Source organism: Vigna angularis, chromosome 8, assembly GCF_016808095.1.
Source record: "Vigna angularis cultivar LongXiaoDou No.4 chromosome 8, ASM1680809v1, whole genome shotgun sequence".
In the NCBI taxonomy this organism is placed as follows: Eukaryota; Viridiplantae; Streptophyta; class Magnoliopsida; order Fabales; family Fabaceae; genus Vigna; species Vigna angularis.
In genome coordinates this window covers 25,599,390-25,671,478 of record NC_068977.1, presented here as the reverse complement: position 1 = coordinate 25,671,478, position 72,089 = coordinate 25,599,390, and the positions used below count along the sequence as shown (strand labels likewise).

At 36.9% G+C, this 72,089-nt stretch overlaps 4 protein-coding genes across 4 annotated transcripts; all 4 read left to right on the top strand.

Annotated features, from left to right (window-relative positions):
* Nucleotides 1-13,007: 13,007 nt before the first annotated feature.
* Nucleotides 13,008-16,022, top strand: LOC108321236 (receptor-like protein 46). Its single transcript, XM_017552929.1, has 4 exons — nt 13,008-13,608; nt 13,818-13,874; nt 15,293-15,405; nt 15,954-16,022. Exons 1-4 carry the CDS (start codon nt 13,008-13,010, stop codon nt 16,020-16,022), a joined length of 840 nt encoding a protein of 279 aa, XP_017408418.1.
* A 10,691-nt stretch (nt 16,023-26,713) lies between these two features.
* On the top strand, nt 26,714-27,676 carry LOC108321235 (uncharacterized). Its single transcript, XM_017552928.1, has one exon. The coding sequence runs from the start codon at nt 26,714-26,716 to the stop codon at nt 27,674-27,676; it is 963 nt and encodes a 320-aa protein (XP_017408417.1).
* Nucleotides 27,677-27,807: 131 nt separating this feature from the next.
* On the top strand, nt 27,808-30,146 carry LOC108321234 (uncharacterized). The gene is made up of 2 exons (XM_017552927.1): nt 27,808-29,118; nt 29,175-30,146. The coding sequence occupies exons 1-2, from the start codon at nt 27,808-27,810 to the stop codon at nt 30,144-30,146; spliced, it is 2,283 nt and encodes a 760-aa protein (XP_017408416.1).
* Nucleotides 30,147-54,616: 24,470 nt separating this feature from the next.
* Nucleotides 54,617-59,036, top strand: LOC108321240 (receptor-like protein EIX2). Its single transcript, XM_052866683.1, has 2 exons — nt 54,617-58,066; nt 58,797-59,036. Exon 1 carries the CDS (start codon nt 54,668-54,670, stop codon nt 57,101-57,103), a length of 2,436 nt encoding a protein of 811 aa, XP_052722643.1. The 5' UTR covers nt 54,617-54,667; the 3' UTR covers nt 57,104-58,066; nt 58,797-59,036.
* Nucleotides 59,037-72,089: the final 13,053 nt, after the last annotated feature.

The window sequence follows — 72,089 nt, the reverse complement described above, 5'->3', positions numbered from 1 at the left end:
CCAGAAATTATAATTTTAATTAATTTGAATTATCTGAGCTAATTATTTGCATTAGTAATTACAGGAAAAATTTTGGAAATACAATTTGGGACATTTTGGAGGTTAAACTACAATGAGTGAGGAGGTGTGGATTTCCTTGTTTCACCTGTTAGCTTATTCCGTGTATTTAAATTCATCAACCAATTTGGCATTATATGTGTTTCTGTTTCAATGTGCATTTACTTTAACTTTTAAGCTTAAGCATTGCAATTGAATAGCGTACTCATTCCCAAGATGCATTTTCTTAATTGTTTTTCAAGAGGTTCACGCAACGTGCATTTCATTTTTAGTCAAGTGTTTTTATTTTCTGTTCATTTTACCGTTCATTATTTTCTTCATCGTTGCATTTTGTCATTACGTTTTACTTTTCACCTTAATTTCAAATGTGGTTGCAATTTTGGTTTGTTTTACTGATGCTTTTAATGTTTTACGTTTTCCTGCACGATTACTATTCCCGCATTTTATTTTCAAATCCTAATGAATTTTCCGTTTTCTGATTTTACTGCCTTTTACTGTTTGACTTTATTGTCGTTAAAATTTATTTCAACGTTTAATTCAGTCGTGTTTAAATTTCATCTGCATTCACAAACTTTTCACAACCCCCCCACTACGTGTTTGACCTAAGACTCGAACCACATTTGGTCCTTGAGAGACGACCTAGGAGTCACTTCCTAGCTTATACTGCATTAATTTTGCAATCAACTTTTGTGTGAGGTGCGACCCTCTCAACAAAATGGCGCCGCTGCCGGGGACCAACGTTTCGGTCTTAGGTCTTTTGTTGTGTTAGTGTGTGTTGTGTTTTGTCTTTTATTGTGATGTGATGTTCTGTTTTGTGTGTGCGTGTCGCATGTTCAATTGTGTTATGTTTTGTTCGTTTCGTAAATTTTAGCATTTCCTTTCTACCTTTCCCCTTCTCTTTCCATGTCTACCTATTTTGATTTTGTGAATACTGCTTATTTTGCCAGTGCCTCTGATTATGATTCTCCTTCTGCATGTTACTCTGATTGTAATTCATATTCTGCTGATTTGTATGTTGAGAACAATATGGCTCATCCTCCGACTTCTGAGAGTTCTCTTTGGGAACCGGTTCCACCTACTAAGGATGATGTTCATTGCGTTCTCAAGACTAGATTGATACATTTGCTGCCTAAGTTTCATGGTTTTGCAGGTGAATGCCCACACAGACATTTGGAGGAATTCCATAGCATTTGCTCTTCGATGAAGCCTCCACATGTATCGGTTGATCACATGTTCTTAAGGGCATTCCCACATTCATTACAAGAAGCAGCAAGGGATTGGCTGTATTGTCTTCCTCCAGGATCCATCACTTCTTGGAAAGATCTTAAGCATATGTTCTTGGATGAATTCTTCCCCGCTCAGTATGGTTACAACAACGATCCTAGATGGAATGACCCTAGCTTGGGATGGTATGATGCTCCACAGCAATATCAGAAAGCACCATTTCATAACACTTATATGCCTCAACCAGTCCAGCAACAACAACAACTACAACTTTATGAGTCTGCTCAAATAGCTCCTCAGCCTTCTACTTCTTTTCCTACATTGCAGGAATTGTTGGAGCAGATGACCATGCAGAATATGCAGTTTCAGCAAGAGACCAGAGCATCCATTCAGAGCTTGAATGACCAGATAGGGCAGATGGCCACTCAACTCAATCAGGAACAGTCTCAAGTATCAGAGGAATCACCATTTTAGACTGTTCAGACTCCTGATGATGTTGGTGTCACCTATACAGGAGATGTGGACCAGAGTCATTTTCTCATTGTGCCACCTACTTTCCCATCGTCCTACGTCCCTACTCTTGTACCTGAGGAGACTAATGAAAATCTTGAGGACCAGGCAGAAATTAGCAGTAATTTCGAATCAGGTAGACCATTTTCATCTGCCACCACTTTTCCAATCTTTAGGGAAGTGGCGGAAAACATACCTGAATTTGATTATGCTGTTGATGATTATGCTTTTAATGATTATGCTGTTGAGAGGTATGTTGATGATCATATTGTTGCTGAGCATGTTTTTAATTCTCCCTCTGTGCATGATGAGAACCACTTTTTGATATCACATCCTAATGTTTATTCTCCATGCACTGAACATGAATCTGAGTCTGTTATTCATATTACTTGTGATTTAGAAATTTATTCATGTTCTGAGGATGTATCTGAGGTTCATCCTGTTACACTAGGATTGGGTGTTATACCCCTACATGAAATTTCTGTAGAGCCACATTGCACTAAACATGATGCAGGAGGTACACATGAATTTGACCAACATGCACCCACAATGGAAGAAAAAGGTGCTTACATACACAACAATTTCAACATCAATAGGCACCAGCTGAACCCGCTCATCAACAATCACTTCTTAGATCCAGCTGTGGAAGACATTTCCCTGCTCGATCAAATTTGGAGGATGAAGCAGTTCTTCCTCAAAACTTCCTTGCTGGACCCCAAGACGAAAGACATCTCCCTACAAGTCCAAAATTGGCAACTGCCACCATGATCAGGGGAGTTTTCCTTTTCTCTTCTCCTTCTTTTCCTACTTTTATTGCACTTGTCCATGATCTGTTGATTGTTCTGATTTATGATCTTATGCTTATGACACATTGAGGACATTGTGTAGTTTAAGTGTGGTCTATTGGGGGAGATTTTGATTTTTCTTTGTTAGTTTTTTTTTTCGTGTTAAATTTTTGCTTTTCTAGGTAGTGTTTGTTTTGTTTTGTGTACAGTTTTGCATGTTTCTCTTGATTTCTGGACTTTGTTTAGGTTGTAGACTTGACCTTCACTTATTGATACTTGGCTTGAAATCCTTGCTTTTCTTTGCTTTGGAAGATGATTATGATGTTTTAGAGGTTGAATTGCTTATGACACAAATGCCCTGTGAGAGAATTTGAGCCACTTTATGTTCTTTCTTGTGTGTGATATGTCTCTTGATTGCTTGCACATATGCCTTGGCTTGACTCTTTTTGATGATTCTTGATTGATATGCATGTTTGGAGATGATAAAGGCGTTTTTGTTCTTGAGCCTCTCTAGCCAAATAAGCTTACCTTGTTCTGATTTTTTGAAAACCCTTTTTGAGCCTATACTTTCCTCATTTCTTTGTTTTGAAGCTCATACACTAGCCCTAAGTGAAAAACCATGATTACCTTAACCTTAGGGAATTTTGGAGCTTTGGAAGTGTTTTGCGAACAAGTGTGGTCTCCTTAGGGATTCTTATGAGTTGGCTAGTTGGTTCCTCTTCTTGTTTTGTTTTTTTTTAAATATATGTGTATCTTGTCTTTTACAGTTTTGTTTTGAAAAAGAGAAGAAAAGAGACAGGATGAAAAAAATAGAAAAAAAATGAATGAAAAAAAATGTGAATAATGGAGTCAAGAAGAGGATTGAATTAGAGGTTTGGGTGTGATTTTACTGTGTTTACACTTGTTCCCCATTGCTCCTCTATTTCTTTTGGTTTACAAAGGCAATTAAACTAATCTATGAACAAAATAACACAATTTTTACGTCTTTTCACGTGACTTATTACACAAACACACGAAAAAGAGATTAAAATAAGTGTGAATATAAGGCAAATATCACACTTATCAGTAAGCAGGGTGATCTGCGCTACTTTGGTAAGTAGGCAGGATGAGATGATGAATGAAGAGATAAAGAGAATGATATAAATCGTGCTACTTTGGTAAGTAGGCGGATCAACTATACTTTGCTGCTTTGGTAAGTAGATAGTATTGTCTTGCTGCACTACTTTGGTAAGTAGGCAGAAGAACTTGGATTGTGCTACTTTGGTAACTAGGTCAGATGAGGTGATGTTGTAACACTTTGATAAGTGGTGTAGTAAATTTGTTGAACAATGATATTGTGATAATATGTTGACTAGGTGTGCTTAACTGTATTGAATACTATAGATGTATTATTAACGGATTATGAATGGATTGTATGTTTGTTTCAGTTAGCTCACCCTATTGTTTGTGTTTGTGCATGTGAATGCGATGATCGTATAATGTGTGATGTTATACGGGAGCAGATTGTATGACAGAGGAAGATGAAGCAATGAAATGCGAGGATTTGTGAGTGGGGAATTTGAATGGGAATTTCAAATGTATTCTAGAAAGTCCATTTGTTATCGGAATTGTAATTTGTTTAATTTCCCAATATGACTGGAGGTTGAAACTATTTTGTTAAAGTTTTGAATGTCGAGTTTCAATGAAAGGTATTAGACGATGTTTTGTTTTGAAATTTTTAATTAAACGCTTCTGCATTCTTTTGGAAAATCAGTGTTTTGAGAAACGGTGTCACCCTCTTAGGATAAAATATCGGAGTGTGACACGCACAATGCTTGGAGTTACCGAATTTGTATTAAGGAGAAGTATTAAAGTGTAATGCAAATTCTAGAAGAATGTAGAAGCTCCTTAGATAGAAGAATTGAAATGTAATACAAGTTCTAGAATATTGTAGAAAAGCCTAAGATAGCAAGAAAAATCAAGAATATTCTACATAGGTAAAAATATAGAACATTCCACATAAGTTGTGGCTAGTATGTTCTAGAATAATCTATGGGTCTATAAATACCCATGAACTCTACCATTTGATGTATGTTGACAACATCTACCATTTGAATGAAGCCAATATCTACTACAACTAAAGACAACTACAACACTTCTTCCAACTACTACTTTACTTTCAACTATCTCTACATTTTCTCTATCTCATCAACTATTCCTTTCACAACCTCAAAAATACTAACAAAGACTAAGAGAACTCAGTTTAATTCATTGTGGCCTTTCTGATCATTTCCTCCTTTCATTCAACCCTTCCAACTTCAATTTTTCTACTTCCCTTTCTGTCCTTGAACTTTCTAGTAACTCCTTCACACAACCAATGGTATTCCCGTGAGTGTTAAACACCACTTCCAACCTTAGTTGGAACCTCTTGAAGGGTTTGACATCAAATCATTTTGGCTTGGTGATGAATCATTATTTTCTTCACTACACTTAGTTTATTATGCTAAAATTAATCGAGGAATTGTGTTTAATTGTCCAGTATTTTCCCATTTTTCTTAATTGTGCTTAATTCGATCAGAAATTCTTATTTTAATTAATTTGAATTATCTGAGATATTTATTTGCATTAATAATCGCAGGGAAATTTTGGAAATGCAAATTAGGACATTTGGAAGAATATTCATCTGCATACTCTGTTGTTTCACTTGAAAGAGGCTACATTTGATTCAATTATTCAATATAGGCACATTGAAAATTTCATTTTGGCAAAGGATACGTTGGAAAGTGTTGTATGCTCGGCTGAAAAATAAAATGTGGACAATTCACTTTGCAAACTCACGGCCCTTCTTATTATACAATATGATATGCTAAATGAGGCAACACGGGCCATCAAGTGCAAGTAAGAGTTCACGGTTCTCTCAAGAAGACAGAAAGTTCCAAGGCTGGAACAACTCTTTTGCTCTCATCAAAAATAAAATCAAGTGAAGAATAATGGAAGGGGCCACCATTTTGAAAAGTTACGAGTGGGAGAGAGAGCAAGCAATTCAATTATTGAATTTTGTAGCACACCACACGGCCACACCAAGAAGTGAATTCAGTTTATTAAAGTAGAAGAAACAAAAGATAAAAGGGACCACCACTTGTTAGCATTGGAGAATTCATTTTAGCCGTAAAGTTTGATTGAATAAGGGGCCACCTCATGGTTTCTATATTATTCTTTGGTAAGTGCAGCCCATTGTATAGCCTCATTAAAAATTCGCAAAACACAATTGGAATGAAAGAGGGGCACACTTCTTGAAGTCTCACGGTCTCGAATGGAAAGCTCCAAAGCCAGCATGTTGAGAGGAGTGGTGCCACGGCCTGGATGGTGCTGTCACGGTGGGGGCTGGAAGAAGGTTGATCCATCTCTGCAGCAGCAGCAGCCACATTTACGTTCAACACCTTACTCCATTCCAGCATCCACGCATCTTCATTCCAGCAGCAGTCCAGCCACATAGAGAAGCTTCACTCACGGTCCAGCAAACCTTCATTAAGAAAGAAGCTCGTAGCCATGATAACAGCTTAGAATGGAGGCAGCTTCAAGCATTTTGGAGCAGCTGAGTTTGAAGAAGATGAAGCCCACGGCTGGAGGAAGAGAAAGCTTACGGTATTGTTAAACTACAAGAGGTGCCACGGCTGCTAATGAGGTTCCTGCGAGACCCACAAGTAAGCTCATCCATATCCATCAAACTATCTCCACCAGTTCAGAACATTCAAGCTGCTGCTGCCACAACTGCAACAACTTCCATGGTAGGAGTCCTTGGTCTTTCAATTATCCAACACAGCAGCTGTTTGGTTTAGAGTGAAACGGTCCAACAACAGGATAATTTTCCTTCTAAAGATGCATGAAGAGAGAGAGCTGGGACGTGTGTTGGATGCGCCACTGCAGCGTCCGACCAGCACAGCTGCAAGAAGCTAACGTTCACCAGTTTTGATGGCCATTGATGCACGTGACGCTCCACCATCCAGGAAGCTCACAGCTGGAAGGAGAGTTGTCATGACCAGCTTTCACACACAGCACACGGTAGCAAGCTTCGGAGTTGCAAATTGAAGGAGTTGACGCGAGATTCTGGTCCAGCAGGCTGAAGAGAGTCTTCACTTTATTTTGGTAGCACGTTGGGAAGAAGGTGTGTTGGTCCTCCAAGTCCAGTAGTGTCCAGCAAGAAGCGAAGCCCACATTGACACCTTGGAGGAACGTGATTGATGCTGGAGGCATGGAGGAGTATGTGCACGGGACCAGAAGACAAGAGTGGAGAATGGAAAATTGAAGGGAGCCATTCACGTGATTCATCTCGAAAGAAGGGGAGCCCACGATTGGAATGGTGTGCAAAAAGTGATTGAAGAGGAAGATAATTTGGCAAAAGGAGAGAATTCACGGGTTTAGAATTATGGCTATAAAATGGAGCAGCAGAGAAGAAAGAAAGGCATTAGATTTTAGGAGTAGGAATTAGGAAGCAATTTACATTCTGGCTTTGGTTTTCTCCTCCCCTTTGGGGAGGTTTTGTGTTTCTTTAATTTCCAGTTTCAAGTTGAATGTTAATTGAATTTTCAATTCTGCATTTCTCAGTTGATGTACGTTGAAATTTATTTTCATTTATCATTTTCTGAAATTATCGTTTTACGAATTTACCATTTTTTAAACTCTCTTTATTTTACCGTCTGCTGTTATGTTTTCTGCATGTTTATTGTTCTAGCATTTTAATTTCAATCACTGTTAAATTTTCCATTGTCTATTTTTACCATCTTTTACCGCTTATTTTTACCATTGTTTAAATTTATTTCAGTGTTTTTAAATTCAGTTGTCTTATTTAATTTCCAGTCTAATTTATTTTATTTTTCGCAAAACAAAAAAATCACAAACAATCCCCCCCTTTCGTGTTAAATCTGATACTGAACCATCAAAATTGGTCCTTGAGAGACGACCTAGGAGTCACTTCCTAGTTATACTGCATTAATTCGTGCACATCAAATTTGTATGACCGCGACAGTCGTATCAAAATTTTGGCAGTCTTTTGCACTCCTGGGCAAAATTAAGACGCAAATCAGGGAATGGTTCAAAAGACTTTTAGGGAGGGTGACACAACACTCAACAGACAGAAAAATAAAGACTCACAAGAAAACACATAGAATTTACACAGTTCTCAAGAAATCTAGAAAGATAAAAGAAGTAGACAATATCCAACACATAGTCAAGAAAAGCACATACTTATAGAAATCATCCGAGCAATTCAATACATAGCAAAATGATTAATTAGTTCAAGAGGTGATTCAAAAATAACGATACCTCACAGATGCACTACAGTCTTTCTCTCAAGTGTTTAAGGTAAATCAATGTCACTCAATGCACTCAAGAAAGCAAACACAAGTAGACTTGGCAAGCTTCTAATTATCAATACTTAAAAACATATGCATGTTCAGATCAAAAGGTCTTTTATGGGTTGTAATGAGGCCAAGGACAAGGAGGGATAAATTTGGAAAAGTAGCTAGATCTCAGAAGAATTAGAGGTGCACTAGGAAAAAAAATGTAAACACAGTGAAATTTCACCCAAACCTCTAATTCAATCCTTTTCTCGACTCCATTATTCACAAAATTATTTTTCAATTTTCTCTTTTTCTCATCAAATTTTTTTCATCCTGTTTTTTTTTTTTTTTTTTTTTTTTTATATCACACAACAGGATATATATTATCATTTCAAAACATGATGAGGAACCAACTAGCCAATTCATCAGAATTCCCAAGGAGACCACACTTATTCTCGAAATACTTCTATAGCTCCAGACTTTCCTAAGGTTAAGGTAATCATGGTTTTTCACTTAGGGTCAGTGTATGAGCTTCAAAACAAAGAAATGAATACAATATAGGCTCAAAGGGGTTAGCAAAGGATAATAACCGGTAGGCTTATTTGGCTAAAGAGGCTCAAGAAATAAAATGCCTTTATCATTTCTGAACATGCATACCAATCAAGTATATCAACAAGATTCAAGCCAAGGCATATGTGCAAGCAATCAAGATACATATCACACACAAGAAAGAAAATTAAGTGGCTCAAATCTCACACAGGGTATTCGTCACAATCAAATCAACCTCTTAAACACATAATCATCTTTCCAAGCAGAGAAAAGCAAGGATTGCAATCTATAAGTATTAAGTAAGTGAAGGAAAAATCTACAACTTAGACATCATCCAGAAATCAAGAGAAAAATGTAAAATTTATTGCACTCAAGACACACTAAAACAACTTAAAACAGAAAAAATTTAGCACACAAAAACAAAAAATTTAACACACAAAATACAAACTAACAGAAACTAACAGAAAAAACAGAATTTCTTCCCAGTAGACCACACTTAAATCACACAATGTCCTCAGTGTGTCACAATCATCAGATTATCAATATCAGAGCAGTGAAATAAGATAAACAAGTGTAATAAAAAGTAGGAAAAATGGGAAGAAATTTTGTTAATAACATCCATCAGTAGATGTTAATATTATTTTATTATTTTATTTTTTTATTTTTTTATTTTTTTTTTATTTTTTATTTTTGAAAAAGGATACCGGTACTGTGACAACAGTCTCGGTGGCAAAGACCGGAACTGTTGCTACAGTGGCAGAAATTTGGCTATTAATAGGCCAACTTCGGCGTCAGAGCGACATTTCCTGACCTAGCCTCTCTCTGCTCTCCTCTCTCTCTACACCTCTCTTCCCTTTCTCTGAGCGTCTGGATCTGCGAGGAAGCTCTGTCACCGTGCCACCTGAAAAGTCCGAGATCAGCGAGGAGCTCCTCTGCCAGCCTACTACTCCAGGTAAGTTATCGACACCTTCCTTCTTTCCTTCATGTAATTTCCTTCCTTTACGCTTTCTCTGCTTTTATTTCCCTCTTCTGCCGATTATTTTCTTTTATGCTTTCCTGCTCTCCCTTTTAATCTTTCCGTTATTCTTTTCCTTTATGCACTTCGTTCTTCTTTTCTTTCTGCCTTTTATTTTCCATTTCCTGCTTTCCTTCTTCTCCTTTTCAATTTTTTTCTTCTTTCTGAAACTTAAAACACTTAAACACATAAAACACAATTGTCATAAAATTTAAGGGGTATATCGGCTGGAAACCAGACGTTAATCTCCCTTCGATTGAAGGTATGGCAGAGACAATCGGGTAGAACAACGCCACGTACCCCACTTAAAACAAAATAAACACAGAAACATAATATACAAGAACAATATGGACAAGGACAATTGAACAACTGGACGTAGATCCGTTTAGGACCCTTTTGCAAGGACCGTGAAACAGATCTTGAGACCAAATACAGAAACAATCAAAGACAGACAGGACAAAATAAATCTAAAAGGAAACAAGAACAAATAAAGAAAACACAGACTAATCTAATATTTTTTTTTATGCTTTATATTTTTCTGTTTTTTTTATTGTTTTTTTTTTTGTTTTTTTTTATATGTTTTTGTTCTTTTTATTTTTATATATATTTTTTTATTTAGAAAATATGATGAGTGAGATGGAGATCGAGAGATACACGAGTCAGCGGTGGCGCCCAACAGATGATCAAGTGAAGATGATGACCAACATCTTCAACTATGGGGTCACTCATCCAAGCCGAGCGCAAGTCGTCGAGATCACGTCTCGACTAAGGACCTACGGAGATGCCAGCGAGTACAATGTGCACTGCTGGTTCAACAATCACGGCAACCGGGTCAGGCGCTGGCAAGCGGAGATAGACCCCACCGGCACTCAGTTTTCACAACTGCCGCTGTATATGTACGGTAAGAACTCTCATCAGATCTCAACTTTTATTGAATTTTTTTTTTTTTTCTTTTTTTTTTTTATTATTATTAACAAGATTTTTTTTTTTGTTGAAAGAAAATGGCTGGGTGGTAATGAGGGCACCAAGGCTGCTGGATTTGTTCCCAGTCCCGATCATCATCGACGACGACAGAGACGTACGACAAATCCAGCCACCCATGATTCTCACATTCCGAACCAGAGCTCCCTCAACGGAGCTCTCCCTTAGACCTCCACAACCAGCTCGAGAATTCTTTCGTTGAATTTTTAATCTTTTGTGTTTTTTTTTTTTTTTTTTTTTTTTTATGTTTTTGGTGGCCGAGTGTGGCCAGAATATTAATGGGACTGTAATATGAACACTAATATTTTTGTTGTTTTTATTTTTTATGTTTTTATTTATTATGGTGTGTAATATTAACGATCAGAAATGATCGACCCCCGGACAACTTTAATTTCATATATATCTACTGCAATTTCAATTTCAGATCTGATAAATTTCCTTTTCTCAATTACTGTAATTTTTGTTATTATGAATGAAATCTTTTCTTAGTCTAAACAAATTTTCAAACAATACTGAGTATGAAATAACTAAGAAATTTATTTACAGTGAAGGAAAATAAGGAAAATTAAGATCAGAAGTGAAAATTTTTATTGGTAAGAAATAATAAGAAAATGAGGGCCGAGAAATTATGGATTACGCAAAACAATATTTTAATTTTTGATTTTTTTTTTTTTTTTGATAAAAATTTGAAAACTAAGAAAGAAAAATAAATATACATATCAGAATACATATTTGGCACGCTTTTAAACAAAAACTTTTAACACAAATTTTTTTTTTTTTTTTTTTTTTTAAGATAACAATTCGAAATCAAAAAAGAAAAGGAAAAACAAACTTTAAAAGAAAAAATAAAATGCAGAATCTTCCCGAGACCACACTTAAACTACACTGTCCTAAACGTGTTCTAAGCACAAGATCATCAATTAAAACACTAAACAGATAAAGGACAAATGCAATAAAAGTAGGAAAACGGGGAAGAAAGAAAAAGAAAACTCCCCTGGTCAGGGTGGCAGTTGCCAAACTTGGATTATCAGGGAGATGTTCTTCTCTTCAGGATCCAACATGAAATTGTTGAGGACGAACTGCTTCATCCTCCAGATCTGGTCAAGCAGTGAAATGTCCTCCACCGCCGGATCTAAACAACTAATATTGTTGATGACTAGATTCAATAGGTGCCTGTTGATGTTGAAATCGTTCTGGGTGCTCGCACCTCTGTCTTCAATTGTGGGTGTCTGCTCATCAAGTTTATACGTACCTCCTGCAGTATGGTTAGTGCAAAATGGTTCCACAGAAATGTCATGCAGAGGTATAACACCCAATCCCAATTCATCATATTGAGCCTTAGATACAACCTCATAACATGAATCAGTTTGAAATGTAGAAACAATATCTATAACAGGTTCAGATTCATGTTCAGTGCATGGAGAACAAATATTCAGATCTGATAACACAAAATTATTCTCGTCATGCATAGAGGGAAAATTAAAATCATGCTCAGCAACAATATAATTATCAACATACTTCTCAACAGCATAATCATCAAATTGAGGTATGTTGGTGGAAAATGAAAGTGGTCTACCTGGTTCAAAATAGCTGCTTGTACCTGCCTGGTCCTCAAAATATTCATTAGTCTCCTCAGGTGCAAGAGTGGCCATCTGCCTCATCTGATCAGTCAGATTCTGAATGGCAGATTGAGTTTCCTGCTGGAACTCCATGCTCTCTTGCTTGAACTGCATGTTCCCTTTCTGAAACTGAATGTTCTGCATTGTTATCTGCTCTAGTAACTCCTTCAATGTAGGTTCAGAAGTTGAAGGCTGAGGAGTTGTTTGGGCAGAAGCATTATATTGCTGACTCTGATATTGCTGGACTGGTGGAGGCATGAAAGGACTCTCAAATGGTGGTTCTTGATAATGATCTTGTGGGGCATCGTACCATTCGTTGTTAAGATTGTTCCACTCAGGATCGTTGATGTATCCATACTGCTCAGGGGAGAATTTGCTCACAAACTGAAGCTCAAGATATCCCCAATCGGTAACGGATCCTAGAGGAAGAGAGTCTTGCCAATCCTTAGCTGCTCCTTGTAATGAGTGCGGAAATGCCCTCAAGAAAATGTGATCAAGAGGGACATGTGGAGGCTTCATTGAAGAGCACATGTTGTGGAACTCCTCCAAATGTTTATGTGGGCATTCTCCAGCAAAACCATGAAACTTAGGGAGCAGATATATCAATCCAGTGCTAAGAACACAATGAATATCATCCTTAGGTGGGACCGGCTCACGAGGAGCGCGCTCAGGAAATTGAGGATGATCATTATAATTTTCATCATAAAATTCAGCAGAATTAAAATCAGAGCAATATGCAGAATAAGAATCATAATCACAGACATTGGCAGAATAAGCAGTATTCACATAGCCAGAATAGATAGACATGAAAAAAATAAAAATAAAACAAATAAAAACTAAATACTAAAAATTACAAAACAGATAAATCACAACACATTTATACATGTTACACGCACACAAAAGATAGAACATAATTTTTTTTTTTAATTTTTTTTTTTAACACTTGGCTATGAATTCGCTTGAGCACCTTGACCTCTCCTATAATGAGTTCAAGGGTGAAGATTTGAAATCATTCATGAATATATGCACCCTACGTTCATTATACATGTTTGGAAACAATCTGAACGAACACCTTTCGTCAATTCTTTATAATTTCTCTAGTGGTTGTGTTAGATACTCACTACAAGTGTTGAGTTTGACATACAACAAAATCAGAGGCTCCATACCTGACCTTTCAGCATTTTCCAATTTGAAAATGTTGGATCTTTCTGACAATCAATTGAGTGGGAAGATACCTGAAGGCACTAGATTGCCTTCTCATTTGGAGAAGTTGTTAATTGGGGTTAACTCTTTAGAAGGTGGCGTTCCAAAATCATTTTGGAGCTCATGTACTTTGAAGTTATTGGATTTGTCTTTCAATAAGTTGAGTGAAGATCTCACAGTGATATTTAATCATTTGTCTGGATGTTCTAGATACTCATTGCGAGAATTATATCTCGGTCAAAATAAATTCAATGGCACAGTACCTGATTTTTTAATATTTTCAAAGTTAGAAACATTGGATATATCAGGAAATCGATTGGATGGAGTTCCAAAATTACTTCACAATGGTACTGTTTTCCATTCATTAACCTATTTAATAACAGTTTCAGTGAAAACCTTCCAACAATAATGAATCACTTATCTCCATCATTGCAACATTTAAATCTAGGCATGAATCAAATTAGTGGTACTTTGCCTAGCAACCTCGCAACAATGTTCCCATCATTAAAAGAATTGTAACTTCATAATAACAAACTAAATGGGAAAATTTCTGCAGATCTTCGATTTCCAAGTGAGCTTGAGGCTCTATCTTTGATGTCAAACTCTTTGAAAGGTGTGTTAACTGACTCTCATTTTTATAATATGACAAAGTTAACGACATTGATGTTGTCAGATAACTCACTGACGTTAGAATTTAGTCAAAATTGGACTCCGCCTTTTCAATTATATAGTATTGAATTGAGGTCTTGCAAGCTTGGTCCATTGTTTCCCAAATGGCTAGAGAATCATTATTATTCTCTTAGTCTTGCATCAAATCAATTTGAAGGTCATGTTCCGCTATTTTTACGAGACTCAATATCTCTTGATCTATCAAACAATAAATTCTTTTTCATTTTTATGTTCTAGTGGTGTAGCTGAATCTTTATACCAATTAGACCTTTCAAATAATAAGTTTTCTGGACAAATTCCAGACTGTTGGACCCATTTTAAGTCATTGGCTTACTTAAATATGAGTCAGAACAAGTTTGTAGGAGAGATTCCTTCTTCAATGGGATCACTCCTTGAACTTCAAGTTTTGTGATTGAGAAACAATAACTTAATAGGTGAAATCCCTTCCTCCCTAAGGAACTGTACAAATTTAGTGATTGTAGATATAACAAAAAATAGATTATCAGGATATATCCCAAATTGGATTGGGAAGGAATTATCAAAGTTGCAAATTTTAAGCTTAAGAAGAAATTATTTTAATGGAAGTTTACCATTGGAAATTTGTTATCTAAAAAGCATTCAACTCTATTTGGACAAATTCCTAAATGCATAAAATATTTTTCCTCAATGACTCGAATGACTTCCTTGACATATTATGAAGGTCATCAATATTTGGTCAACATTAGTGTTTCTCAACCGAGGTCTATAACCAAAAATACCCGAGGCCATTTCCTTCTGTTGTACTAGTGTGATAATTTCTAATCTCTATTTGTCTTTTGCAAATAATTTTTTATTTGTTTTGCTAATCATATAAGATAATTATTTTTTGACAAATGACTTTTTTTTTAAAAGTATTTGATAAATCGAAAGAATTTAAGTAGCATTCAATTCACTTCAATTATTTGAGCTTTCTATTCCTTTGCCTTTTAATATTTGAGTGTCTTTGGATTTCTTCTTCTTTTCCTTATCTTTTCTATTGCTTCTATTTTTCGGCAAATTAATATTATGTGTTTAATTTTTGGCAGAGAAAATCTGGGTTATTGGTGTGAAGTAGTGTGTATGTGGAAAGGACATCAAGAACAGGTAAAAGACACTAGTACAAAATGTGTCTTTAAACTCGCACAATAGACATCTGTCTAGACAAAACCGGTGCCTATCCAGACACGGTGGCAGATCCGCAATTATGGAAGCCTTATATGCCTCGGTTAATACAGAACCGCTGAATATAAATGATACAACTTCGGTTGCACAGGAAACCGATGCCTAAACATCACCTAACTTACATCCTTTTCGTCTAAAACAGTTTGAAATTTGTATGGAAAGGTCATATTGCCTCAGTTTATGGTAGAATCGAAGCAGAAAGGCCTGACTCACCTGCAAAACGCGCCTGCAACACGTCAAGTCAGTCAAGTTCTGGCGAAGAGAAACAACCTCGGGTAGGATTGCAACCGAGGTCCAAACGTGTTTAGGCCTCAGTTATTAGAAGAACCGAGGCATATAAGCTTTGTTTTTTGTGTTTCTGCATCCACCGTAACCTTTGGGTATTTGAGCGATAACAAGTGAGAGAAAAGAATTGGGGGTTGCAAACTGAGCGAAGTGGAGAGAGGAGGCTAGTTGGTTCGGTTGCGCCTTTATCACCTCCACGAGATCCGGGTGCCGCCACGGCCGGATTTGGATCCCGTGCCGCCCGACCACCACACGGATCACAGTGCTCACCGCCGTCGTCCTGTTCAACGGTGTAAAGGCTGGTGGAGAACAGGAAGAAGAGTATCAGGCGGGAGAAGCGGAAGCCAAGGACCCTAGCGACGAAAACCCTGGCGGCCCCTAGCGGCGAAAACCCTGGCGGCCCCATTCCTTTCTTTCCCTCTCTGTTCCGCCTTCTATTTTGACCTTCCACCTCACCACCATGTACCTACCTTTCTTTTCCTCTCTTCATCTTCTTCTTGATTTTTATTTTTCAATTTTATTTTCTTTTTTTTTTCAGGCTGGGTTGAGTGTGGGGAACGAGAGAATGGGTAAGGTGTCGCCGAAGGAGAAGACTCGGAGGGTTTAGCCAAGGCAGTCACGGAGCTCCGGGAACAAGTACCTGAGGCCGAGGACTCTTACCACTGGATGGTCCACACACTCCTATCACTTCCTGGATCGGTGTCGCTTACAGGGTTTTTCTTCATGAAGAAAGAAAGGCTTCCAAATTTATGTTGTTTTCACTTTGCGTGATGAAAGCCTTTGCGTGCTAAGATGAAAAAGAAGAGAAGATGAAAGCCTTTCCAAAATTTTTGATCTTGCTTGGTTCTTCTGTTTTAGTTAATCGGTTCATGTCTTTACTTTCCTGCTTCTTGGAGGAATTGAGTCTTCTTGGAGGAACGGAGGAATATGACCTTTCACTTTCAGTTTCAGAGTACACCGCTTAGGGGAAGATGAAACACTGTCCAGATTTGATGCCATGCCATACCTTTCTTTCTTTTTTTTTCCCTTCTTTTCAGCTTTCAGTTTCAGAGTACTTTCTTTAACTCTTGTCTTCCTTCGAGACAAGTGCATATAATTATGGTTCTCAATAAAAAAGTGGAACCTGCTTTGCCATAAACCTTCTAGGAGGGCCCACCTCTCTTTTTTACATTTTTCACTTAATCTTACATATACTTTTAGTTGGGAGGAAAGAACACAGTACTTTTGGATGCCTTATATTTGGTCTTCTTAGTGCTATTCAAGTGTAGCCTCACAGGACTGGCCGGAAGTAACAAAGTATCATTAAAAAAAAAGCAACCTATTGCCTCTGTTGACCAACAACCGAGGCCAAAAGTTTGGCAAAAAAAAAATGCTCTCTACAGCTTCGGTTGGACGTGAATCGAGGTAAAACCATACATTTTTTTGTCTCAGTTCACAACCGAGGTAAAAAGGCTTACCACTTTTTACCTCGCTTGTATATACCTCGGTTACAGAACCGCTGCAGAAAGGCAAAAATAACCGCTGTCGTTTCCCTTTCCTGTACTAGTGAGAGCTAGTTCTGAAGAAAAGCCAATTGAATTTGTTGAAAGATATATAATTGAGAAAGTTTCTATATGTTTATTTTCTTTAAAATTTTATTTCTTTTTTCTATTTTTATATTTTGTATTGGTTGTTGAACTCCTTTGTTGTGATGTTCATTTGTCTTTTTCCTAATACTTTGTTTTCAGCTTCCTGTATATAGGAAACTTTTCTGTATGTCGTGAGTTAGTGAAATATATGTTGAGAGAAGTTTGTTTTCTATCTCATTTTCGTTCCTGTTATACGTTGTTTTCTATCTCATGATCAGATGAACAAACCATCTTAAATGTTCTTTGATTATGTAAGAATAACAATCGTTATGTATTTTTTCCTTTCTATCTTATCTCTTGCATGCAATTAAGAGGGTTCATATGTTAATTACTTTAATGTTATTTACAATTTTACCTTAAAGTGTAAACTAGTTTAAATTTAATTCACGAGAGTGAAAGTTCACTGTTTTGAATTATTATTTGTTTGAATTTCATTAGACTGAAAGTTATATTATTTGTTGAAGAATTCATATAAAAGTACACTTTAATTTATTTTATCATTTTTTAAATAACCTCTTTCAATTATTAAACTTTTTAATAATTCATCTTGATATGAAAGTTAATTGCAAATCTTAATTTCATAAAATCATGTACAATTCATGTAGCATTTTAATATATATATATATATATATAGCATTTGTTAATTAAAACATAGTATCAATTTTATTCACTAAAAAAAACATGATATTAATGACCATCAAAATTGTAAATTTTACTGGTTAAAACCCATTAAAAATGAAATTTTAATGATTAAAATAAATGATAAAATTACACATGTTAAAAATAGTTTTAACAAAAATATTTTAATCACAGGTATTTTTGCTAGAAAAAAAAATTGGATCCATCGTTTCAATTGACAAATTTTGCATTCAGATCTTCTTGCAAATTACCCAAATGGCAAGAGAAAAAAAAAATGAAATTAGAAGCCGTAGATATTTCAAATAATGGAATATAAGACACTCTTCCAAAATGGTTTCACTAGGGAAACGACAACGGTTATTTTTGCCAATAGACTGTAGTTCCTGAATCGAGACATACCCAGACGAGACAAAAAGTTGTAGGCTTTTTGCCCCGGTTCTGAACCGAGGCATAACAAGGTAGGATACTGCCTCGGTTCATAGTTAGTCGAAGCAGTAAATTTTTTCATCTTTTTAATTCTATTTTCGCAGGACTTTATGCCTTGGTTCAGAGGGAATCGAGGCAGTATGTCCTTCTCTACTACCTCGGTTAGTGTCCCAACCGAGGCAGTAGAGTCCTTCTTTGTATTTTTTTCATCTGCCAGACCAGCCTTTCTGCTTTGGTTGTGACCATAACCGATGCTATAGGGTGTTTTTCTGCCTCAGTTATGGTCTCAACCAAAACATATTCCCCTATTTTTTTTTAAACCAGGTCTGTTTCTACTACATTTCCAACAGCAGAAACAGACCTGCATATAATTTTACAGCCATAACAGTCCAAAATAATCTAGAAACGTATATTTTGAATGAAAATTAAATTAAAACATAAATACATTTAATGTAATCATAAATCAACTTCTTAGAAGCATAAATCAATCCAATGTAATCATAAATCAACTTTGAAGCATAAATCAATGCAATGTACAAAATTAAACTAATAATAATGTACAAAAGCATAAAACAAACTAGAAACATAAACTTAAAACTTACTATATCCTAAGATCTACTACATACTATTATATAATTGAATTACATATTTAGGCATGTTTTCCTCACGAGTTGAAGTGACTTCTCTAGAATTGGAGCAGTCCTATTGAATTTCTACATAAAACACAATTATTTCAATTAGTGTGCATGAAATCTAAACTATATAGAAAATAAAATTCAAACCTAAATATTACCGTTTGTCATCCACTGGTGTAATGTGCACGAATAATGGTGATCATCCAAAACATGACGTAGTAACCACATTCATATGACCCCGTTTGTCTATTACACTACAATATATCATCATAATTATAAAATATTAAGTAATATCATTGGAATGGAACCAAATGTAACAAAGTATGGAATAAAATACCAAACCTTAAGGGCAACCCATCCAAGCTTTTTAGCTCTAGCAGTAGATCTCCCAGATAACATCATATGTGTTGCGAGAGAACTATTAAAAAACATTGCTTTAGCATAAATTTATATAACAAAGAAAGTTGAAACATTGAGGTTCTTACCAATCTACTACATGTCTAAGAGGGCTTGGAGGAGACTTGTACAAGGAACAAAACCAGACAATAGTTTTCTCCAGTATGGAGAGCACAAGTAGCTGCCATTGACACCTGAAATTGGTAATAACTTAATTGTCATATACCAAAATTAATAAAAGAAACTTTAAAGTTAACAAACTTCATTTACCTAAGTATATAAGGGAGAAAATATCTCCTTCCCCATTCCAAAGCAAGTGGTGATGTATGATTGGATATCATCAAATTTATTTCTTTCATGAGTCATAGAGGGGTTAATGAACTCATCTACATCGTTGAACCCCTTCTTGTTACTAACATCAAACATATATCTAAAATGAAGAAATAGTATGATATAAGTAACTTCATAAAAAGGAATTATATAAAAAAGTTTTCATAAACTTACATCATCCACACTTGAATGAGTGTAATATTAATTTCTTCTCTCCCTGACACAAGCTCACTAACATCTTGCTGATGCAAGTACAATGGGATCTGAGCTTCTCTTCCAAATGTAGTAGAATCCCAGTGTACATTCATCGGCACATCTGAAATGATGTTAGCAAGCTCGTCTAATGCACCAAGAGAGTCGTCCTCAGATAAATGAGTCTTCTTCGGTGTAGCACTTCCCTCTTGACCTATCTGCTGTTACATGAAAAAATGGTTATGTTATGACGTCAATTACAAGTAAATATTAAAATTGAGAAGTATATAGTACGAGTGTTTACCAGGGGATCAGATACATCACCAAGCAAATGTCTAGGCCAGGCGACGAAGGACTTAAATACCTCTTTCGTAGTGAAAAACTCATCTGTAGGCATAAGAAGAACGACATCTGGTACGACAACTTCATCCACCATGACCTTAACCTCATCTTCTGCTAGCTATACACCGTGCACTATAGTGATTGTCTCATAGACTATGCCACTAGCATGGTCCTGGTATCAGAGAGAATATATAATTGACATGGACGAGTGTCGTCCATGTCATCCCCTAGGACACCGACAACTGAGCAACTTCCTTTACCGCTTCTACCTCTAAAATTAAATGTTCGGTTATACAAAAAGTAAATTAATAAACAAAAGTGATTATTAAGTTTACCTGTAGGGGGCACAACATGTTCTGCTACAAGAGATGGCGGACGATTGCCATAATCCTCATAACGCTACTGGAATTGGCGTGCAACCATTTCAGCAACTTCATCATACAACTCCGCCCAAACCTTCTTTGTGATTTCCTCCTTCAACTTTTGTTCATCTTGTTTACTTAATTCGGATGAAGATGGATGCGAGGAAGACCCAAAGCACTGTCGTATGCCTATGCTAGTCCCAGCAGCACGCACCCGTCCTGGGTGCTCAGGTCGTCCAATAGTTGTGGCAAGAATATCCTCACGACCTTATTGTGTGAATTGACCTTGAGAGCTCTGCTCAACCAACGAATCCTGTAACATAACAAAACTTCATAATTATTTGAAAGATCTATGTAATATATATAACAAAAATGTTGTTTAAATATAAAAAATGACATCTTACAATTCTTTTTTATATCTCTCTAGCAGTGTCAGAAGTGTAGGAGCATGATGATCTTAAACGGGCTAACTTCCACTTCTCGTGCCAAGATGGTGGTGAAGGAGGAGGAGGAGGGTCACCACCCTCAGAAAGTGAAAGTCTACTATCTGACTTTTGCTTCATTATTTTCTCCTCAAGCTTCCTGTATCCACCACGAGACAATAGGTGTGGATTTTTATTCTGAGCACTTATACCCTATGCTTTTGACCTTGTTTCCTATGACAAAATGAAACAATTGTTATGATATAAAATTATAAATGATGAACTGAATGATTTTACCTACACTTACTTGCCACGTCTCAGATGAACGAAGCTGTACAAACTGATGTCATGTTTCTTCGTCAATTGCAGAATATTTAGAACATGGACTTTCATTACTTTTTGCTCCAAATATATATTTGGACATCAGTTTTATTTTAAACCCCTGAAATCTTTCTGCAATTGTAGATAAACACCTACTCCTTAGGCTCTCGACATTTGGCATATTAAATGTCATCTGCAACAAAGAAAGTAATAACCTTATATCAATACAAATTTATCAATATGTAGAATCTAGAATTTGGAGCAATATTGTTTAACTTACCAATAGATCTTGCCAGATAAGATTCTGATCAACCTCAGATACATGGTTAAAGGATGGAGTAAGTATAGAGATATGATCATGTGCTAGTACTCCAAGGTAATACCTAAATACATTTGCATTTGGGCCAGATGCAACTCCAGTGACCATGTCAATAATGACATGTGTCCTCTCACCTGTATTTCTTCAAACCATTTGCTAGCCACAACAAAGTCTCAGAACACTGTGATTCTTTCAAAACTTTAGATTTGAACCAGGACAAGAATGTTCTGTTTTGCTCCATCAACTGCCATTTCTCTTATTGTCTTGGATACTTGTCCTTTACAACGAATTTGTGTGCTTCCGAAAATGGAATAACTTCATCTGTGTTGTTTAATATGTACAGATGTGCTTGCATCAATTCTTCACGACTTTTCGTCACCACATTCACACCTCAGATGCTTTTACTTGTAGAACATCTATTCAACCATGATGTCCGAGGGACTCTTATCGGATTTGCTTTAGTCATATAATCAGATCAAAACTCGATAGTTTCTTCAACAATATATCTTTCAATCATTGAACCTTCTGGACGATATCTATTTTTTAAGTACCCTTTCAAAATCTTCATATAATGCTCAGTAGGATACATCCATCTTAAGTATACTGGTCCACACAACTTTATTTCTCTGATCAAATGAACAAGTAAATGCATCATGATGTCAAAAAAGGATGGAGGGAAAAACATTTCTAGCTGACACATGATGATGATAATGTCGCTTTGAAGTTGATCTAACTTTGTAGGATCGATGACTTTACTAAAAATTGACGAAAAAAATGAGTACAATCGAGTTATGGTCTGCCTAACATTTTTGGGCAAAATTCCTCGAATTGCCACCGGTAACAATTGTTGCATTAATACGTGGCAATCGTGAGACTTGAGTCTAATGAAGCTTTAAGTGTTGCATTGACACTAAATTCTTGATATTTGAAGAGTATCCTTGTGGTACCTTGATACTCTTTAAACAAAGACAAAAACTTATCTTCTCTTTTCTAGACATTGTGTAACATGTAGGGGGCAAATAAGTACGTTTACCAATCTCTCTTGGTGCCAACTCTTCTCGGATCTTCATGTCAACCAAATCAAAACGTGCATTCACTCCATCTTTTGTTTTTCCCTAGATGTTTGTTTAGTAGTGTACCAATCAAGCTATCACAAACATTCTTCTCTACATGCATGACATCTATGCAATGTCTAACATCTAACTTTGACTAATATGAAAGATCAAAGAATATTGATTTCTTCTTCCAAGGGGCCGTTATAGAAGACTTCTTAGACGTTTTCCCAAATACATCATGTACTCTATTAACTTTTTCAAGAACTTCAAGTCCAGTAAGTGGAATGAGTGCATTGTTTTACTCTTGTTCTCAATTGAATGCTTTCTTTAACCTTCGATATGGATGATTATATTGTAAAAATTGCAGATGACGCATATACATTGTCTTCCTTCCGTGTTTTAATTGTTGAGCTGTAGTATTTTCTTCACATATAGGACATGTTTTATGACCCTTGACACTGTACCCCAACAAATTATCGTAAGCTGGAAAGTCATTAATGGTGCAAAATAACATGGCATGCATCCTGAGGTAATATACCTATATTGCTTCGATTATGAAGCTTAACCGATACCTATACTAGAAGAAAATAATAAAAAATGAAAAATATAATGGCAATTTTGAAAATATATTGAACCTATATGACTCGGTTGGCGCCAAACCAATGCGATAGCCTAGCCTTTCTACCTCAGTTCTATAGATAACCAAGGCACAATCCCTGTCAATCAAAATTGCAGCTGATTTATAGAGGAGCAGGGGTACGTGGAAAATTTTACGCCTCGATTCTGATTGTAACCGAGGCCGTAAGTGATTTTCAAAAAGTTGTGTCAGCTGATTTGCAAAGGAGCACATGGTACGTGACAATACTTTATGCTTCGGTTGTTGACTTAACCGAGGCAATAGACCTCTTACGCTTCGGTTCCTTTTGAACCGAGGCATATAAATTCCCTATAACTACGATAATATCACCACGCTTTTATACACTTCGGTTTCAATAAAATCAGTAAAATCGAGACGTATATAGCGTGTTAAAAAGTCATTTTTTTACTAGTGTTATCACAATTATTTTGTGTAGAAATTTATTTCTTGTCTATTTTTATTTTGTAATAAGTTGTTGAACTACTTTGGGCTTGGCGGAGCCCATTGCCACTAGTAAAAAAAGTGGAATCTAACGCGCCATATACGCTTCGGTTACGCAAAACCCGAAGCGTAAAAGGCTATATACCTCGGTTACACTTTGACCCGAGGCAGAATGGTGATATTGCCTCGGTTAAAAGAACACCCAAAACCTATACCTTTGTCCTAAGCACACATTTTCTCTAAAAAGGCCCTATTGCCTCAGATTGCCAAAAGACCGCAGCCTATACACTCCCTATTGCCTCGGGTCGCCAGACGACCGTTGCCTATACACACGTTTTGATTTTTTCATTTGCACATTTGCACATTTGCACAACCAAAGACTTCTTCTTTCTCGTGCTCTCTCTCTTCCCCTCCGTGCTCTCCCTCTTCCCCTCCGTGCTCTCCCATTCTTCTCCTCTCTCGCTGCTGTAGCCTCCACCACTACCTCCGCCACTTCTGCCTCCACCGCTGCTGCCTCTGTCGTCGCTGCTGCCTCCTCCAGATCCACCGCTCCAGATCGCCAAGCCCAAATCGCGAAGCCGCTCCAGATCCGCTCCACAACGTCACCGCCATTGCCTCCCCGCTGCGTCCACAACGTCGCCACTGTTGCCTCCCCGTTGCGTCCACAACGTCACCGCCACTACCTCCCCACTGCTGCCTTGCTGTCGCGTGATGAAGACAGTGACGCGTGGTCTTCCTGGGTTCTTGCTGCACCACCGTGGCGCGTTGTTTCTATTGCCGCAGTCGCTCCCACGGTCCTGGTCATCGCGGCAGTGGTCCTCCGTGGCTTGGTAAGTGAAATTTTTTTGGATCTTGTTCTTGGTCTTCTTTTTGGATCCAGAGACATTGAAAAAACCATTTTCAAATAATACCCTCCACTGTCAATCTCGTTCTTGGTCTTCTAACATGCACATTTTGTTGTTCAATTTTTTAGTGATGATGGACTCGTGGACCACAAAGGAGGGGAACACATGCCAGATTCATCATCCAGCTTTGACCCTGTTCTGAATTGAACGAAATCGTGGGTTTTTTGTCTCTTTGTAGATGAAACATGTTACAAAAATAATGAGGGTTGTGTTTATGCTTGTGTGGTTGGTTTCGAAACAATGGGAGAGTGTAGCAGGATCAATAAAAAAAACAAAACCTTACGACATCGGTTACAATGAATCGAGGCGTAATCGTATCCTTTACGTCCCGGTTCATAACCGAGGCATAAAATGTACATCTTTTTACCTTGTTTGAATATGTCTTGGTTATAGAACCGATGCCTATAGGCAAAAACAACTGGTGTCATTTCCTTTTACTGCACTAATGTTCGATTGTGATGTTCATTTTCCATTTTTCTAAATACTCGGTACATAGCTTAGGGTTTCAATTTGAACTGTTACACGTGAAGTTGTTTATCATAAAATGATTAGATGAGTCATGTTTTGGTAAATGGCATGTTTCAATAATTTTTGAGTAATGTTCATTGATTATTGTAACAGTGAATTAATGAGCATGTTTTATTTCGACTGACAACACCAATTCAATGAGTAATTTGAATTAGGGATGTCAAGGGATAAGGTAGAGTATAGATAGTAGTTGTACCAGTAGGGACCGGATGCCCATTTGTCCGGGATTACGAGAATTACCTCACCACCCGGCCATCCGATGTTACGTGACACTCATAAGGGCCGGTCAATCCACGAGACGAATTGGACTTTATCATCCGGTTGGGGACCGGACGCCCATTTGTCCAGGATGGCAAGAATTACCTTACCACCCAGCCATACGATGAAGGTCGGCCATCCGATGTTACGTGACACTCATAAGGGCTGCCCAATCCACGGGACGAATTACCTCACCACCTAGCCCTACGATGAAGGCCGACCATCCGATGTTACGTGACACTCATAAGGGCCGGCCGATCCCAGAGACGAATTGAACTATCTTCCGGTTACACCATGATGGCTGGCCGAACACGCTGCTGGTTACACAGGACGCCCACAAGGGCCGGCCGATCCAAGCGTTGAACTTAGGAAACCGGCCGGCCATACTGCTAATTAGCCAGGTTTAAGGTAAGTTGAGGTTAAAAGTTATTGGGCTGAATTTGGGCCGTGATTAATTTTTCACTAATCCCAAGCCCGTAGCGAAAACTATAAATACAGATCCAGGGTAAGTGGTAGACAGGTTGCATTTACTACGCATTTATTACTGTTCGATAGAAAACTCTATCGCTCCAAAACTGACTTTGGCATTGGAGAATCTTTCGCAGGTCTCCCACCCGCAGATCGGAGAAGGAACTGAGGATCGAGTATGGAGGACCGGATACACGAAGGACGTGAGGAGGAGGACGTGGAGATTAGACGACACAACCCTACACATCCGAAACATTTGGCGCCCACCGTGGGGCTGTGTGATTTTAGAAACCCAATGGTGACCACGAGAAATATGAGCATGGACGACCCGATTGAGATGATCAGAGTTCTACAACAAAAGATGGACGAGATGCAACAGCGTCATGAAGATGAGCTGGTGGCGGTGAGGGCCGACTGTGAAGCCTGGATACGCCGGGAGATTGCCGGAAAGGACGGGGACGAGCGGGCGAAGGAGAAGGGGAAGGCCACCGCTGAGGAACGTTCAGAACAGAATACCGAATGCGATGAGACCTGGAGACCGACTGGTACCGAGGCTAAAGGTAGTAAGGCCAAGTCAGTGCACGCGGAGAGCGCGGCTGAGGATAGGCGGATGGTGGTCAAGCCGGAACCTTCTTCCACGCTATTGCTCCGCTTCGCCCAAAACATAATGGACGTTCAGATTTCGGAACAGTTCATTGCACCACAATTCAAAATGTATGATGGGACCATCGATCCTGAGGGCCACATTAGAACCTTCTCGAACGCGATGGCGTTCAGAACGGGCAACGACGCCATCTGGTGTCGAGCGTTCTCGTTGTCTTTTGAAGACAAAGCCCTCGAATGGTTCAACACCCTGCCTCCCAATTCCATAGAAAACTTCGCAGGACTAAAGCAGCTATTTATCCGACAAATCGCGGATAACAGCACATAGGACTTGACCGTGTTTGAGTTGGTCACCCTGAAACAGGGAAAGGAAGAAACCCTGAGAGCGTTCATGGACCGGTACCAGAAAACCGTACGGCGAGTGAAGGCGTTAAGCCTGGAGCTCGTCCTCCATTACATCCTGCCCGCTCTCAAGCCCGGACCGTTCAAAGACAGCGTCTGTCGGCGAGCACCCAAGACTATGGAAGAACTAAGGGAACGCGCGGCAGACGAGATACGGGTTGAGAAGATGAAATTATCATACAAAAAGGAAAGCCAGGAGCTTAGGAGCGAGAAGGCGGACGGGGGGAAACCTGGCAATTCGATAGGAAAACCGGGTGGCAACAGGCAGAAGGAGCCGCGCCGAGGACCCCGTTTCCAACAGTATACCCCCCTGAACGTCCCGAGGGAGAAGATCCTTCGAGAAGCGTTAAGCGCAGAATTGCTCCCCGAACCGATGAAGCGACCAACCCCCAAAGAGGCGGACGGGAGCAAGCATTGCGCCTATCACAAGAATATGGGCCACACCATCGAAGAGTGTGTGACCCTTAAGGACAAGAGAGAAGAACTGATCCGAGCGGGGAAGCCCAAGAAATACATTCGGGACGATCGTCCTCAGGTACCTGCGGAGCGGCCCGCCCAGCGCACAGCTTACCGCCCACATAGGCCCAGGAACAATAGGGCCGAACGGCCCCGCTCCGAGCGGCGACGCAGCCGAAGCCGCAGTCGAAGTCGCGAACGTCCTCTACGGGGACACATCAACACCATCTCTGGAGGTTTCGCTGGTGGGGGGTCGTCCTCGTCTGCTCGAAAGCGCCACGTGCGAGCCCTGCAATCCGTGCACTTAGTTGACAAGCCACGGCGCACAATGTCGCCCATCACCTTTTCGGACGACGACTTCCACGCGCCGGACCCCGACCAAGACAACCCCAATGGTTATAACTGCCGAGATCGCTCAATACGGTGTCAGCAAGGTCTTAGTGGACCAGGGAAAGCGTGGACACCCGGGGGTACGTGGAGCTTAGGACGAGGCTAGGGACCGGGCGGTCTAGCGAAGAAAAGAGAATCTGATACCTGCTGGTCGAAGCCAACACTTCTTATAACGTGTTGCTCGGCCGGCCATGTTTGAACGCTTTCGGGGCAATCGTATCCACGCCCCATCTCACGATGAAGTACCCCTCCGAGAAAGGAGCTATATGCACTGTCCGGGCGGACAAAAAAACGGCCCGGGAGTGCTATGTTGCCGGCTTAAGGTTGCACACCCGACAAATAAAGCGGCAGGCGATCGGCTCTGAGGTCGCCATGGCCGACCTCGACCCAAGGATGAACACCGAAGACCGGCTGGAACCGATGGGGGAAACCCAGCCTGTCTTGATATGGAAGAGCCCCTCCCAGACGACTACCATGGCCCAGGGACTGGAGCCCGGTGTGGAGGAAGGGCTTAGGTCGCTCCTGTGGAAGAATAGGGACTTGTTCGCATGGACGTCGGCCGACATGTCAGGGATCCACCCAACGGTCATTTTCCATAAACTCTCTCTGTTCAAGGAGGCCCGACCGGTGGCCCAGAAGAAGCGGCGGATGGGCGAGGAGAAGCGGAAGGCCGTTGAAGAGGAGGTGAAAAAGTTGAAGGACGCAGCCTTTGTCCGGGAGGTCACCTACACTACTTGGTTAGCCAACGTGGTGATGGTGAAAAAGAGCAGTGGGAAGTGGCGCATGTGCACTGACTACACCGACCTGAACAAGGCCTGCCCGAAGGATTCTCATCCCTTACCTAATATAGACGCCTTGGTGGATGGCGCCTCCGAACATCGGGTGCTAAGTTTCCTGGACGCGTACTCCGGATATAACCAGATTCCGATGTTCGGGCCGGACCGGGAAAAGACGGCATTCATCACGGAGAGGGCAAACTTCTATTATGAAGTAATGCCATTCGGATTAAAGAATGTCGGGGCCACCTACCAGCGGCTAATGGACCGGATCTTCCAGGAGCAGATAGGCAAGTGCATGGACGTGTACGTGGACGACATGGTCGTCCGTTCGGCAGATGGAATGGGACACATTAAGGACCTGGAGGAAGTCTTTCACCAGGTTAGAAAGTTTGGGATGCGATTGAACCCGGCTAAGTGCACATTCGGGGTAGCCACCGGAAAATTCCTGGGCTTCATGCTTACATCCAGAGGGATTGAGGCCAATCTTGATAAATGTGAGGCGGTGCTCCAGATGCAAAGCCTGGCCACTCTTAAAGAGGTCCAAAGGTTAGTCGGAGGCCTCACAGCCTTATCACGGTTCATCCCAAAGCTTGCCGAGAGAGTCAAACCTGTCCTACGGAAGATGAAGAAGGGAGCCGGCCCCGTATGGGACGCCGAGTGCGAATGGGTTTTTCAGGACGTCAAAACCATCCTGCTTAACCCTCCCGTGATGAACCAGCCCGTACCAGGAGACGATCTGCACATCTTCCTCGGCGTGTCGGAGTCGGCCGTCAGCGTCGTGTTGACACAAGAATGACCCCAACCTAGGTTAATCTATTTCGTTAGCCGCACACTTCTGGATGCGGAAACCCGATACCAACAAGTGGAGAAGGTAGAACTGGCGCTGTTAAATGCATCAAGAAGACTTCGCCCCTACTTCCAAAGCCATCAGGTGGTTGTCAGTACCGATTTCCCCATCTCCAAAATCCTGAGAAAGCTGGACTTGGTTGGGCAGATGGTATCGTGGCGGTAGAACTGTCAGAGTTCGGCCTACGCTACCAACCGAGGGGGTCGGTCAGGGGCCAGCACTTGGCAAATTTCGCGGCCGAACTTCCCCCCTACAGCCGGGACGAGTGGAATCTGTACGTGGATGGAGCATCTGGCAGGTCCATCAGCGGGGCAGGCATAGTGTTGGAGGGCCCCAACGGTTTCCTATTGGAGCACTCCTTGGTATTTAAGTTCAAGGTCTCCAATAATCAAGCAGAGTATGAAGCGCTGATGGCCGGTCTAGAATTAGCGAGGGATATGGGAGCGAGAAGAGTCACTTGCCGGACAGACTCGCAGCTGGTCGTCGGCCAGATGAATGGCGACTTCCAGGTTAAAGAGGAACAACTGTCGCGATACTTCCACCGCGCAACAGAATTGGCGAGGACGTTCGACAAAGTCTGCCTCCAACACATCCCGAGGGAAGAGAACGCGAGGGCGGATATGTTGTCCAAACTCAGTTCAGGAAAAGAAAAGGGGCAGCTGACAACGGTCGTCCGACAGGTACTGCTCCAGCCCTCGATAGAGTGTATAACAGTATCTGACGGGGAGAAGCACTGGCGATCCAAGATTCGGGACATCATGTCCCGGCAGGACGACGGACGGCCCGTTGAGCAGCGCGAGGCAAAGAAAATCGCCCGCTACTTGCTAGTGGGGGACAACCTGTACAGAAGAGGGTTCACCACCCCCCTCCTCAAGTGCTTGGGGGTAGAAGAGGCGTGCTATGTACTGAACGAACTCCACAACGGCATTTGTGGTTTTCAAACTGGATGACGGACGTTGAAGGCTCGGGTGGTACGAGCGGGATATTATTGGCCGACCATGGAAGCGGACTCCCGGACGTTCGTCCAGAAGTGCCTCAGTTGCCAGGCGCACGCCAACAACACCCACGTTCCTCCTCATACTCTTCATACGATCGTGTCTCCTTGGCCGTTCGCTCAATGGGGCATGGACATCGTGGGACCATTCCCCATAGGCCGGGCACAAAAAAAGTTCCTCCTAGTGGCCGTGGATTATTTTACAAAGTGGGTGGAGGTCGAACCTCTGGCAACCATAACGGCCGCCCAGGTCCAGAAATTCTGTTGGAAGTTGGTTTGTCGTTTCGGCCTCCCCCGAACGATCATCACCGATAACGGCCGCCAGTTCGTTGACAAGAAACTAGCCGAGTTTTTTAAAGGTCTGGGGATTAAGCATGTCACTAGCTCGGTAGAACATCCCCAGACGAACGGGCAAGTGGAAGCGATGAACAAGACTGTGGTCGCTGAGCTCAAGAGGCGATTGGGGGAAAGGAAGGGAGCGTGGGTCAACGAGTTACCGGAAGTCCTATGGGCCTATCGATGCACGCCTCATGGGACGACCGGGGATACGCCCTTCAATCTAACGTACGGAACAGACGCCATGTTACCAGTGGAGCTGGGGGAGCCCTCGTTGAGACGACAGGTGGAAGACCTACAGCTGAACGATCAAGAGCTAAAGATTGAGCTGGATTCTCTGGACGAGCGGCGAGACCGAGCGGCATTAAGGGCTGAAGCATGCAGACGCATGGTGGAGAGAAAGTATAACTCCAAGGTCCGGCCAAGGAATTTTCAGGAAGGCGATCTGGTATGGAGAAAGGTTGGGGACGCTCGCCGAGCCCCTACGCACGGCAAGCTAGCGGCAAAATGGGAAGGACCATTCCGGGTGATCGAAGCATTAGGAAACGGGGCATACAGGCTACAACGATTGGACGGACGTCCGATACCCAACACCTAGAATGCCACGCATTTAAAATTCTATTTCAGTTGAATTTTGCTTTAATATCCCACTTGTACTTTTGTTCCAATTATTAATGACAGGACGTCCACCTCAATTCTCCTTATAACCTCAATAAAGCATGTTGAAAGTCCAAGTTAAAGAAGCCGGACGGGGAAAGAGGAGTTCTTTGTTTAGAACCACTGTCGTCCGCCCTTCAAAAAGCCCAAGTTGATGAACGGAGAGTTCCCTCGGGAACCACTGTCAACTTGGCCGGACGGTGAACGTAGAGTTCTTTAATTAGAACCACTGTCATCCGCCCTTCCAAAAGACCAAGTTGATGAACAGAGAGTTCCCTCGGGAACCACTGTCAACCTGGCCGGACGGTGAACGGAGAGTTCTTTGATCAGAACCACTGTCGTCCGCCCTTCCCAAAGACCAAGTTGATAAACCGAGAGTTCCCTCGGGAACCACTATCAACTCAGCCGGACGGTTAACGGAGAGTTCTTTGTTTAGAACCACTGTCGTCCGCCCTTTCCAAAAAGTCCAAATTAATGAACGAAGAGTTCCCTCGGGAACCAATGTTAACTTCGAGGGGCGATAAATGAAAGTTACCGAAAAGGCTAAGGGTTTACCCCCGAACAATCAATGCGTAAAACAAAGAGGCATAATAATCATATCATTGAAGTCAAAAACGTGCGGGGAAGTAAATTGTGTATCAGCAAAGGCACCAAAACGTGCCAGCATATACAAAAGGACGGTCCGACCAACACCTTGACACCCCAAGATGTTGGGCGGGCGGCCACAACAATACACGACAAAAATCAATATAAAACAAAAAAAAAAACAAGTCATTTCTTCCATCTTCTTTTCCTTCGTCAGCCTCCGTCACTCCCGCCTCAATGTCTTCTGCAGCCCCGGAAGGCCCCTCAGCTCCCGGCTCCTCGTCTTCGACCAAAGAGTTAAAATCCACGAGCATGCCATCGAAAACGTCCTTCGTAATGTCAAAACCAAGGGCGAACGGTTCTTGTACCCCGGCCAAAAGGGACGCTTGACGAAGAGCTTTATTAAAACCATCCTCATGCTAAAAAACAACAGTGGCCTCGAGCTCGGCGATCTTCTCCGTCGCCTTGGTTAGATCCCGATTCAATGCCTGGTTCGCCTTCAAGAGCCCGGTCTCAGAGCTCTTCTGCCGAGAGACCTTGATCTTCAGCTGACTGCACTCCTCTTACAACCACTCACAGTCCCCTCGAACGGCCGCCAATTTATCGTCGGCTTCAGCAACTCTCTTGTTAGACTTCTCGAGGTCGGCCTCCAGCTGCTTGATCCTCTTATCTTATTCCTCTTGATTCAAGATCAGCTGCTCCTTTGTCGATTGAAGGCTGGCTGAATTCTTCTTCTCAGCCAGGAGTTCGGCCCTGATGTCCTCCACCCCGGGACGGTCAGCAAACTCTTTCAGGTACCATGCAAGGGAAGTCGCCCGGGTGGACATCTCCAGCATAGCATTGGTAAGCTCCAGCTCCGATAGCGGCTCGATAAGAGCTCGCTGAGAGGAGCTCATATGAAACTTCGTCCGGTCGCTCATGCTAAACTCTGGACTGAAGATGCCGCCCGGCAGAGGAACCGAGGGGGCCTTTTCCTTCTCTTTCTCCTTGCCCTTGCGGGCCTTTTTGGAAGCTGATCTAGAGGACGAGGCCTCCTTCTCTTTGTGACCGTGGCTGGTGGGGTCTTTCCTTTTCCGTACCAACGGAGCAACAGAGGCGGTGGCCGCCTTAGATGACGGATCCACATGAACGGCCACCAGGTTGGCGGGGATTTCCGGACCAGGCGCCCGGTTCCCAGGGGAAGAACTACCGGCCCCTCCAGCGGGGGGGACTTGTTGAGGATGAGCAGGAGGCACCGGGGTCGGGCGGCCAGACGAGGAAGATCTTCTCGAAGGCGGGGGGCGGGGAGCGTTCGGCATAACCTTTGGTTTACCTGAGGACGAACTCGCACCTCCGCGCTTCCTTGCGGCCATCATGAAGCTGGATTGGCAGGGCGCTCGAGTCGTCATGAGATCTGCAAGGAACAGAACAATTCAGAAACGTTAAGGCCAGCGTACTAAATATAAACCAACCCAATATAATAACACCATACCGAACGCCTTTTGTCCACAATCCTCAAGACTAAGGCATTCGACCAAGTGACGGGCGGAAATCCAGCGGGGGAGGGCATTGATGATGCGCACGGCTTCCAAGTTGTCCGGATGCAACATTCCCGCAGGAAACGCCCTTATTCTTCGGGGCTCCCTCGTCCAGTAAAAGGGAAACAAGGGGTTCCCCTCGCCATCATAGAACGCTTGGCGGCCGGCAGCGTTGATTATGATTCTAAAATAGTGATGTTTGAAGTTTTTGAAAGAATCCGAGAAAGGGCAGAAGAGAGCCCTATCCCGGACCGAGGTAAAAGACACCCAGCCTCCATTAGGAGGCGGACGGACTTCGAAGTAATGGAAAAATACTGGGATTGTCGGGGTAACGCCCATGGCCAAGCACATCGCCAAAAACGTCTGCACGGCCGCCCAAGAGTTTGGGTGCAGTTGAGCCGGGGCCACGTTGGCTTCCCGAAGAATGGCCATTTGGAAGTTTGTGAAAGGAACCCGGACGAAAAGCTGACTGAAGACGTTGAGGTACATGAAGAAGAAGTCGTCCGGGCTTGACCTCTTCCCGTAGTAGACCCTTTCGTTTCTCAAACTCACTCCCACCCGGATCAGTCTCGAGTCCTCTACATCTCGGACAATATCGGTGCGGCTGACCCTCCACTCCAGATCCCGGCGGGTGGCGTAAGCTGACGCATATAAGCTAGCAACGTAGGGAGCCCAATCAGACACTATGGTTCCCTGACCGTCCGGCTCAAAAGGAGAACCTTCTACACGGACACCGCCCTTCAATAAGAAGAGGGGGACGCCGTGGAATATTCGGTCACCTGTCGTGGCCGGCTCTTCCAAACCCGGCATTGAAGACCGGACATCTTCCTCCAGAAAATGAGAAGAGACTGAACTTGAAGAATCGCAGCTTGCACCATCACCCCCTACCGAACCCCCTTGGACTCCGCCCGACGACTCAGAAGCAAACTCGATATGGACAACGGCCATTTATTACCTGAGGAAAAAAGAATTTCAAAGCTTTAGCAAAAATGGAGAGAGTGAAAATGACAGCTTTCCTACCCCCTATTTATAGAAAAATTTCAGTAACCGTCGAGCGCAGCCGCACCGTCAAACGCCAACACGATCAACGTTCCAGATTCAACACCGCTTCTACTCCCGCCAATACAGAGAGATCACGTGTTTCCTGCCAAAAGTCCAAATCTTAAAGCCCATGAAATCCGGCCCAACACGACCCGTTAACTCCCCCCACATCAGACTTAAGTCCTACGTATACTAGGGCTCGGGGGGCTTGTGTACCAGTAGGGACCGGACGCCCATTTGTCCGGGATTACGAGAATTACCTCACCACCCGGCCATCCGATGTTACGTGACACTCATAAGGGTCAGCCAATCCACGAGACGAATTGGACTTTATCATCTGGTTGGGGACCAGACGCCCATTTGTCCGGGATGGCAAGAATTACCTTACCACCCAGCCATACGATGAAGGCCGGCCATCCGATGTTACGTGACACTCATAAGGGCCGGCCAATCCACGGGACGAATTACCTCACCACCCAGCCCTACGATGAAGGTCGGCCATCCGATGTTACGTGACACTCATAAGGGCCGGCCGATCCTAGAGACGAATTGAACTATCATCCGGTTACACCATGATGGCCGGCCGGACACGTTGCTGGTTACACAGGACGCCCATAAGGGTCGGCCGATCCAAGCGTTGAACTTAGGAAACCGGCCGGCCATACTGCTAATTAGCCAGGTTTAAGGTAAGTTGAGGTTAAAAGTTATTGGGCTGAATTTGGGCCGTGATTAATTTTTCACTAATCCCAAGCCCATAGCGAAAACTATAAATACAGATCCAGGGTAAGTGGTAGACAGGTTACATTTACTGCGCATTTATTATTGTTCGATAGAAAACTCTATCTCTCCAAAACTGACTTTGGCATCGGAGAATCTTTCGCAGGTCTCCCACCCGCGGATCGGAGAAGGAACTAAGGATCGAGTACGGAGGACCGGATACACGAAAGACGTGAGGAGGAGGACGTGGAGATTAGACGACACAGCCCTACACATCCGAAATAGTAGCTTTTGTATCTCCATAAATATTCACCTTGTACTCATCTCTATATTGACGTGAGTATTCGTTACGAGGGTATTCATATATATATTTTTAATATATATAGATATCTATGAGGATCCGGAAATATTTATGTCACTTCCAAAATGTCTCAAACCGAACATAATATTTCATTACTAATCCGTCTTCGGAAAATTCCTTCAACATTAAAATACTTGCATCCAAACACAACGTTAGCAATTTGAAAATCATTCTCTTTGAGTAGGAGAGAAACCATAAAATTTCATCTAAGTGTTGTACTGATTTGTTTGTTGTATTTGTAGATGGACTTATTTCCTGTATTTATTTATCTTCATGAGGTTTGGTTGTTTCTGCCGAGAGTTTCTAGTCACGAAAAGCTATGTTACTTATTCAGAGAGTCAATCTTAAGAGCTTATGCATGTTTATATATATATATATATATATATATATATATATATATATATATATATATACATTGTCACAATATCAGCTTGTCTTAGCAACCAGATGTAATTCTAAGACAATGAACAAATATAAAATTTATTGTAGAGATTTCGTTTCCTTTTTATTTTATTGTTGTCTTGTGAATTATACTTATTCTTGTAAGTTTTTATTTTTCGAAAAGTTAATCATAAATTCTCATTTGAAGTTTTAATTATTTTTTTTTTAAATTTATGATAGTTGAATTCATCTCTCTTAAACTAGCTCATATATATATATATATATATATATATATATATCATAACAAATTTAAACCATATAATTTTTTTATCTTTTTTAATTAATGTTTCAAATTTTTTTAATTAAAATAATTATTAATTTTACATGTTAAATTACTTAATTAAGATAAACAATTAAAACTGAATATCTAGGTATTTTTAATCTAAATTTGTTGCATATTTATATTTTTCAAATAACAAATTACCAAATTTTAATCGTTTAAATTATTTTTTATGATAATTTAACTATAAAAAAATTCTAACAAATCAAGAAGAACAACCCACTTTTCCATATGCACATTAGATCCGTCAATTTGGTCTCTCTTACATGGTTTGACCTTGATCCATATAGACTGAGATCAGAAAAACTCAAGCCAAAAATCTCTCCATTGAAAAAGTCCACAAGATCAAAATATTTACAAAAGCTCTGTGGGGACATAACTAAACCCATGAGTCTTTTTTACGAAAAAAGTTCATTTTGAATACAAGAAAAAATGTAGTAAACTCACAATTTGTTGCAAATCTAAGTGTTTTTAATTTCTCAAATAACTATATACATGTAATCAGACAAAATAGATTTTGTAATAGGTTTCAATAAACTTGGATGTTTGCTTATATAGAAAAATTATGTAACAACATAAGACTTTGAAATCCTTGACTCATTAAACATATTTCATTTAATTTTGTTGTGCAAAAACTTCATATATATTTCTCATTCGTGTGTGTATATATATATATATATATATATAATATTTCTCTAAGTAAGTAATTTTTTACTTTTTAATGAACTTTCATAAAAAATGAACAATAATTTATTACAATATTAAGTGGTTTATGATGTATCATTTCTTAATATTCACTAAATTTATTAATTACTATTAAAATGAATACTTAAATTTTATATGCATTTTCTATGCTAGTTGTTATTAATTCAATTCTTCAAAATGCATGTAGTTTATTAGTTTCTCCTTTTTCTACTCTTATATATATTTTAATTATTCTTTATGATGATTGATTCACTTTCAAAGTAAATGTTTTACTATCACATAGAAAAAAGGGAATAAAAAAATAATATAAAAGATTATCTTTAGATCAAAATTTTAATTTTTTTTTTGTATATTATGTTTTAAAATGAAACTTCTATCTACGTCGACAAGAACGCGCTGCTGCCCCTTTGCGATTTTCAGAGTCTGACCGGCATTCGGTTGGGTGAAATGATTGATTCGGGTTTTAGCATGATTGAAAAGGTGATTCCTTGTACTGGAAAATAGGGGAGAAGGAAGGAGTTGTCTTGTTTGTGGAAGAGGTTTTGAGGCACAACGACGGTGCGGCGGGGGCGTAGCCGGTGAATCTGTTTTTGGTTCTATTTCTCTGCCTTGGGTGTTTGGTTCTGTTTCTCTGCAGGTGCGGTTTGGATTCGCCTCTTGAATTGGGGGTACTGCTTCTTATTTTTCTCTACGCCTTCTGATTGCTCGCTGGGAAAGGTCTTAGGGTGGATGGTGATGATTGGGGTTGAAAATCTGGAAAGGTCTTTGTTAGTGCAGGTTGGGGTTGAGGTTGAAAATCTGGGAAAGAAATTGTGGTTCAGAAGATAGAAAAGAGAAAAGAAAAGAACATGGCAGAATAGAACGAAGAATAGACAAGGAACCAACAAGAGATTTTGATTGAGATTAAAAAAATTAAAAACACTCTACTGCCTCAGTTGTCTGTGAACTGAGGCAAAATTCGAACACTTTTGACTCGGTTCAAATCTCGAGACATAAAGCCTATATTTTTTACTTCGCCTGAATATGCTTCGGTTCTACAACCGGTGCCTATAAACAAAAAGAACCGATGTCATTTTCCTTAATTGTACTAGTGTAGATAAAAAAGAGAAGTTTATTGATGATCATCAAAACGGTACAAGTGAAGAAATATATAGAGAATGAGACAATAACATAATAATAGAAAAAACAGAATAACAGAAAAAGCAGGTCAAACAATAGACTGAATGGTCTAGTTAGGGGAGACCGAGCAGAGTACAATGACTTGTATACTGCATCAATACAACCGATCGATTCACTTTAGCTAGACCGAATGGTGTAGAGAATCAACACAAGATGGAACGATCAGTCAAGTGACTTGCGAACTGAATCAATACAACCGATCGGTTCACGTTAGCTAGACCGAACAGTGTAGATAATCAACACAAGATGGAACGATCGGTCAAGTGACTTATGAACTGAATTAATACAACCGAGCGGTACAAGTTAGTGAGACCGAACAATATAACTATTATCATCCCCTCTCAAGCTGGGCATAAATGATTTGAAGACCAAGCATGGAACGAAGAAGTTGAAAACAAGGAGGAGGTAACAGTTTTGTTAATATGTCAGCTATTTGCATGGTTGTGGAGATGGGAAATAACTTGATCAATCTTGTAGCAACCTTTTCACGGACAATGTGATAATCAATATCAATATGCTTTGTGCGTTCATGGAAAACTTGATAGAAGCAATTTGTATTGCAAATTGATTGTCACAATAGATGAGAGCGGGAGACGTGTAAGGAACGACTAGATCATGAAGAAGATACGTGAGCTACTGAAGTTCACACACAGTGTTGGCTAGCAAACGCAATTCAGCCTCAGAAGAACTTCGAGAAACAGTCGGTTGCTTCTTGGAACGCCATGAAATGAAAGAGTTTCCAAGATAGACAGTGAATCCAGTGACCAAATGACGAGTATCAGGGCAGGTGGCCCAATCAGAGTCACAAAAAGCTTTAAGTTGAACAGTAGAGTTGTGCGGAAGATGAACACCAGCACCAGGGTTACCCTTGAGGTATCGTAGGATACGAGTAGTAGCTTGTTGATGGGCAGATGTAGGAGCAGACATGAACTGACTGAGGTGATTGACAGCAAAGGTAATGTCCGGACGAGTGGTGGTAAGGTAGATGGTTTTTCCAATGACACGACGATAGGAGGCAGCGGCAACATCATCCAAAGACTGAACGGTATTTGTAGGAGATTGTTTGGGAACCATGGGAGTAGGGACAGGGGAGCTATCAATCATGTCGGTTTCAGCAAGTAGATCCAGAACATACTTATGTTGGCTAAGGTGTATCCCTTTGGAGTTACGTGCGACCTCAAGACCAAGGAAGTAAGTTAGATCACCCAGATTCTTTATGCGGAATGTGGAATGAAGAAGATCAGTGATGTGTTGAATTTATCCATCATCGTTACCGGTGATGATGTTGTCATCAACATAAATAAGAAGTGTCGTAGTGTGATTGTCATCATGTTTCAGAAAAAGAGAATTGTCAGAAGTGGAACAAGTGTAATCGTGTGAAGGTAAAAAATGATGGAGTTTAGCATACCATTGTCGGCCAACCTGTTTAAGACCATATAAATAGCGTTGGAGTTTACAAACCTGATTTTTGGTTGAAGTAGTCAGTCCAAGAGGGACTTTCATATAAACATTTGCATGAAGATCACTATGTAAGAAAGCATTATTAACATCCAATTGTTTGAGTGACCAACATTGAGATGCAGCTATGGCAAAAAGAAGCCGAACGATAGTGAGTTTGGCGACGGGTGCGAAGGTATCTAAATAATCCAGTCCTTCAATCTGGTTATATCCTTTGGCGACCAAACGAGCTTTGTAGCATTCCACAGATCCATCATAATTGTATTTGATTTTGTAAACCCAACGACAACCAAAAGTTGTTTTGTTAGGGGGTAGAGTCGTAAGCTCCCAAGTGTTGTTAGCCTGCAGGGCATCAAGCTCGGCACGCATGGCTGTAACCCATTGGGGTTGTTTGGAAGCAGCAGAATAACATGTTGGTTCAACATTGGACGAAATAGATAAAATAGTATGCTTGAATGAGTAGAGAATCGATCATATCTAAGGTAATCTGTAATGGGATACCGAACAACGCTGTTAGTTTGAAAATCTTTTAAATAAGCAGGGATCTTACAAGATCTAGAGGATCGTCTTATACTAGCAGAGGTATCACTACCAGTGTCATCTACTTGAGTGATATCTGTGGATGTGCTATGAAGAGTATCATTAGTGTAAGGAATGATCGACGAAGTATTAGTATTGGTAGAATCGAATGGTTAAAGATCATCATAATTATTTGTGTAATGAATTGGCAATGGTAAAGATAAAGAGTTGTCGATTTTATGAGTATGATGATAGGGAAAAACATTTTCATGAAAAACAACATTACGGGATATGTCAACCTTGTGATTTTTGAGATTTAGGAATAGGTAACCTTTTGTGTGTTGTTTAAAACCTAAGAAAATGCCAAGGACAACACGATCATCAAACTTCTTTCTGTGAGCAGTAATGGTGTTGGCATAGCAAAGACAGCCAAAAACACGTAACATTGAGAGATCACAAGGAGATCCATGAAGTCCTTCATGAGGTGTATCATTCTGTAGGACAGGTGTAGGCATCTGATTTATGAAAAAAACATGTTGAGCTGCATAACACCAGAAAGCAATTTGCAGATGTGAGTGAAAAAGTAATGCACGAGTAATATTTAAGATGTGTTGATGTTTACGTTCAACCACTCCATTCTGTTCAGGGGTTTCCACACAAGTAGTTTGATGACTAATGCCTTTGCTTGAGAAAAGATCATGCATAATGAATTCAACACCATTGTCAATGCGTATAGTTTTAACCTTTTTATTGAATTGATTTTCTATATAGCAAAGAAAATTGAGTATGTGGGTTTTGACAAAAGATTTATCTAACATAGGTACAATCCAAGTATAACGAGAAAAATCATCAATGATGGTTAACATGTATTTAAAACCATTCATGGAAGCAGTAGTAGGTCCTCATATGTCAATGTGCAATAAATCAAAAGAACTTAGTGAATGAGATGTCCTAGTAGTATAAGGAAGTTTCTTTTGTTTGGCCCTATGGCAAGCATCACAAGGAATTTAAGTATCATCATTTTTTATGTAAGCATGTTTGGTTTGCAAAAATTGTAACCTAGCATATGATATATGTGCAAGACGAGCATGCCATAAATTTGGATGCTGAACAAAGCAAATTACAAGACTACAATTAGTGTTATTTGTACAAGCAAATGAGTCAAAGAGATATAAGCCATTGTGATGTCTAATCAAACCAATCTTCTCTTGATTTTGTATGTCCTGAACAATGCAGCTAGAAGGGGAAAAAATTAGTTGACAGTTTAGTTTTGCTATAAGTTGTGAAACAGAGATAAGGTTGAATGAAAAATCAGGAACATATAGCACATTAGAAAGATTGATTTTAGTGTTTAACCGAACGGTACCCTTGTAATGAGCATGTGTAACTTTGCCATTAGGTAAAGTTATTAGAATGGGAGTAATCTTTTGATAAGAGGTAAAAGATTTTAAAGAAACACAAACGTGATCAGTGGCACCAGAATCAAGTAGCCAAATATTACCATAGTGCACTTGAAAAATCGAAACAATATTACCTGGAGAAGTGTTTGTAGAAACTGTTCCAACTTGGTTAATGTGCACATTAGAAATGTTGGACTCCGATTGTTTGAACAACTGAGCAAGAACTTGATATTGTTGAGGCGTGAGTTGAACGGTCTCGGTAGAAGGGCGTTCTTGGTCCAAGTCGTTCGGCAGAAGAGGCTTCGGTTGACTATCAGCATAAGAAGATGAAATAGCATTGTGAATTTGGCCGGGTCTGTTGTTGGAAAACTTGTGACCAGGAGGATAACCGTGTTTCTTGAAGCAAACATCTATGGTATGTCCAGTTTTGTGGCAATATGTGTAGACCTTACGAGTGTTGTTATTTGTGGTTTTGACATTCCGGTTATCATGACTAGGGAAACCATATTTTTTAAAACAAATATTTTCTTGGTGGCCGACCCGATTGCAATAGGTGCAAGTGACAGAAGTAGAAGCATTCGTTGAAGAAGAGAAATTAGACAAAGAAGTAGCTTAAACAGATGTAGTAATATGATCAGTCATTAATTGGCGTTCTTGTTGAATAACAAGAGAAAAAAATTTTGAAATGGGAGGAATAGGGTCAAGAAGAAGAACATGAGATTGTATATTAGTATAATGATCATTTACACCTCGTAAAAGTTGCATGGCACGATCTTCATGTTTTGGCTGGGAAAGAATTGAAGAAACTGCACAAGAACATTTGGGCTTGCAAGTACAGACAAGATCTGGGCGGAAGCTATCTATCTCATCCCAGAGAACTCTAAGTTTCGTGAAAAATTCTGTAACAGAAAGCTCGCCTTGGGACAATGTAGCGGCTTCCAGTTGTATAATTGATATCCTGGCAAGATCACATTGAGCAAAGCGGTTCTTCAGATCATTCCATATATCGAGAGCGTGATCCATCCAAATAATGCTTTCACGAATGTCCGTAGAGACAGAATGCAGGAGCCAGGAAACTACCATGTTGTTGCACTAAAACCAGGCCGGAAACGAAACATTAGTCTTGGTGGGTTGAAGGGCTGATCCAAGAACAAATTCTACCTTATTCTTTGCAGAAAGAGCTGTGACAAAAGATTTGCTCCATGAATTATAGTTTGCGGTGTTAAGAACGGGAGAAACAAGGGATATGGTTGGGTTTTCATTTGGATGAAGATAAAGATATGAATGTGTAGGGTCAGAGATAGGTGGATGTGTGTCAATGGTAGCCATTACAGGGAAAAGAAACAAGAATAGTGGTGCAGAAATCAAAAAGTAGCAGAAATTTCTTTTAATACCATCATAAATTTTCAATACAGTAATGAAAAGAAAAAGCTGAAGGGAAGAGAAAAGAGAATAGAGAAGCCAGAGAAAAGGTGGCAGAGAAAAAAGAGAAGTTTATTGATGATCATCAAAACGGTACAAGTGAAGAAATATATAGAGAATGAGACAATAACAAAATAATAGAGAAAACAGAATAATTGAAAAAGCAGGTCAAACAATAGACCGAACGGTCTAGTTAGGAGAGACCAAACGATCTAGTTAGGAGAGACCGAGCAGAGTATAGTGACTTGTATACCGAATCAATACAACCGATCGGTTCACGTTAGCTAGACCGAATGATGTAGAGAATCAGCACAAGATGGAACGATCGGTCAAGTGACTTGTGAACTGAATCAATACAACCGATTGGTTCACGTTAGCTAGACCGAACAATGTAGAGAATCAGCACAAGATGGAACGATCGGTCAAGTGACTTGTGAACTGAATCAATACAACCGATCGGTTCATGTTAGCTAGACCGAACGGTGTAGAGAATCAGCACATGATGGAACGATCGACCAAATGACTTGTGAACTGAATTAATACAACCGATCGGTTCACGTTAGCTAGACCGAACGGTGTAGAGAATCGGCACAAGATGGAACGATCGGTCAAGTGACTTGTAAACTAAATGAATACAACCGAGCAATATAGGTTAATGAGACCGAACGGTATAATTGTTATCAAGTATAAAGAAAACAATTAAATCAAAGAAATCAATAAGCCAATTGTTAGGCAATTGTTAGGCAAAAGGTGAAAAATAGATGTTTTAGGATCGATAAGAGAAATCGACCAACTGACTTTCTTAAGACATGAAAAAAGTTTGATCAAGATAAAAAGACATTAAAAGAGGCTCTAAATCAAGGCAGAGAAACATGGAGAGAAGGACAATCCAAGAAAAGGTTAAGGCTGCTTCGAGAACGACGTTATATACATTAATTATTGCAGAACATGAAATCAACTAGGATATTTGACACTATATGGACATTTTAAAACAGTTACTTCAATTTATGTGATTTTTATTTTATTTTGTTTTGTCGATACACTTTCAAAGAGTGTGATAACATTGTGAACATAAAAAATAGCTAATTCAGTTTTGGTTGTAATAATTTAGATTATTACCTTCATTTATTTTATTCATTAGTTTTTGTTAAGGAAATATTTGATGGGTTATTTTTTATATAAAATTGTTGTTTAATCTAAAAATTCCAAGTTCGTGTAAGTTACTTTTCTTTTTCACAAGTCTTGGGATAAGTCCATCGATTGGAATAGAATTATTGCCCTAAAACTTTTCTCACGATTTGATTTATTCTACAAATACCAAATTTGTGTTCATACTATAACACGGATAACATTTCATTTAATTTAAATTTCATTGTTGATGCCATGTAATTTGTAGTTTATTTTATGCATTACATAAATTAAGTTATTACTTTATGTAAATTGAATAGATATTGTAATTTAAAAAAAAAAACATCAATCCACAATAAATTTTATCCGAGTTTTGCTGTTTACCAGTTTTAAATATTATATAGGAGTTGGAGTGACATTTAGGGTGAGGACTTGGAAAATTGTAAAGTAAACCCATCACATAAGTATGATATGACAAACAATGAAAAGTATTTGTGTATAATGACCCTCACATTTATATGACTACAAAAAAGAAAAACACTGTCATTTGAACGGGAAATAGAACACTTATAAACTAAAATATTCAAATATAATGTAAAAATAGTTAAAATTAAAAATATACCATCCCGTGTTTAATTAGCAAGTTTACATACATAAAACAAATGATGAAAATAAAATAGAGAATGTCTAGAAATATCACTTTTAAATCATTGTTACAAACTCACAAGATTTACGAATTTTCATATTTGAAAAAGTAACAAAGAATTGTTGTTGTCGTCTTAAATATGAATTAATTTATATTTTGTTGTCTTAGAAGTAAGGAAGTTTCCTTTTTTTTTATTGGTCAATATTTCTTTATAATTTGTAACTATGACAATGTAGCATATATGGATTTTTATTATTAAAATACTTTTTTTACGAAGAACTTAAAATATTTATAAAAAAATTAAAAAAATAATTTCACAAAATTTTATGAAAAATCACACAATATAAAATTTTCGAATGGTATTTGTTTTATTTCTACATAGAAATAAATAACGTTATTTTGTTACTCATATGTAAACTTTTGGACTGTGTTAATTTGAACTCTTTGTATGTCAAATTAACCATCTTGCTATTCATAAAAGAAGCTATTGCAAATATTACAACTTCTTAAAAAACAATTGCCTTGTGAAATGCATTTCTAGAGTACTATTTTTATTTTATTATCTTTCGAATATTGGCTTTTAATTCTATCACTATTTTTTAAGGAAACATTTGATTGATTATTTTTTATATAAAATTGTTGTTTAATCAAAAAATTCCAAGTTCGTGTAAGTTACCTTTCTTTTCACAAGTCTTCCAATAAGTCAATTGATTGGAATGAAATTATTGTCCAAAAAATTTCCCACCATTGATATAATGAGGAAAGTGACAAACGGGGAAATGTGGAGGGACTTATTGTAACGATGCCTCCAATAATTCTGAAATAGAACATGGTTATTGATTTAGACTTTGACAAGCATGGTCTTTTATGATTTGCGATTATTTATATTATATTTAATTATTGATGATTTAAACTTTATTGTGATGAATTATGTTTATTGGGACTTAGTCAAAAATACTCAATTAGTGATACTTGATATTTTCATTGTATTTGGGATGCTTTATCAATATATGATTTACTTTTGGGTACTTTTAGAATAAAAAAGTATATATTTATATAGTAATTGAGTGTTATGATCACTGTTTGCAAAGATGAAACTTTGTTTACATTAACCTCTTTATTTGCTACTCGCTTAATTGAAGTATAATTGATATGGGCCTTATTTAATACACAATTGAACCTTGCTTAGTTGGAATAATAGAGTTTGATTCAATTTTATTAATTTCCCTTATCATTTTATTTGAAGTTTCCTTTTTCTTTGTAATATTTTTTACATTTTGTTCAATTACCCCCAAACTCATTCACTATAACAAAGTAATTTGCTAATAATATGCATTGGAGAAGTTATATGATAGTCGTTATTTTCAATAATAAATACCGGTTTTACAATCAAAAAATATTAAGACAAGAGGAGAATTTTTTGTCTTAATTATAAACCAAAACAAAAATATCTACATTTTGCTTCGGTTAAAACAACTGAAGTATGCTTCATCAAATATTGAAAAAAAAATGAGAGTTTTTGGCGATGATTGTGAAAATAACAAAGGCCATAGACCCTATCTTATTTAAAACAATTAATTAATTTAAAAGACTTTATGCCTCAATTGTGATGAAAACCAGTGCCATATACTCTTTTCTACTTCAGTTATGAAAATAACCAAGATCAAAAGTTGTTTTTTTTTAATATTTTTTTCCTGAAATAATATTTAGCTTCTTCATTTATGATATGAACCGAAGTCGGATATTTCTTTCTGCTTCAATTTTGACTATAACCGAAGCCTAAAGGTGATGTGTTTTTTTTATATATATTTTTCTTGTTTCTATTTCATCCCACAATAATTATCTTAAATTGTCCAATCAAACAATTCAAGATTCGATATTTATAAATTATTAGTATTGTCTCCTCTTATATTAATTTCTTTTAAAAATACATTTATTCAAAAATCTTGGAAACATTAAATAATTTTTGTATTGAAACTTAAACGGAAAACTAAAGTTGACTTAATACAACAATATATTTAACCATATAATTAATCATGTATCCAACAACAAAAAAGTAAACAACATACCCAAAAATTATAGGCTCATATTAAAAATAAATTTCCAAGATAATAATATGAACCTCAGAGCATGGAAGGGGAGCAACAATGGAGAATGATGGACACCATGTTTTTGGATAAATATTAATAATCCCACCATGATGCTACAATACATGAATACAAATATTAACAATATATTAATCTAAGAAACAAACTCAATATATTAACAATATATTTAACTCTAAGCAGACATATGACAACAATTATTTGTAAAATCGATGCTTAAAGGATTTTAATAAAATAAAAGTAAATATAAATTTCAGTGACAATTTTAAAATTTTGATCAACATTTGGTCTTGGTTGTTCAGGAACCGCAACAGAAAGTAGATATGACATTAGTTGTCTAAATAACCAAGACCATATATCCTTTTGAGAAAAAAATAAAAATAAAAACAATTGGATATTTTTAAATTTTGATCAAATTTTGTTGTCTTAGTTGTTGAGTCGTAGAAAGTGAATATGACAATGATTGTTCAAATAATCTAAGTTATGGTCTTGTTTAGAAAAAAACAAATAAAAATTACATAAATTTTAAGAAATTTTGAAAAATTTGGTGCACATTCACAGTTCTTTGTCAACCAATGACATATGTGCTTGTTAGATAAATAAATAAATAAAAAGACGTGATCTTTTATAAAATTTTGAAAATTTTGATATATTTAGACCTTGATTGTCGATTAATCGATACTAAAAGTGATATATGTTTCAACTATTTTACAACCAACACCTATAAATTAACAAAATTTTTAAAAATGTCACCATATGATTATATATGTTTCGGTTTCTTTAAAACCATAACCCATTATGCAAGTTAATACGTTAAATCTGCACTGATGAGGTGACAATATTATAGAAACAAGATAAAAATGGTAACATAACCTTTCACTATTAAATATTTTCTTAATATTTAATTGGGCTTACAAATTGTTTAAAATATCATTAAAGAAAAATATCTATTCTATGAATTTTATAAAAAAAAACCACTAACGATATACGAATTGCTAATTGTGTTTATTTGCATACAACATTTTGTCTCTCACTAGTACAATAAGAAGAAAAGACACCGGTTATTTTTTATTATTGGCATCGGTCATGGACTGAGATAAAACTAGATAGGAATATGCCTCGGTTCTTAGATAATCGAGGCAATTTCCTTTTTTTTTGCACATGCAACATGTTTTTCAGTACGCAACCAGAAATTGTATCAGTATGCAACCAGAAACGGAGTGGTGCAAGTCATTGTTTTTACGCAACCGGAAAATCCCAATCCCAATCCCAATCCGAGATCAAAACAGACCTAACATTTCCCAATTTCAGAAACCCAAAGTGCTTGTGATTGTGAGTCTTCACTGGCCTAGGCTTAAGAATAATGCCAAAATCTACAAAATTTCACAGATCTAACACTGTTAAACTTCATCTTTATTGCAGATGAACACCTTCTGCAATGAACCAGGAAGCTCCCTTAGGGTTTCCAATCACACAGGGCTTCAACGGTTGGAGGAAGATTGTCGGTCTAGGGCGGTGGCGACATTCCATTAAGGGGTGAGAGGGTAGCGGCGACTCGCAGTGGATCTGGAGCGGTGGATGAAGATGAAGATACAGAGGGGCAGAATGGCGGAGACAGCAACGACGAAGGGCTCGCCGATCTGGAGCGCCTTGGCCATCTGGAGTGGCTTGACGATGGCAATCTGGAGCGGTGGATCTAGAGTGGCGGAGGCAGCAGCGGCGGAGGGCTCGCCGATCTGGAGCAGCTGGGCGATGGCGATCTAGAGCGGTGGATCTAGAGCGGCGGAGGCAGTAGCGGCGGAGGCAATAATGGCGGAGGCAGCAACGACGGAGGGCTCGCCGATCTGGAGCGGCTTGGCGATGGCGATGGATCTGGAGCGGTGGATCTAGAGCAGCGAAGGGAGTAGTGGCGGATGAGGTACAACGGCGGAGGCTACAGCAGCGAGAGAGGGGAAGAATGGGAGAGAATAGAGAGGAAGAATGGGAGAGCACGGACAGAGAAGAAGTGAGAGCACGATGGAAGAAGAAGATGTTGGGCTGTGGAAATGAAAAAGATCAAAGAAATGAAGAGTTAGTAGGACCACATCATGCCTCGGTTTTCATTAGAATCGAGTTAGTAGCAATTGACAAGTCTAGGTGGCAGGAGTTGTATGCCTCGGTTTCGCCTAGAACCGAGTTAGTAGTGCCCTTAAACCGAAGCGTATATTGCGCTTTCTAATCCCTTTTTTTTACTAGTGTCTATATAAGAATAAATAATATAAAACTATTAAATTGTAATAATTTGGACTCTTTCTATGCGTTAAGAAAAATTAACCATCTTGCATGCATTAATTGATTTATTGAAAAATTATTCGAAGTTAATTGATATTATTGAAATCTTGCATGCTATTGGGACTAAATAATCAGTTTATTTAGTTAAGCTAGGTTTTACTATTTTTTTCCCATTCCCATGAACTCTATAAAGAGAGTTTCCCTTTCTTTTCAGAATGTAATACAGAACAATAATTCATAACAGAATAATAAAAGCTTGATTTTTCTCTCTTACCTTTGCCGAAGACCTTATCCAACTTTGTTTCTTTTACCTCTTTATGAAACCATGGATGTGCACCGCAAGTAAGCTTCGGGCTCCTTCTTTCCAGCTTCCAGAAGACTCTTTTTACTTTCTCTCTCTTTGCTGTCAAACGTTGCCTCGAGGTCGTAGCTTTTACATGAGATATTTTTATCTCTCAACCTTGCGTTTTGGACTTGGGTTATAAGGCTTTGGGCCTTATCTTAATATGGTATCAAGAGCACAACGTATTTCTTGAACCCCTTTGTTTTCGCTGCCCATAATTCATTCCTGATTGTTTTTTGGTGTGTTTCTTGGACTCTTTTTTCTTCTTGCTACAATGGATCACATGGATCAATCCACCAATCCGGCTAGTCCTTTTTATCTACATCTTGGGGAGAATCCAGGTCTCACTCTCATCTCTCAAATCCTAAGTGACACTAATTACTCTTCTTGGAGCAGAAGCATGAGAAGGGCTCTTCTTTCCAAGAACAAAATCAAGTTCATTGATGGGTCAATCAAGAAACCGTAAAGAAGTGAAGTTTTATTAGATGCATGGGAAAGATGCAACATGATGGTTCTTTCCTGGATTATAAAAACAATTTCTCCACAGATTGCAGAAAGTGTGATATATGTTGAAGAGGCTAAAGAATTATGGGATGAATTGAAGGAAAGATTCTCTAACGGTGCCTACTTTAAAATTTCTTATTTACGTCAAGACATTCATTCAATCAAACAGGAAGAAAGGAGTGTTAGTCAATTTTTTACAAATTTAAAGATTCTATGGGAAGAATTGGAATCCCTTAGACCCATACCTAGTTGTACATGTGACATCCCTTGCAATTGTGAGCTCTCAAAAGTTTCTCTGAAATACAGAGAAATATAACACGTTATATGTTTTTTAAAGGGGCTGAATGATACCTATACCACTGTAAGAATTCAAATCCTCTTAATGGATCCCCTTCCCAACATCAATCGTGTTTTCTCCCTCATCATACATCAAGAGAGACAAGAAAGACAAGATATTGGCACTGTAACCTAGCACCAATCTGCTGAAATCAAAATTCTAGCCAATGCTACTGACAAAAACAGTAATTGGAGACCTGATCAGACCTGGAAAAACCAAGGACGTGGTGCTAGATCACGTGGCCAAGGGAGAGGAAGAGGAAGGAATCCTAACTATGGAAAATAGTGCTCCTACTCCAATAAAATGAATCACATTGTGGATGAGTGTTATTCCAAACACGGTTACCCACCTTGGTACAAGAAAAATGACAATAATCAAGACAAAAAGGGTGACTGGAATTCAGCCAGTGTCAGCCAGAGCAGTTTTGGCCCAGAGAGTGTTCATTCCACTCACCAAGGCAGCATTAATGCTGCCTTCAACTCCTTTACCCAGAACAGATGCAAAAGTTTCTCAGAATGATAGAAAAAGTTGATGAACCCACTCATAAGGTCAACCAGATGTAGAGAAATAGCACAGAAGACAAACAAGGTACCCTTTCTCGAATTATTGACACTGGGGCCACTGATCATGTGCCCATGAGAAAAGGAACTTTGTCACCTTTTATAAAATTAAGCCCATTTCTGTTAGACTTCCAATAACTCTGTTATCACTACTGAACATGCAGGCACTGTCCAATTCTTTAAAGATTTTGTTATTTTTAATGTCCTATATATTCTTGATTTTTCTTTTAATCTAATTTCTGTCCAAAGTCGTATAAAAGACTTAAATTGCAGTCTAACTTTTTCTTCTGAGGTTTTTCAGATAAGGGAGAATTCTATATTGAAGATGATTGGGTGTGCTAATCCTTACAAAGGCTTATATTACCTACAAGCTTTTCCAAATCCGAACCAAGATTTTGTCTCAAATTATATTTTTTCGTATAAACGTGTTGATGTAAATTTGTGGCACTATAGGTTAGGCCATCCTGGACACAAGACTATAAAATAGATATGTGAAAATTTCCCTTATGTGCAAATGAGTCCTGATGTTGATTGTGATACTTGCCACTGTGCTAAACAACATAAATTGCCTTTTCCTAAAAGTGTTTCTTTATCCACTGAATGTTTTAAAATGTTTCACTATGATATATGGGGTCCCCTCTCAATTTCTTCTATTCATGGCCATAAATATTTTCTTACTATAGTTGATGACTATAGCAAACATACCTGGGTATTTTTAATTTACAATAAAGGGAAAGCTAGAGACCTATTGCAGAATTTTATTGTGAAAGTTAAAAACAAATTTGATAAAATGATTAAAACTGTTAGGTCAGATAATGGACCTGAGTTCAATTGTGTGAACTTGTATGATTTATATGGCATCAACCACCAAACAAGTTGTGTCGAAACTCCTGAACAAAATTCTATTGTAAAGCGCAAACATCAACACATCCTTAATGTGACCCTCAACTTCTGTTTCAATCTAATGTGCCCAATGCCTATTGGTCTTATGCTATCAATCACGCTGTCTACCTAATAAATAGGTTACCTTCCCCATTCTTAATAATAGAACTCCCCATGACCTTGTTTATAATATTCCTCCCACTTATTTGAATTTAAAAACCTTTGGGTGCCTATGCTTTGTTTCCACTCTTGAAAATAGTAGAAATAAGCTTGACCCAAGAGCTAGAAAAGGAATTTTCCTTGGTTACAAGAGTGGTATCAAGGGCTACATTGTTCTTGACATCAAAACTAGAGAATTGTTCGTAAGTAGAAATGTTGTCTTTTATGAAGACATTTTCCCTTGCCAAGACCAACAAAACAACAAAGAAGTTAATGACCAAGAAGCAAACAAAACTACTTTTCTCAATGATCTCCTAGACGGCTATAACTTTGTCGATGATGAGAGACTTGTTGAAATGGAAGCCAATAATCAAGGGAAGACACAACAGGCTACCACTGACACGGATAACAATGATAGCGTTGTTAATAGTGAAGAAAGCCATAGTTGTAGGAGATCTAACAGAGTTAGAAGGGCTCCAAGGTATCTAAGTGACTATGTACATCAGGTGAATCAATCCCTATCTATAAAAAAACAACCTCAAAACCCCTTATCCCATTTCTGATCTATTGTCTTATGATTCTTTGTCAGAAAACCACTTGAAGTACACTATGGCCATCAATGCAAATACTGAACCTCACTCTTACAATGAAGCCAAAAACATGAGTGAGTGGGCAGAGGCTATGCAAAGAGAGATCAAATCATTACAGGAAAATAATACCTGGTTTCTAACACAACTACCTCCAAGAAAAACCCACATTGGTTGTAGATGGGTATACAAGACTAAATACAAGGTTGATGGCACTATAGAAAGATATAAGGCTCGCCTAGTAGCAAAAGGCTATACCCAACAAGAAGGAATAGACTATTTGGACACTTTTTCTCCTATTGCCAAGCTAACTACTGTTAGATTACTCATTGCTCTTGCAGCCTCAAATAATTGGTTTCTACATCAACTTGATGTGGATAATGCCTTCCTACATGGAGATCTAAATGAAGAAGTTTACTTGGAGCCACCACCTAGCCTTAATGTCCATAAAAAGGGTCATGTTTGCAGGCTTACTAAGTCACTACATGGTCTAAAACAAGCCAGCAGGCAATGGTTTGAAAAATTATCCACCTTTCTTACTTCTGTCAATTATATTCAATCAAAATCTGACCACTCACTTTTTATCAAAAGGACACCTACAAATTTTACAACCGTACTGTTTATGTAGATGACATTATATTGGCAGGAAATTTCATGACAGAAATCAATCACATAAAGGGTCTTTTGCATAACAGATTCCAAATAAAGAATCTGGGGGAACTTAAATACTTCCTAGGTTTGGAGGTGGCCAGATATAAGAAAGGAATTCATTTGTGTCAGAGGAAATATGCTCTGGACATCCTTGAGGAAACAGGAATGCTAGGATGCAAGCCTTGTTCTACCCCATTTCTGAGTGATACAAGCTCACTGTATAAAATGGATAGCTACTTGGATGATCCTGACTCTTATCGAAGGCTGATAGGGAAGTTGCTTTATCTTACCAACACTAGACCTGATTTATGTTTTTCTATTAATTTATTAAGTCAATTTATGCAATCTCCCACTAACTATCATTATCGGGCTGCACAACATGTTCTTAGGTACATAAAATCTAAGCCTTCGAAGGGATTATTCTTTGCAGCCGATTCTCTAATGCACTTAAAAGCCTTTCGTGACTCTGATTGCGCAACATGCCCCAATACTAGAAGGTGTACTACAGGTTTTTGTATTTTCCTTGGTTCATCACTCATCTCGTGAAAATCTGAGAAGCAGAGCACTGTCTCCAGATCTTCTACCTAAGCAGAATATCGTGCTCTTGCAGCCACTGTATGCGAAATACAATGGATTCACTATCTTCTTCAAGATCTTCAAGTTCAAGAAGTTAGAACTCCTGCTCTCTACTACGACAACAAATCAGTAAGACACATAGCTCATAACCAGAGCTTTCACGAAAGGACAAAACACATAGAACTCGACTGTCATGTTATTCGAGAGAAGATACAGGTTAATCTTCTACATCTCCTTCGAATTCGTTCCGATGAACAGGTAGCTGACATCTTTACGAAGTTTCCTCATCGTGTTCGATTTCGATCCATCATTCTCAAGCTTGGACTGATGAGCATACACAATCCAGCTTGAGGGGACGGTATTGAAACTAAATAATCATTTTATTTAGTTAAGCTAGGTTTTACTACTTTTCCCCTTTCCCATGAACTCTATAAATAGAGTTCCCTTTCTTTTCAGAATGTAATACAGAACAATAATTCATAACAAAATAATAAAAGCTTGAGTTTTCTCTCTTACCTTTGCCGAAGACCTTGTCCCACTTTGTTTCTTTTATCTCTTTCTAAAACCATGGATGTGCACCGTAAGTGAGCTTCGGACTCCTTCTTTCCAGCTTCCAGAAGACTCTTTTTACTTTCTCTCTCTTTGGTGTCAAATGTTGCCTCGACGCTGTAGCTTTTACATGAGATATTTTTATCTCTCAGCCTTGCGTTTTGGACTTGGGTCATAAGACTTTGGGCCTTATCTTAATATATGCATTAATAACAATGGATTATAAAGTTGAAATGAAATGTCATTAATTTTTTTATTATTTAAACAGAAAAACAAAATAAACTGAATTGCCAAAGTAACTTAGTGAGTCATACTTATAAATAAAATAAGGGTTATTTTACTACATTATTTATGGACCACAAAAATTAATTGATATGATGAATAAAAGAAATGGAAACAGACAAACACGACGACAACGACTTAGAATAAAGTAAGGGAAAGACAGAGTGAAAGGATAGGTAATTAAAGAGTTGGTGAGTATAAATGAGGGTATTGGGAGTGCTTAATTCAGAACACATATCAATCTAATTCTATACTATTCACTCTCTCTATTTCATCATCATGAATATTCTCAAAGTGATTATGTTTATGTTTGTGCTGAGTGTGGTGTTGCAGGCTGCTTATGGACAACACCACATCCGATGCATTCCAAAGGAGAGGGATGCACTCCTTCAATTCAAGGCTGCCATTGTTGATGACTTCGGCATGCTCTCATCTTGGACCACTCCCGACTGTTGCCAATGGGAGGGGATTCGCTGCACCAACCTCACCGCTCATATTATAAGCATCCACCTTCCTGGACAGTATCATTATCCATATCTTTCTCTTTCTGGTATTTATAAAGTCTCTCGGCGTTACATCAGTGGAGAGATCCACAAGTCGTTAATGGAGTTGCGACACTTACAGTATGTGAACCTCAGTTTAAATGATTTTACAGACACTAATATTCCAGAGTTTCTTGGCTCTCTTACCAACTTGAGATATCTTGATCTCTCTTCATGTCATTTTGGCGGACAAATTCCAAGTCAGATAAGTTCTCTTTCTCATTTGAAATATTTGAATGTTGCAAGAAATTATTATTTGGAGGGTTCAATCCCTCCTCAACTTGGAAATCTCTCTCGACTGCAGTATCTTGATCTCAGTCGCAATTCTTTTGAAGGATACATTCCTTCCCAACTAGGAAACCTTTCAAATTTGCATAAACTCTATCTTGGAGGATACGATAGTGCTCTCAAAATTGTCAGTAGTGATCAATGGTTATCTAATCTTAATTCTTTAACCCATCTTTCCTTCAATTCCATATCTAATTTTTACAGTTCTCCTAGCTACCTTCGAACCATTGCCAAGCTACCAAAATTAAGAGAACTTAATTTAATTGATTGTGGCCTTTCCTATCATTTCCTTCTTTCATTCAACCCTTCCAACTTCAATTTTTCTACTTCCCTTTCTGTCCTTTATCTTTCTGGAAACTCCTTCACACAACCGATGATATTCCAGTGGCTGTCAAACCCCACTTCCAACCTTGTTGAGCTTGACCTTAATGGTAACCTCTTGAAGGGTTCGACATCAAATCATTTTGGCTTGGCCATGAATTCGCTTGAGCACCTTGACCTCTCCTATAATGTGTTCAAGGGTGAAGATTTGAAATCATTCATGAATATATGCACCCTATGTTCATTATACATGTTTGAAAACAATATGACCGAAGACCTTTCGTCAATTCTTCATAATTTGTCTAGTGGTTGTGTTAGATACTCATTACAACAATTGTGTTTGAGAAACAATCAAATCAGAGGCTCTGTACCTGACCTTTCAGCATTTTCAAATTTAAAAAAGTTGGATCTTTCTTATAATCTATTGAGTGGGAAGATACCTGAAGGCACTAGATTGCCATCTCATTTGGAGCAGTTGTTAATTGTGTCCAACTCTTTAGAAGGTGGTGTTCCAAAATCATTTGGGAGCACATGTACTTTGGAGTTATTGCATTTATCTTTCAACAAGTTGAGTGAAGATCTCACAGTGATATTTAATCATTTGTCTGGATGTTCTAGATACTCATTACGAGAAATATATCTTGGTCAAAATAAAGTCAATGGCACATTACCTGATTTCTCAATATTTGCAAAGTTGGAAACATTGGATCTCAGTATCAATCAAATTAGCGGTACTTTGCCTAACACCCTCAAATTGTTGCCATCATTAAAAAGATTGTACCTTGATAATAACAAGCTAAATGGGACAATTTCTGAAGATCTTCGATTTCCATCGGAACTTGAGGAATTATCCTTGATGTCAAACTCTTTGAAAGGTGTGTTAACTGACTCTCATTTTTATAATATGACAAAGTTAAAGATATTGGTATTGTCAAATAACTCATTGACGTTAGAATTTAGTCAAAATTGGACTCTGCCTTTTCAATTGCATCATATTGAATTGAGGTCATGCAAGCTTGGTTCATTATTTCCCAAATGGTTAGAAAAACAAAACGAATTTGGATACCTTGACATTTCAAATAATGGAATATCAGGTACTGTTCCAAAATGGTTTTGGACCAAATTTCGATTGTCAAATTGGAGGGATTTTGATATTTCATCCAATAATTTACAAGGTACAATTCCAAATTTGCCAATAGAGAATCATTATTATTCTCTTTGGCTTAATCTTGCATCAAATCAATTTGAAGGTCCTGTTCCGTCATTTTTACGAGGCTCAGTGATTCTTGATCTATCAAACAATAAATTCTCAAATTCTTTTTCGTTTTTATGCTCTAGTGGTGTAGCTGAATCATTATACCAATTAGACCTATCAAATAATATGTTTTCTGGACAAATTCCAGACTCTTGGACCCATTTCAAATCATTGACTAACTTAAATATGAGTCAGAACAAATTTATAGGAGATATTCCCTCTTCAATGGGATCACTCCTTGAACTTCAAGTTTTGTTATTGAGAAGCAATAACTTAACCGATAAAATCCCTTCCATCTTGAAAAATTGAACACAATTAGTGATGATAGACATAGCAGAAAATAGATTATCAGGATCTATCCCAAATTGGATAGGAAACAAATTATCGCAGTTGCAATTTTTAAGCTTAAGAAGAAACTATTTCCGTGGGAGTTTACCGTTACAAGTTTGTTATCTAAAAAGCATTCAACTCTTAGATCTCTCACAAAACAACCTATCTGGTGAAATTCCTAAATGCATAAAAAACTTTTCCTCAATGGCTCAAACGACTTCTTTGAGAGATTATCAAGTTCATCAAGTCAACACTCAACATATCTTAGGTACCTATTCATATGATTTGAATGCAATCTTGATGTGGAAAGGTTCAGAACAAATGTTCACAAACATGGAATTATCACTTCTAAAAAGCATTGATCTCTCAAACAATCAATTATCAGGAGAAATTCCAAAAGAAATAGAGGGTTTATTTGGATTGGTGTCATTGAATTTATCAAGAAACCAATTGAAAGGGAAAATTCCTTCAAATGTTGGAGAGTTAACATCACTTGAATTTCTTGATTTGTCACGAAACCAACTTGTTGGTTCTATTCCTTCCAGTCTTGCTCTAATTGATCGACTCACTATGTTAGATCTGTCACATAATTACTTATCTGGAAAAATTCCAACTGGCACACAATTACAGAGTTTCGATTCATCAAAATATGAAGATAATGTTGATCTCTGTGGACCACCATTAACGAAATGATGTATTGATGGAGTGGCAAGAGAAGAACCGATTGTTAAATTTCAAGAGGATGATAATTTGATTTTCAATCGTGAATATTATATAAGTATGACAATTGGATTTGTTATAAGCTTTTGGGGAGTGTTTGGCTCAATCTTAATAATATGTTCTTGGCGTCATGCATATTTCCAATTCTTAAGTAATTTATCAGACAGCCTCTATGTCATGACAGTAGTGAAAGTTTTGAAGAGATTACACACAACATAGCAGGTAATATATTTTAACCTTATGTTACAAACTTAATATTTTTTCTTTATTACTATTATTATTTTAATAAACAATTTTAACGATATGTGATATTAAGATCAATATTGAAGGCATTTTTATGGTAAATTGCCGTTTTTTTAACTATCAATATATAAATAATTATCGATCATATTATTATTGTAAATAGAATCTTAAAAAGCACAAAAAGTAACTAAAAGATTTTAAATTTAAAAATGTTTTTCTCTCCACGTGTATTCATCTATAATATTGCTTTTATCTTTGTTTTTCTTATTTTTTATTTCACGATGGTTATTAGTTAGTTTGCTAATTGACATATCACCATTTAGTAGAAAAGATTTGCCAAAAAATAAATATCTTGAACATAAAGAAAATCCAAAAATATTTCAGAAAATACTTAACCGAACAAGAAAATATATAAAAAGGAGATAGAAAAAAAAAGTAATTTTTTATTACATACCAAATAAAAATCAGAATGTATTTCAAATCTAAAAAAACACATTTAAAGCCAAAATTTGTATAAACATAAACGATTGTATATACAAATATGTTTTTATATTAATACATCATAATTATTGTTACTGATTATCAAGATATTATTTAGTTAAAAAAATCAATAACATCAAATTTTAATTTGTCATCCACTATTTATTATTATTTATGTTTTGTTGTTTTTACTTTTGGCGAAATTCATTATTTGTTTAATTTTTGGCAGAGGAAATCTGGATTATAGGTGTGAGAAGAAATGGAATTATTGTTTAAGATCGAAAGGGTTGTGATTTGGATAAAAGAGCTACTTCACTTGGATTTGGGGAAAGATAATTGAAGAAGGTTTTATCACATTTATTTTCTTTAAAAGTTTCTTTCTTGTCTATTTTTATTTTGTAACGATTGTTGAACTCCTTTGGGCTTGAGGAAGCCATTGTGATTGAGACGTTATTTCCCGTTTTCTAAATACTTTGTTTATAGCTTAGTCCCTAAATCTAACTGTTTCTTATTATCATTTTATTACTCGTATTTCCACATAACAGAATGATTCCTCTCAATTCAAAAGTGAGTGAGACTTGCTTGGTCTCCCAATCCCTTTTTAATATATATAGTAAGATAGATTTAATTCTGAAAATAATTGTTTTAAATTTTAGTTAATTAATATTCCTAATTTGATAATATGAGAATATTATAACATTTATACATTAAATTAATAAATCAAAATTAAAAATTAGAATTTAATCTGTAAAATTTTTTCAATTAAATTATATATTATATCTATATCATTCAATTAACACAATATAAAAAATGTAATCATTTACATCAGTTTTTTTTTATTTAAATTATAAAAATTGTATTCAATTTTCTTTATAAACACACCCTTGTTTTTCTTCTCACGGCAATAGGTATAAATGCGCACTTTCTTTCTATTAAAAAAAGCGCATCATAAGATCTCCATCGTATGAGATGGGTATATTTCCAATGGCAATTTTGTATAACAAATAAAGTGTGGAAACAGTTCATCTTTTTGAGTTTAACATATAAAGTAGAGCACCTTATTCTTCACTTTCCGACTCATGCTAGCTTAGTCATTATGGCTTCTTTTATATGCTAATTATAGCTTATTAACAAATAATAGGTAAAAACATGGAAAATAAATGTCAATTTTTCAGTGAAACCTAACTCAATAAAATATTTAGTAACATGACAGATTTTTGTTATCAATAATTACTAGCAAATAATTTATTTATAAATTTTGATAACAATTATTATTGACGAATTTTCACGACAAAAAATTATTATCTATAACAAAAATTAATAAGAAAGTTACAAAATCGATAAATAACACAATATTACCTATTCATTATTTACGGACAAAAACTCATAAAGAAAATAATCATAATAAATATTACTTATAAATTTATTTATATATAATTATTTGTGATTTATTTATATAGAAAAAATGTATGGAATTATTTATTAATTTATTCATAAATAATTACCTAGAAATAAACCTATATATATATATATATATCTTACATGTTTTTTTAATTGGTACATTTAAGCAATATGTATCGAGTTTTAAAAGATAAAAATATCTTCATATAGTATGGATTCTAAATTTTAAGATCGAGGATACTTGAACAATTTTTATTCTCAAAACTAAAAGAAAAACAAGAAACCTCGAGATCCTTACTCACTTCCCTCATTCCTCTCAACCATTTTTCTTTCATCTCTCTCACTCCAACATTTTCTTTGTCATCCTATGATAATCCTAATTGAACAAAAATGAGAAACACGACTCTTAAACAATTTCTTACAAAAAATAATTTTATAATGAGTTTTCATTTTATAATTTTTGTCTTATCTAATTTTCACAAATACAATGACATATGAAAGAATTGGTAATTGACCTGAAAAAAAATCAGAAATACTCAAGGTTAAACAATTTCTTACAAAAAATAATTTTATAATGAATTTTCGTTTTATAATTTTGTCTTATATAATTTTATCTAATTTTCACAAGCATAATGACATCAAAGGAATTGGCTTAGAAAAAAAATCAGAAAAACTAGTTGTTAAACAATTTCTTACAAAAAATGATTTTATAATGAGTTTTCATTTTATAATTTGTCTTATCTAATTTTCACAAGCATAATGACATCCGAAAAAATTGATAATTGGCTTGAAAAGTTTTTGTTAGAGATGATATTTTCAACATATATAGATGATGAAATTAGAGAGGTTAGTGAAAATGATAAAATTGAAAAGATATTAAATGAACCTTTGCCTGAAGGTGAATATGCCAATTACTCACCTCTTCATAAAGACAAATTGTTTAACGGCAAGTGTTTCTGATTTTTTTCACTTTGATCTACAGTAGGGATGATAGAAAAAATGTTAGAGTGAGAGGGATGAAAGAGAAAAGACTGAGAGAAATGAGATTTGGGAGTTTATTATTTTTTTTTTTAGTTTTGAGAATAAAATTACTTTAACCTTAAAACTTAGAATACATAACATATGAGAGTATTTTTGTCTACTAAAACCCAGTACACATTGTTAAAATGTACCAACAAAAAAACAAGCATTCGTAAGTTAACGAATCCCATATATATATATATTCATTTTAATATCAGACTAGTTTTTCCTAATATAATTATTTTATACTAAACTTATTGAAATTTTTTATAAAGTTGAAATAATTATTATACTAACACAAATGAAGAGAAGTTATAATATATAACGCCTTCTTGGAGGATTCCCAACAAATCATTCCCATAAGAGTTGCTTTTTCCAATCTCGAGAGTCTTTTCTACTTTGTATGATCTCTCCTTTAGTAGAGTCTTCACCTCCATCTTCAAACACTTTATGTCTCTCTTATACTTGCTTCGGAAAAACCTACGCACACAAATGACGAGTTTTAACTGAATACATGTTCTGTTTTAACCCCAATTACTGTTTCTAAAGAATCAAAACTCGTTTATCATTTTAGCAGTTCAGTAAGTAATTTTTTTTCTCTGTTGTTGTTTTAAAATTTTGATTTTGCAGAATTTTCATTTATCCATTACAAGTGACAATTAGTCAACAGGTAAAAGAAAAATATCCAAAAATTTCAACACATCCGTCGTATATCTATAATAGCTTTACAACAAAAATATATTAGATGATCACACCTCAATATATTTCCCGACAAACCACATGTATTTTGACTAGTGACCACAGTCAAACATCATTCAATAGTTGATCACCTATGCATAACCTGCAGTCAAACGAAACAAAATTCAAAACAATAAATCTAATAATTGTCTGCATTTCAAAACAACAATTTTTATGATAAACTCGCATAATTAAGATTAAGACTAATACACCTAATGGAAGGAGATAGAAGCCTAATAAGTACTAAATTTTGCTGGTAATGGCATGTATACAAGAGATAAATAAGTACTAAAAATTTTGTGTTCACCGTCTGTTCAATAATTTCACACCTGCACCTTGCCAACACAATCAATCATATTAAACGTTTCACGGTTGATTAGGAAGGAAGCATGATGAACATATAATTTAACCAATGATGGTAACAAGCCATCAATGCAATCAAATGATCATACAAACAACAAAGCTGTAGTTGACGAATGTAAATCAACTATTATACCTTTAAAGGCTTGGCAGCAACTTTTGGGTGCTTCTGAACAGAAACATCCTGTATATTCCCAGAATGTGAGCAATTATTTTGTACAGAAAAGTAAAATAGTACATTTTCAAGAGTTTAATTTTCCTTTGTTATGAGTAGTCTCAACCAATAAGAAATCATTCTTGACATAACTCTCAAGATAGTTAAGATCAAAATTAACAAATTTATCATGCATAGCAGTTTGTAACTAAATGAAAGTACAAAATTTAGAATTCAATCACAGACATTATAGCTGTGTACGCTATTTATTAATTTTTCACACTAAGCTACACAAGTTATATATATATATATACATATATACATATATATATATATATATATACATATATATATATATATATACATATATATATATATGTATATATATATATATGTATATATATATATATGTATATATATATATATATTACCTGAGTTGAAATTAACAAGGTAAAAACCAATATTATTTAGCTTGATATAAAAGAAGACAATAACAATGATTTAAAATATTAAGCTAGGGTGAATGAAGCATTCTTAGTGGTAGTTGAATGATCAGAAGAGTACGATCAGAAGTATTTTCATCGTCAAGATCAAAGAAATATTTTTCATTCTTAGCCATAACTTTCTTAATACTCTACTGTCATATAAATATCAAGTAAACTATTCTTCTCTTACAATGAGTAATACTAAGACTATTTAGTAAAGTAGACATGTGAGAGAAAATATATTGCGAGCATCAGATCCTCTGTCCATGATACTCAACTACATTCCAAATAATAAGTGCCTAATATTGTCAGAACAAGGCAAAAGCTTAAGAAATTTCACAATGAGTCAGATAAAGTGCTACAAGAGTATACCGAACCTTTGTTATTACACCGATTATTCTATTACCTATAATGGGAACAAGAACCTTTAAAAATCCAATTAAAGAGGTACGAAAAGATTGAACTTTCAAACACATGAAAGCAAAAACTCACCATCAGAATCAACAACTCCTGTCATCTGAAATAGCCAAATCTGAATTTGTCTGAGATACCTGTGTTCCCTCCTGCTTCCCTATCAGTTTCAGCTTACAGTAAGCGAGAGAACATATATAAGTCAATAGAAGGTTCAAAGGGATTAAACTAGTACACAATAACTTATCAATACATCACTAGCAACGTATTACATTCTATATAGATGCAAATAATGTCTCAAATTTAACCACATTTCAAGCTTAAAGCATAGAAATCACTTTAAGTAGATAATGGTCATGGAGGTAATCAACGCTCCACTCTTCAAGAAGAATACTGTTGCTGGTGGGCTAAGGAAATAGACAACCAATGTGTATGTGAAATTTCGAAGCCTTGAAATAGACATAACACAAACAATTAGGTGAAAAACAGAAAATTTAGTTAATATGACAACATTGATAGCATCGATTTTCTTTCATGCTTTAACTCTAAATTTTCATCTTCAAACTTAACTCCATATATAGATTCTCTTCGAGTATCATCTCTAGCAAATTTGGGTTGGGCTACAACGAAAGATACCTTAATACCACTCCGATTCTTCCCAAACCGCAACACCTTTGTCTCAATCCAACTCTGGTAACAATGCAACAATGTCTTGCAAACCGAACCAAACAGCGTAATGTGCTAATGAAAGAAAGAAAAGAGGGATTATGGTTTTTGTGTTTTAGGAATTTAGGGTTTTAGGGATTACTAGCTATATGAATGAAGAGAGGAATTACTTACCATATCAACGAACTATGTGAGCATCACCATCAGAGCGAGAAGAAGAATTTGGTGATCGTCGTCACCAACGAACCTATGACTGAACACGACACAATTATGAGTGAGATGAGAATGAGTTGAGACAACGGTGAGTGAACGAACAAGATTAGGGTGTGAGGTAAGAGTGAGAGACAGTGAACGACGACACAAATGAGTGGTTCGTGAGGTAATGTTCTTCAGGATGAACTCTCTGAACTCAAGTTCAAGAAGTGAGAAAATTTTGAGGAGAGGATTACCTAAAAGAGGAAAAAGAAATTTTAGATTTTACTTCTAATAATTAATTTTCTAGGTATGTAAAATCAGTAAGTAATGTTTTTTACTTGGTATATCAGTGGATTTTGTTCTTTGCAAAATTTCTTGTCCTATTTCATATACAAATTTTACATATGGAAAATCAGTAAAAAAAAAAAGAAATTTGTATGTAACTTAGTTTTAGAAATTGTATATAATACTTACATTACTTACAAACTAAAATTCATATATAAATATACGTAGATAACTCACATTTTTCGTATAATATTTTCTATTTGTATGTAAATTTTATCAACAAATATTTTATTAATGAATTCTTAAAAGTAGATAAACAGTTAATTTTTATGTACCAATAGATTAAAGCCGAATTTTATTCGTTAGTAAAAAAATGAATTTCTTATAACGTATGAAAAAAAATTCTTTAAGAATTTACAAAAAGTATTTCTTGATGACAAGAAGAAGAACATAAATATCTTTAAAATATTGTTTGAATTGGAAAATTACATAGCCTCATGTTTTCTAAAGCTTATTTTAGGATTGGATAGGAGTAAAGGATGTGTATCAAATACAGTTAATTCAGAATTCAACTCTCTTGAAAACAAGACTTAGATACTCATAATTAAGACCTCATATAAAGAAACAAATATAACTCTGCAAATCACTTTTGAGATTAATTGAAGTTGTATAAGAGTATGAAAATAGTTGAAAGTGATCATGCTGTTCTCAAAGAACATAAATGACTCTAATGAGAGAATGTTTCTTTGGCTCAGACGCTTTTTTCGTCTTTGATTCACCACATATCAGATACACCGTTGTGTTCTTGACCATCAATCCATTACCGAAAATCACAAAAATCTCCACATGGTCTCCAGATTCTAAATTTGACATTATTCCATGTCAATCTTCATCTTTAAAGGAAATTACTGTGCCATGGTTGTGTATCTGGAATGTACACTTTGTGTAATTAACAATTACGACAGTAGTAAATTCAACTTCAATGATCTTAGGAGTTGATAAATAAACAACACACAAAATCATTCCTTTCATATTACGATCTTGAGTCACAACGAAAGAAATTGACTGTCCCTCACCCATATGGGCCAAACAATAAGGATCATTGACAGATAAAGGTTTAACTCACTCACAATAAACATTTGACAACTTGTAAATTCTAGAAAATTGTAAAAACACATATATGATTATGTCTTTAGTAACATATATGATTTAATATGTACACTAGTAGTGACCACTGAATCTTCAACTTGCATAATAGGTATTAAACCGTATGGGTTTCAATAGTTCTAATATTCTTAATGCGTATTAATTAGAACTATTTTTTTTTCTTGAAAATGGGAAATCACTTATTTGTACTTCCAAAATTGGAAGTACGAATTTTGTGATGATAATTCATTTAATTTAAATCTAATTAATTTCTTTTTATTTTGACAAACAATTTTTTATATCTTAACTCTTTCAATTTCATGTCATAATGAAGATGACAAAGAAAGTGACAAAGATGAAAGAGTAAAAGGACTTATTATAATAGCACTACAAAAATATGCAATTTTAGAAGGGGTTTTTTTTAACATTACTGGGGGTTTTAGTCCTTGGTAAATATGTTTCCAGGGGTTACAGGAACAATTGGGAAAACCAGCGTCACAAAGGTAACAGAGTTTTTTTCTCAATTTCCAGGGGTTTTGGGAACCGCCGGAACCAACCGGGGTTCGGCAAAACCGCCCCTACTAACAGCGGTTTATTAGAAACCGCCGACACTCACTAAATTCTACAAACTGTACCTTTTCCAGGGGTTTTTTGAGAACCGTCGGAACTAACCGGGGTTATAGAACCGCCGGAAGTAGCTGAGTTTGGAACTTTCCAGGGGTTTATTAAAAACCACCGGAAATGCATGCAGATTTTTTTTTTGGAATTGGAGAATTTTGTAATTCTGATGCAGCAAAGACCTATCTAACAATGTCAATAAAATGATATTAGAAATCTACAATAAAATCAAGTACCTCTCAATAATACTAATGATATTAGAACATTATTTGTTTCCTTATATTTACCTAAATAAAATCCATGTATTTACTTCTATATTGCAGCTGTGTAAATAACAATTACTAGATGTTGAGACCTCGGCAAGCATACCGGATCGTTCAAGTAATATAAAATGGTAAGTCCAAGTATCGTTTTCCCAAGAGATTTTTTTCGATTCACTGATTGTTAAAGTTTACTAATTTAGCGATTAATAAACGTATTTTTATAACACAATTAAGATTTGCATACAGATGAAATTAAAGTGGTAAAAACAGTCGAATTAAAGTTCACTGGGGTTGAAATTCAAGTTCATCACTCAAGTAATTTTTCTACTAACACAATTCCTACAAATTAAGCATCGACATCCTAGGTGCATGCAGCCTCTGATCCCTCAGATGATAGTTCAGAATCACTCAAACTAAATTACTAATCCCTTAGCTAATTCAGTTATCAGATTTGCCTTAACCACAATGTCACAGATGACTAAAAATTCCATCCTATGTCTAGGACTTGAAATCCTTTAGTTGTTCTATCCTAGGTCCGGGGTCTCATACATTTCCCAATGATTTAACCGTTCAATTAGCTTAGATTCCCATCGTAGGCATGAATAATAAAGATAGAACACGAAATTCAAACAAGTTCATGCATTACTAGAGAAATTACAAAGAGTTTCAGAAATTTACTCTCAACCCCAGTGAAATGGAGTTCTAGCTACACATATACATCATAGAAGCGATAAAGCATGGATTGGATGGTAGAAAGTGGTGATTTTCCACCTTGGAAGCACCCAAAACGAGCTGGACACGAGCAGCAGAGTCCCCTCTGGTCTCCTCCCCTCCAAAACTGACTCTCTCTGCCTCTGGATCACATTTTTAAAGAGAAGGGTTGTAAGTGATTTTTCGCTGGGCGAGAAGCCTCCACTCGCTGGGCGACACAGCTCGCTGGGCGAGTGGTGTAAGCTCGCTGGGCGAGTGATGGCTCGCTAGGCGACACAGAATGGCTCGCTGGGCGAGGAGCTGGTCACTGGGCGAGTGAGCATGGCTCGCTGGGCGAGGATCTGGTCGCTGGACGAGGAGCTGGCTCGTTGGCAGGGACCATTTGATCCTTCTAAGTGGGCGAGTGACACACTTCAAGTCTTTGATATAGTCCAATCCTTATTCTACTTCGCTATAAACGTACAAAAGCATCAAAACACATTTAAACATTCAAAACTATACAAAGATCAACATTTATATATTTTTCATAAGAATCAACACTTAAACTACTCAAAAGCACAACATTTTAAGTAACAAATACAAGTAAAGTTTACACTTATCAAACTCCCCCAAACTTATATATTTTCATGTCCTCATGAAAATAAACAATAACAAAAGAAAACAAACCCAAAAGAGCAGTTAATATTCCATCACATAATCTCTGTCACAAAAGTAAGGATTGTACCTACATCTCCAAATATTCAGATCAAATATTATAACTTCTATATTAACAAGTTCTTGAATCCAAAATGATAAGACAACCAGAAGAATAATACAAATATGCTAAATCAGTGTTTACCTCAACCTGCAAGTGTTTACACTCTAATTCACGTTCAGAGTGTCATCAACTACTTCATCAACTTTTGCAAGTCATCTCATATACAATTCACACATTCTGATTTAAATCAAAAGGACTTTCTCAGGTTATAACTTGACTTGGCTAGAAGAAACATGGTTTTACAAGGAAACAAAACAACACTAAAGAAGAGGAGAACAAAAACATAACAACATTGAAACTTTATTTATCAACTATCTCTTCATTCACCACATAATGCATTGAATTTTTTATTTTTATTTATTTATTTATTTATTTTTATACATTATTTTTCATCAGTTTAAGACTCAACTGATTATAATTTCCCCCAAACTTAATTTCTACCTATCTCTTGACAAATATGTTTCTTATTCTCTTCTTCTAGAGTGTTGGATAAGGTAGATTGTTTTGTAATAAGCTCAAGGTTCACAAAAAATATAAATAAGGCTCAAACAGGATAACAAAGGATGAGTATTCACATATGGGTGGTCATTTGGCCAAGTAGTTAATTTCAAAAACAAACAACTGCCTTTCTCATTTCTAAACCAAAATGTATTAGTATTAATAAGAATTATGCAAAAACCAAATTCATAGCAATAACAACTTCTCACTTGCTTTCAAAGCCTTCTCAGTACACTCAGATACTCAACTTCTGGGTCACAATCAATCAGATTCAAGAACAAATCATATATAATCATAACACAAGTTCTAAAACTCAGGTTCTGCAATAACAATCTCACAATCATGCCAGTTATCATGGACAGAATTCAAAACTCATAATCAAACTTCAAACACACAATTCACAATCAAATCATTGCATAAATATAATTCATTCCACACAACCAAACATATTCAGAATCAATCCACACAACCAAAACAACTGAAACCAAAAATTAAGATAGGGTTAGAAAGCTGGGTTGCCTCCCAGTAAGCGCTTGTTTAACGTCTTTAGCTTGACACTATACTACTACAAAAAAGTGCATAGATAGCGCTTTTTAAGCGCTATCTATGAGAGCGCTATCTATTAATAAATAGCGCTTCTAAAAAAAACGCTATCTATTGGTGTCCGACAATAGATAACGCTTATTTAAAAAAGCGCTACCTATTGTTTGATACCAATAGATAGCGCTTATTTAAAAAAGCACTATCTATTGGTCTAAATTTTATAAAAAAAAATAATTTTTAATAAAATATTTTAAAAAATATGAAATTATCTTTTAAAAGAAAATATAAAATATTTGTTTTATTATATACAAACCTGTGTTATTTATTAGTTCTATTATTAAAAAAAATATATAAAGTATTAAAACAAATATGATGAAAACAAAGGTCTCAAAAAGAATATGCAATACTTCAATATATAAATAAAAACTATTGATATAATAATATTTCAAAATATAATATGAGTGTCAACTACGTGTCATGACATGACATTGCTTTAAAAGACAATATATACAACCATAACATATATATCCTTGTACCTATAAGCATTTACATCACCATAACAACCTATAAGCATGTACTAATTACATGTAAACATCAATCTTCCCTAACTTCAATAATTTGTTGTCACGATATGGTTGATATATGCAATTATGAAAATACTGCAACAAAAAAGATAATATAAAATTAGTCAATTAAATTTTTACTACAAATTAATTATGATAATGAAGATAACTTACATCAGTTGGAATTGTTCCTCCTTCACAATATGTGATAATTTCTTTTATACATCGACACACGTAATATCCACAATCATTGTCATTGATTTTGATCCTGACAAAAAATGTAACAATGTGTAAAGGCATCCCATCAGAAAGCATCACATTACAAAAGCTGTCAACAAAGAACAAAAGTAGAACCTTTGAAAAATATCAGCATCAAATTCAAGACCGTGACATTCAATTGCTAAATTAAATGTATAAGTATTTGGACTCAATACACCAAATCAGTTTAACCCACACATGAAAATCTAAATAGCTCTTTTCCAGTATACAACAGCGTTTAATATAAAGTTAAGCACATTACCCATGGTAATGGATATATGTATGTATCAACAACCAATACTCAAAAAGCCTTAAACCACTTAAACACAATCAATGGTTTTTTGAACATATTACAAATGAATGCACAACAACTATATGAACAACTGGAATACTTGAACATAACATATAAAGTATGCTAAAATCTTTAAAATTAACTAAACAACAGCACCCCACATCCATCCATCAAGCATTTAACATCATAACACATTCAATTTTTTTTTTAAATTAAAGACCATACCCGCACGTGAATTTTTAGTCCAACTCCATTAACTAATAACTGTAACAATTATACATATATCCTTGCAAATACAACGCTTTTAATTGAGAAACAAAGCAGGGGACAAGACACAAAACTTGCATATCTAGAATGTAAGAATGTTTTTGACCTTCCACATATTAGAAAGCTAGCACTTAAAAATGTTTCACTCGAGGATAACTATACAAGTAAGCACAATTAACATTGATATTTATAAATAATTGAATTTTTCATATAATTTCCAATTTGTATAGTTATTCAATAAATTTAATTAATGTATTTAACTCCATCAAAACAAATAATTTTATATTGTTCTTTTATTAGTATAACAGTAGTAATTATTCAGTATGTTACAAATATAAAAATGTTAAAGGACAATAAACTTTTACCAGTAATAATAAGAATAAAAGGTTTAAATATAACGAAAAATAAAATTTCTGTAATTTAAAATTAGTAATGATTGTCTACTAAATGAAGATATTTAATTGATTGAAATGGTGCTAGAACTAGGACAAAGTTATTACCGTAACTAGACTTAAGACCAAGCCTTGGTCAGAATAAAGTCTTGTAATGAATAAACAAAGAGAAGATGATTGTAAACAAAGAGAAGAGGATTGTCCCACTTCTGCCACAATTCGAATTTTTGTTTTAAAGAAAAGAAAAAGCGAAAAGTTGAAGTGGAACAATGATGCACCTCGAGGCTAGTTGTATGATTTGGTATAAAGATTCAAGGGAAAAACATAAAGGATCTGCAGTACTAAGAAGCATGGCCTATATGCACGATCATGGTAAAGATGCAGAGATATTGTGACCAATTTTGTACTAAAATATTGTATTCCCCATGCACCAGGAGATACAGTCTGAACTTTTTAAAATAATGCACCTAATTCATTAACCCATTACTTAACTTATGAAATCTAAATCAGTTAACACATCAAAACACATTGAGGTTATGGTTATTAAACAGATTGAAGATAAGATGATTACTGTTATTCTTAGATTTAATAAATTAAGACAACCTAATCTAGTTCAATTAAGCATGTATCGGATAATAAGATTATTCATTTTAAATCAACATACTATGAATCAGACTTGTAATCTAGCCTTCAAATCTGAGGTAGAAAAGAGCAAAAGCAAAATGGAAGATGAAGACTCAGAAGAAGATGAAAATTTGAGTCTACTAATCAAGAGGTTCAATAGGTTCATGAAATCAAAAGGCAAAGGGAGATTCAGAAATGAAAAGAGAGAAAATCAAGGATCTTCCTCAAACTATAGGTGCTACGGTTGCGGAGAAAAGGGACATTTAAAAGCAGACTGCCCAAATCAAAAGAAGGGTGAAGAAAAGAAAGAAAAGAAATTCTTCAAGAAAAAGAAAGCATACATTGCATGGAACGATGACAACGAATCAATTTCTGACTCAAGCAGTTCTAATGAAGAAGCAAACATATGTCTGATGGCGGATGACGACGACGCTGGAAGCCAAGTAAGTACATCTAACGATTCAGATAATTCTAGTCAATATGATAGTGAAACTGAATTGCATGATACTTATGCTGCTTTATTAGTAGAATCCGAAAAATTAGATATAGCTCATAAGAAATTGAAAAAGGATTTCAAAGAGTTAAAATTAAATTTTGGAAATATTCTTGAAGAAAATGAAAATTTGAAAATTACTTCTGAAAATTTCTCTAAAATTAATGATAATTTGAAAATTGAATTTACAAATTTGTCTGAAGAAAACAGAAGTTTGAAAAATAAATTTTTATATCAAGCAGAAGAAATTAGAAATTTAAAAAGTAAAGTTTTATTTTATGAAAAAGAAAAATTTATTGCAAATAATGAATGTGAATCATGCATTAAATTCAAATATTTTTCTGAAAATACAACCACTGGAGAATGTAGTAAAAATAATGAA

Excerpts from the sequence above, each read along its gene's own strand:
- LOC108321236 (XM_017552929.1), top strand. The coding sequence starts at position 13,008 with ATGAATTCGCTTGAGCACCTTGACCTCTCCTATAATGAGTTCAAGGGT. Across the intron at positions 13,609-13,817 it reads TCCAAAATTACTTCACAATG|ATCTTCGATTTCCAAGTGAG; the intron begins GTACTGTTTTCC and ends AAATTTCTGCAG. Across the intron at positions 15,406-15,953 it reads GCGAAGAGAAACAACCTCGG|GCTGGGTTGAGTGTGGGGAA; the intron begins GTAGGATTGCAA and ends TTTTTTTTTCAG.
- LOC108321240 (XM_052866683.1), top strand. The coding sequence starts at position 54,668 with ATGAATATTCTCAAAGTGATTATGTTTATGTTTGTGCTGAGTGTGGTG.
- LOC108321234 (XM_017552927.1), top strand. The coding sequence starts at position 27,808 with ATGAAGTACCCCTCCGAGAAAGGAGCTATATGCACTGTCCGGGCGGAC. Across the intron at positions 29,119-29,174 it reads TCGGCGTGTCGGAGTCGGCC|CCGCACACTTCTGGATGCGG; the intron begins GTCAGCGTCGTG and ends CTATTTCGTTAG.
- LOC108321235 (XM_017552928.1), top strand. The coding sequence starts at position 26,714 with ATGGACCGGTACCAGAAAACCGTACGGCGAGTGAAGGCGTTAAGCCTG.